Source organism: Varanus komodoensis, unplaced genomic scaffold (assembly GCF_004798865.1).
Source record: "Varanus komodoensis strain SLA01 unplaced genomic scaffold, ASM479886v1 scaffold40, whole genome shotgun sequence".
Classification (NCBI taxonomy): domain Eukaryota; kingdom Metazoa; phylum Chordata; class Lepidosauria; order Squamata; family Varanidae; genus Varanus; species Varanus komodoensis.
Genome location: NW_025335942.1, coordinates 7,373,424 through 7,425,243, shown reverse-complemented (window position 1 = coordinate 7,425,243; position 51,820 = coordinate 7,373,424). Strand labels below are relative to the sequence as shown.

The window sequence follows — 51,820 nt, the reverse complement described above, 5'->3', positions numbered from 1 at the left end:
TTATAGAAGTTTTACCTTACCTTACCTGCCGTGTGAAATGAGGTATTGCCGCTTTTTTAGAAGAAGTGTTGAGCAGCTCAACGCTGACTCTTACTGGACTCGGCTGCAGTTTTCCCGAGCACTTGAACGTTCTCAAAGGCTGGATGTCCCATGCTCCACTTCAAGCAGAAGAGAGTTGGACACATTTCTGTCCTTATTTTTTTAAAATTAAGAAGCATAGATTTGTATTCAGATTTGTACCTGACATAATTTCTATGACGCAGAGTCCCAACACCTTTGCCCTCCCCTTGGTAGCGGGCTGCCATCTGAATTTTAAAAAAGGTTAGCTCTGGGCTGACGAGCTGAAAACCGCTGCCAGCAATTTAAAAGATAATTGCACATATTTATAAGCATAAAAGATGACGATCGCTCGTTTTTCACCTCTGTATCCGGAAGTGCATGGTAGCCGCATGCCAATGGCCTGTGTACCGTTTCAGATCAGGCTGGACGTCCCTTATATCTGTAACTGGTGTAGCGTTTTATCACTTGTTTTATTGCCGAATCAAAGCTTCTTCTCTGAATATAAGGGAAGTTTTTGTTTGTGTGCAGTGGCCCAGACAATTATCCACATATTTATTTATTTTTTATGGAGAATGTAGATTTTGTTTCAAAGAAGCAATCCTCATCCTGGAAGGATATATAAACTGCTAATTATGAGCATATCCTTTAGTTCTGTAAGAAAACTGCTCCAAATGAACCATCTGCTTCTGTGCTTGCTTGTACCAAAGCCTAAAATTGGAACAATTTATAGAGTTTGGTCACAATGCGTTAGGATGTTCTCCTGCATAAACCCCACCGAAATGTGTAGGAAGAACCCAAGCGCTTGCAGCATGGGCGGGAGGAACTTCCTGGCCAGTTGTGTCCTTTAGCATCCACTGTGTCCACTTCTGAGCTGGTCTAAAATCATCTATTATACTGCCATTGTTACTCTCATATACAAAACCATGATTTTATATACATATATATAAAAATAAATATAAATATATATATATATGCGCACAGCCTAGGGCTGTCTCAACTCTCTCTCTGGTGCAAACTGATTGTACCTTTTGCTCTTTTTTATATGCAGCACAAGGTCGCCATGGCTCAGGTTTTGCTAGCATTATTGTGTGTGCATGCCTTGTGTTTCTAAGGGACACCGAAGGGTCTCCAGCCCAACAGCCCTTTCTGTGATCCTGGTGTTTCAATAAAGTGGAGAAATAAAGAAAACAGAGAATGCTTCCAGACCAGTTATTTTCTGATGGGTTTTGAAACTGATGATGAACATGAAGAAATTGGGCGTTTGCGTGTAGGTTTGCCGTGAAGAGCCGTACTGGTCATTTGCAACATGGAATTTACTGTCCCTTGGGAAAGGATGGCCACTAGCTTAGGTAGTTTTCGGGGACAACCACCATTTGAAGTCGTATTCATGTGCGGATGGAGACGACGTGCTGCCGAAACCCAGCTGCCGACGCCGACCAACGGGAGAAACGCATCCCTACCCGGCCGCGGATGTGCACGGAATGCTAGACTGGGGGGATCTTGATCGAGCAGGACAATTCTCAGGCTTGCAGAACAGAAAACATAATTTGCTGGATTAGATCCGTCAGTCCCGGCCACCAGAGAACGGCCAAAGGCCCTGGGCCGTGTCACGGCTTGGCTGCTGGAGCCATTCTGGGGGATTTCGTGGGTGCCGCAAGGGCCCTGAATCCCGGACAACACAGCAGGGTGCCCCGATTCGGCCACCTGCTAGGCTGCAGCCTTTTCCCCGTGTTTTATCTCCAGCTGGTCCTAGCCGTGCATTGGTGAGGGAGCCTTCCTCTTATTCCGTTCCTTGGGATCCAGTCCAAGGAAGACCTGTCTTTCCACCGCTACAGCAGCTCCTGGAGCCGGGCCGGGTGAAAATCAGCCAGGTGCCTCTTGGCCTGGTTCCCCACGGCGTCCTCTCAGACTCCGAGGCCAGGAGGGTAGCGGGCAAAAGCACTTTGAATTCTGTGCTCTTCTTCCTTGCCTCTGCTACTTCCCACCCATCAAGCAAGAGCACACAGAAGATTGTATAGTCCAAGCCAGGTGGGAAACCTAGGGAAGCCTATGACAAGCCACGCGGCTTAGGAATGGTTACCTTGGAGGCCGGCACCAAGGGCCCCCTGGCCCCTTCCAGCTCTCTGTTCTCCTGCAATTTGTCTCCGTGGGCCATGCAATGCATGGACCGAGTTCGATCGTGCTGAATGCAAATCCTAACCTCCTTGCTCCAGTTTAAAATAGCTAAAAGAAACCTGGGCATTTGAACATATTTAAACCCTAATTATCTGCTTCTGTCCCTGCTGCAAAGCATCTAGAAACATAGCAATAAATAGGGCATGCCAGAGCGTTTCTGAAATCAAGTAGTTGGAATTTCACAAGTCTTTACAGATACTAAAGAGTCAGTCTTGTTTCATGCTATTGTAGAAAAAAAAAAAGTATGAATGTCAGGGCAGAGAAAATGTAACCTGTTTTGTAACATATTATAAAATGTAACACATTTCCGCTAATTAGTATGAGTTGCAACTTCTTAGCTAAAACAAAGCATGAAAGATTTGTAATCATGTTTTAGATCTAAAATGGTTTTGAAACAACCAGCTGGTAAAGGTGCAGATACGAGATTTAATTGTTTTTAAAGCAAGTTTAAATGTTTTTGCTGTACTTGTGTAAATATTTGTGAATTCTGGGACTAATGTTTATTTTTACATAGAGCATTTTGGGGTTTGCAACTGTTTAATTTGCTCATGTATATATATTACCAGTGTTACAGAAATGAGAGCACTTTTCCATTTTCTGAAAACATGACACCAGAAGTCTATATACCTGTGTTTTTCAAAGTGTTATAAGTGATGGACAAAATTATTGTCTTAGAACATATCAGAAAAAAACCCTATTAATGAATTTCTTTCCTTGTTCTGTCATTTGATTTTAGCCACTGGATGGAAGTTTCAGATGTCCATTAAACCTCTAAGGGAGCCAATTTTATACTAAATTGTAATAGCATATTATATTTTTATACTAAAATGTAATGTTAAAATGCAGCATTTTTGGCATTTATTCTCTGCTTGCCAAGTTGAGAGTGCAAACAGTAAAATGGTGAAGCTCAATCACCAACTTACTTTAATGTTTTCAAAACGGGATTCCCAAAAGTGCCCGGTAATATCAGAACAGTGTTTCAGAACCCAGCTTTCCACAATTTGCCCCGTGCTGGTGCAACTGATCTTCGTACACCCTATTACTGGAGCAACCGAGAAAAGCAGAGCTTTGCTGTTAACATTTGAATCACACGTTCCCCCCATGAAATGGGGAAGCAGGTATAAAATTGGCCCGCACAGAGGTGAAACCTCCATCCAGGCGTGCTTGCAAGGCATATCTGGTGGTAAAAGAGACCAGGTCTGTTCTGTCAGTGGATTAGTCCTTCCTGCCGTCCAGGTTTCTGCTGGCTAATTTGCTCCTGGCTGTTGTTTCAGGTGGCGATCGATTTGAACATGAAAATATTGCATGAGTTCAAGGTACCCGAGAATGCTCGCCAGTTCAGTGACTGGCCTGAACCTGTCCCTTCCCTCTCCCCTTCTGAGGAAAGACTTGAACATATTTGAAACATTTCAGAGATGCTTCTGCGGCCCTTGGCAATGAGGAGGGTCAGCAGCCGACCCTCGGCACGCCATCACGCTTTCCCCGAGCTGCCGCTGCGATGCGCGTTGTGGCTCCAAGCACCGCTGGACTCCAATTCTCTCCAACCGCAGACAGCGCAACGGGTGGGGAGGGAGAGATGGGGATCGCGGCACCTTCCCCATCCCGGATTTAGGGGGAATGACATTTGGTTTGCCCATTAAAAGTCTGGCAGACCTAGAAGGAAGTTTGCAGTTTTTGCAGGAATGGCATTGGGTAGCTAAAAGATCGGGGGCTCAGGCCCATGGGATGGAAAAATGGCACAAATTTGCATGTGTCTGTTTATATGTGCAAATAGGTGCACATAAGTAGAAAGTACTATAATTTAAATTTTATCAAAGGCAAGCCAGTCAACTGCTTGCTTACACTCAAGACAGGAGAGGGCCTTCGTGGCTACAATTCTTTGCATAGACTGGGAACAACCCCTACTAAACACAGTGAGATTTATTTCCTTCCCATTCACTCTGGCTCACAAGCATCGCAGTGCCAGACAGAAAGCTCACAACGGAAGAACATGGCTTGGCTATGTGACGAAGCAGAGAGCACTGCTGGAAAAATTACTCCTAATTTCACCTGCAGGAATTTTATTTGGATGGTTTCTGGAAACGTTTTTATTGTAATTCTAACTCTTTGAAATCTTCAGATCTACACTCGGTGTGGCAATATTAAGTTTTCTGCATTCCCATCATCATATGGAACTGAAAAGTACCAAAAGGCAAACTTGGGTACCTTTTTTTAGGATCGACTGAAATGTTTAATAAAGGTATTGCTCAGCTGTGGATTTGGGGGTTTTATTTTGCACCAAACAGCACGGCTACCTTTGCTTTCAGCTGCCTTTTTAAAAACTTGCTGAAGTCTTCATATCCGGGTTTTTCTTTTGATCAAGCTATTGTCTTCTCTTCTGCAGGTGCTCCTACTTGCAAAAAGAGAAGTATGAAGAGGGGAAAGGAGAAAAGTTTTCCTGTTAAAGAGAGGTAGCAGGAGAGGAAAGGTGGAAAGAAAGAAGAAAGACAGCAAACGCTGGCTAGTCAGGGGGAATCAGACGCAATCAAGATGTCAGGGCCGTTATATCCTCAAATCAGGAAGCGCCACTTTTCTTCCGCTGAATGAAAAGCAACATCCATCAAAATAACTTCCTGAGTGATTGATTCCAAGTCCGGCCAAGAACATGCCAATAAGTAAGGAAAACCCTCAGGTGGGCCATGGATTGGAAAGGTTCAGCATGCATTCCACTTCCCGGGAAAGGAACTGCAAAGGCAACAACAGAGAACATCAATTTTCCAGGTAAGCAAAGTGATGCTCGAGGTGTTGCACTGAAGGATTTTATCTTGTGTGGGCAAGAAATGCCTGACAATTCAATCTGGATGCCAAAGAGGAAGACGCACTCACAGTACGTTAACTCACCAAAGAATTTCAGAAGATCAGATTATGCTTTATAGATGACAGCAAAGACTTTGACTATGTGGATCACGAGAACCCACAGATGGTCCTGAAAGAAATGGCTTGTCACCTTCTTCATGGACAAAAAGCTAGTTAGGACAAAATATGGAGAAACAGAATGGTTTCCCACAGGCAAATGTGTCACAGAAGGGTGCATTTTCACTCCCTGTTTGGTCTGTATGCAGAGCAGATCATAAGGAAAGATGGACTAGGATTGGAGAAAGGAGTGCTGAAAATTGGTGGAAGATACATCAATATTTTAAAATATGCAGATAGGGCCTTATTCCTGGCAGAAAGCAGCTATGAATTGAAATGACTCCTGATGAAAGCAAAAGAAGAAAGTGCAAAAGCAGGACTGCAGCTGAACATCAGGAAAACAAAAATCACAGCTTCAGAAGAATGACAGAACTTTCATGTCAACAGTGAAGAAATCAAGGCTGTGCAAGAATTTGCAAGTCTTGACTCGGTCATCAATTCCAGTGGGGATGCTGCCAAGTCATTAGAAGGCTGAGACTTGGAAGGGCAACAGTGAAGGAAGTAGGGGGAAAGCAAGTGGAAGAATGTTTCACTGGAGATGGAGGCTAAGATCATCCGCATTCCCGCCACTCTGCATGGGTGTGAAAGCCGGACGGTGAAGGCAGAAGACCAAATATGAGCTCAACTCCATAAAGACTTAACTTTATAAGAGCTGAGAGTCCAGCGCAGGGCCTTTGGAGGGCTCTCATTCATGGTGTCAACAGAAGTCGGTGCCTGACAATAACAAACAATGAATTCCTCTCCATGAAAACTTATTATGTCGTTGTAAATTTTGGGGCATGTGCCATAAACCAACGTGGCTTCTGTGCAGAAAGCAGCAATTTGTGGCTCTTCAGTTCCAAAGTGGGCAGGAGACAACCGGATGGTGTTCAATGTGGATAAGTGCAAGGTCTTGCACCTGGGGCATAGGAATAGCTGTCATAAGCACAGGTTAGGGAACAAGTGGCTGGAGAGCAGCCCTTGTGAAAGGGACCTCGGGGTGCTGGTCGACTGCAGGCTGAACATGAATCAGCCGTGTGATGTGGTGGTCAAGAGGGCGAACGCCACCCTTGGTCGCATAGCCAGAAGTGTGGCTTCTAGATTGAGAGAGGTATTACTACCACTCTAAACGACTCTGGTGGTCCTGCAACTAGAGTATTGTGCTCAGTTTTGGGCCCCTCATTACAGAAAGGATATAGCCAGGTTAGAGTCAGTGCAGCGAAGGGCCACAAGGTTGGTGGCGGGTTTGCAGGGGATGCCGTATGAGGCGAGACTGAGGGAACTGGGTCTCTTCAGCCTGGAGAGGAGGTGACTCAGAGGGGATCTGTTGGCGACATGCAGGTATGTGAGGGGGTGTCACACGGAGGGGGGTGGAGACCTGTTCTCCCCTGCAGAGGAAGGCAGGACGCACTCCAGCGGAGCAAAGCTCAGGGAACCCAGGTTCCATTTAGATGCCAGGAAGCACTTCCTGACAGTCAGGACCCCAAGGGTGTGGAATGGGCTTCCATGGGAGGTGCTGAAAGCCCCATCAGTGAGGGTGTTCAAAGATAGGCTGCACATGCACATGGTGGGCATGTTGTGAGCGGAGCTGGCTGGAGCTGGGGTCAGACTAGATGGCCCGGGAGACCACTTCTGACTTGCTATGTTTCTATGTATTTGTGGAGCTCCTCTCTCTCACACAGGACATAAGAAAGCTGTGCAGGATCCAGCCAATGGCCTGTTAAGCACTCAATTCAAATGGAACCACACCAGCCAGAAGAGGGCTGCGAATTGCAGCAGGACACACGGAGGGAACGGTTCAAGCCCCCCCCCCCCCCCCCCCGCACACTCACAGCTTCACATGTACTTTGGGAAGGAAAATGCAGGCAACCCAAGCCCTGAATCTCCCATCTGGTTTGGCCCCAAGTCTCAAACAAAATTAATGGCACTGGCCAAGCTGCCTGGATTTTCCATGCAGGCTGAACCTGGAATTAACTGGGCTCCAGGGGGTGGGCGGCTGCGTCCCCCAGCATGGAAGGCCGAAGAAGGAAGGAAGTTCCAGGCTTGCGCTGTTTAAATCCCTCGGTTCAGCCATATCACATCCCCCAACTGCACCGTGGAGGCACGCTTGCGAGCGAAATGTACGAAAAAGGCATTAACCACATATGTACTCTGAATAAAACCACATGTCTTGGCTACATAAATAACACGCCACATCCTCATGTCTTGTAAATAACTCAAGGAGGGCTCCAACTAAAATCCCGGGAGCTAAACGATCTGCATCCAAGTTGAAAGCAACCCTGCATAGTTCTTTGCAAACTCGCATTTGCTGCTGGAAAGAGAATACCTGTCCGGGGAGGAGACGCAGCCTCGAGAGAAACAGGACTGCCTCGAACCCGGCCGGTAGCCAGAGGAGCCACGGCACCATTTTCCCCAGCAGCAAGAGACAGCTGGCTCTCACCGTCCTCCTGAGGAATCGGACAGAAGTATCTGTCTACGTTATCTCCCAGTTTCCTCCAGTAACTGACAAGATACTGTGAAAGGTAAAGGTTTCCCCTTGACATTAAGTCCAGTCATGCCTGACTCCAGGGGGCGGTGCTCATCTCTGTTTCCTGGCTGAGGGAGCCAGCGTTTGTCCGCAGACGGTCTCCGTGGTTGTGTGGCCAGCATGACTAAACACCAAGGTGCACGGAACGCTGCTACCTGCCCACCAAAGTGGCGCCTGTGTATCTCCTTGCATTTGCATGCTTTCGAACTGCAAGGTCGGCAGGAGCTGGGACGGAGCAACGGGGACTCACCCCGTCGTGCAGATTCGAACCGGCGACCTTCCGATCAGCCAGCCCAGCAGCACAGTGGGTTAACCCACCGCGCCACCTGCGGCCCTGACAAGGTGCTGGGGAGCCCCAAAGGAAAGGTGCTGACACGCTCACCCCCTCCCGTTCCCGCCACCTTGCAAATGGGACGCCGAGGGAAGGGACCCAACCGGGGCTCCTGGGGCCACCTCGGCAAACGGCGCCCGGCCCGTCCGTTTATGATGCCGGGCAGCCTTCCCTGGCCTTCGGATGGGTGGGACGGCAGCCCCCATCAGTCCCAGCTAGCATGGCCATAGGCCCTGCAGGATGAGGATGATGGGAGCTGCAATCCGGAGGATGCCACTTTTTGAAAGGCTGATGAAGTGAGTGGACGGCTCGCTTTGTCTGCCCTGAATCTCTCCTGCCAATCGATTTCACTGGAATCCTCAAGTTCTGTCCAAGAGGACGTTCTCTCTGCTTGATCCACAACTTACAAGACTATATCAACCTCTCTCGTGCCCATCCTCTAGGATCCTCCACAACAGGTACACACCTCCATGTACATGATTAATGCAGTAATTGCTACAGAACCCTAGAAGAGTCAGGCTGGAAGGGGCCAGAGGACCACCAGATCCAACCCCCGCCCAGTGCGGGACTCCCAGTTCAACCATTCCTCTCAGAGGGCTGCCCAGCTTCATCTTGACGGCCTCTCGGGTGGGAGAGCCCACCGCCTCCCTCCATCATGGGTTCCCTTGTCATACTAACAGGAAACTTTCCCAGATGGCCAGCCGGAATCTGGCTTCCTGCAACCTGAGCCCATTATTGCACTCTGCGTCTTGCACTCTGGGATGGACGGGACAAGCGCCTGGCCTTCCTCTTTGTGGCAGCCTTTCAAGCATTGCAAAAGTGCTACCCCATCTCCCCTCAGTCTTCTCTTCTTGAGGCTCAACATGCCCAGTTCTTTCCATCTCTCCTCACGGGGCTTTGCTTCCAATCCCTGGATCATCCCTGCTGCCCTCCTCTGGACCCTTCCCAGCTTCCCTGCATCTTTCTTCAACTGTGGAGCCCAGAATTATACGCTCTTGCTCATTGTCTGCATAAATATAAATATATAACGTAAATATGCCACTGCAAATCACAGCAACAAGCAAAAGCTTATATGTCTTGCAGTGCATATAAGCTTTCGTAGTTCGTGTTTTCGTGGGAATCACCTAGATGACACACTGCAATTATGAATTTGAATTCACTCCTGCTTAAGAATCTGGTTCACCCAGTCTGGGGATTAGTTGGGAACTGCTGTGGGTGGAAGGGAAGGGAAGTCTTCAAGACCTTTCCAGCAAAATAATAAATGCAGTTATTTACCTAAGAGCGGGGATAGGACATTTTGCCTAACTAGGCCAACTATGACTAAATTTCCCCCTTTCATCCTTGCATAATTTTATTTTGTGTTTGGATGCCAGGTTCTAACAGTAGCTTCATCCTTCAAATTCAGGTTGGGGCATTTTGAGAGAGGAACAGTCCAAGCGCCGCAGCTGTTTCAAGAATGGCTCAGAAGCAACAAACAAACTTTTGTTCATCAGTCAATAAGCAAGACGGAACAGCTCAAGCTTGTCCTTATGGGAGCTCAATTCTTGGGGAATTGGCTAGAAAGCCTGCCCCGGTTTCTAAGCAGGGCTAGTTGTAAACTCTCGTTAATTCAGTGGATACCTCCCATTCTTAATTGTTATCTGATCTGCTAATAAACACACCCCAGGAAAGGGTTAACCAGCCACTATTTAGAAGTATCCCTCATCGTAATTGCACAGAACAGTCTTATGTCTGAGTAATAAGGTGAGGGATCACCGGATTGGAGGAGGAAAGTTCAATCTCTTCCATGCTCCTGCCACAGACCGAACTTGATGGGGGGCTACTCAAGCCCCTTGGCACTCACACGCTGCGGCTGATTAACCACTCCAAACTTCCCAGGTAAGTAAAGGATGCAGTTATTAGATATGTAATGAACAATTTTGCCTAGGAAACGCCTCAAGCCAAAATACATTTCCTTTGGTAAGTATGTTTAGGAACGGATGCCCTCTGAGAATTAGCCTAGGAAAGTGGGTTCACAAATTAGCCTAGGAAAGTGGTAGTGAAGTGGGTAAGTAAGTTTCATTTACTTACTATATTTATATCCCTGCCTTTTTTTTCCTTCCAAATAACTCCAGGGGAGCTTACGTCATTCTACTCCCCCATTAATCTTATTCTCACTACAACAACCCTGCAAGGTAGGTCGGGCTGAGGGTCTGTGACTGGCCCAGAGTGGGGACTTGAACCCGGATCACCTGACTCCCAGACATGAAACGAAGATAAACTGCAGCTTGCTGACACTCACGACAACCATCGAGAATGAGCAACTGAGCCAAGAAACGAAAGACAAGCAAATCGCTCCCCCATTAGCGGCTCGCCGGCTGCGGGCACCAAGGCGGCGACGAGAAAGAACAGCACGCCTACCGCAAGGGACCCCTGGGCAGGACCTGGCCCCCGAGCGTCGGCCACCAGCCCTCCGACCAGCAGAAAAGCAGAGCCTGGCGGAGCCCAGCCCCTGCCCTGCAGACCTCCCTCGCATCTCAAAGCAGATTTCGGAAAGGAAACTGCCCGGAGGGCTCCGCAATGTGGCCGCTCGCAGAGTCGCTCAAGCACCCCACTGGGGCGGCCCTGCCCTGCCCGGGGGGCCCTCGCCATCTCCGCACCCCGTAAAAGCGCCAGGCCGGAGACGGTCGCTCCTTCAGGCGGTGCCACCGTCTCTGCCGCCCTCCGCAGCGACGGAGCTAAATCCGCTCGGCCGGCCCGACAGGCGCACTTACTTGGTCCCAGCTGCAGCACCTGCTCGAGTTCAGCCTCCGTGGTTGCTGAGGCGATGGCGTGGGGCAGCTTCAGCGTGAAGGGCAGGACATCCCTTGGGGAAAGCAAGGAGAGTGCCGTTAGCTCGCCTCGCACATGCACCCTCCTCACGCAACAGGACACAACCCCAGAAAGAACGTTCCCTTAGAAAAAACTCCCCCGCCACTTCCTCTTCTTTCGGTCTGATGGAGAGATGATTAAGAGGAGGCTGTTTGGAAGCCCGAGATACCCTTCTGCTGCAATGCAGGATATCCGTTTGCCATTCCGAATAGGAGCCTGCACAAAACGAAAGGCGTGCTCACAGCCGATCGCCAGAAGGGCCCGAGTGTTTTCACACCACTTGGGTGTGAGTGCGTATATTGCAGTTCCGCAGCCTACGAAATCCGCACCACGCCAAAGCTGACCGAGAAGTTCAGCGAAACTGAGAGCGAAGTTTGCCAACACCCGACCAAGGGAATATTCCGCAGGCTCTTCGACCCCAGCTGAACGAGCTCCAGGACCAGGGCGGAGAGCAGCTTTCCGTGTGAGCCCTGGGAGAGCAGCTGCCGGAACATGGAGCTCCGCGGGCTAAGCGCCATCTCCGCGATGGAAAGTGCTTGGGCTCTCAGTACCAGGAAAAGCATGAAGTGTTTGGGGCGGCATGGGGCTTGCAGCCTCTTCCTTCCAGCCTTCGCGGGGGCCCTGTGACCGCATCGTGGCCCCCCAAGGGTCTGCGAACCATAGGCTGAGAGCCACTGGCTTAAACTATCCACAACATGGGAAGAATAGTGGGAGGAGGAGAGAAATGGGTGCATTCGGCATCCAGGGCACCCGTTTTGCAGATGGCTGGGTGGAATTGTCGCTGGTGGCGCTGGGTGTTCAAGGACAGGCTGGACGTGCACATGGTGGGCATGGCGTGAGTGGAGCCGGCTGGTGCCGGAGGTCAGACTAGATGGCCCGGGAGGCCCCTTCGGACTCGCTCTGTTTCGTATGTTTCTATGTTTTCTATGTTTTGGGAAGGGGTCACGCCACGTGGCAAGGGTCCCTGGCCAACCCACGGTCAAACCCTTCCCTCACGGCCCATATCTCACAGTTTCTCAGCAGCATGCCTGCTGAGGAAGTTCGAAAACGCTTGCAATTTTAAGCACAGAGAAATCCATATAAAGGCAGCCAAAAGTTCAATTTTAGAGTAGTCTACGAAATACCTGCTGATACAGTAGAAAGCGATGAGCCGGAACAAATCTGCAAAGCTTATTCCGGAGCCTTCCAAGGAAAAGGCTGCAAAGAAGAAGGAAACCATCTCACTTGTGCAATCCACGTTCCACGAAATGTTATTAAACACACTTCCTACGTAGTAATGAATCTCCAAAACAGTGTTTGTAATGAAAACACATACACAACTACCCATGTGAAATGTCTCAGCCAAATGTCTGTAGAACAGACTTGGGCTGTTTTGTGTTTCAAGAGTCTCCACAGATGCTTCATTAGTTAATTAAAGGGTCGGCAAAAACTGAGTTGCACAAGAGCAGTTGGCAAAAACTGCGTTGTTTCCTAGCAAACATGATGGATTCTGCTGAAAGTGCTTGCCTTCGTAAACACAAACCCCACAAGCAGTCTGGATTTGCAACGGACAGTAATACATTTGTTCCAGATGATAAACCACCTGAATTTACTTTTTATATACATGCACATAAAATCAATCAAAGGATGATTTATTCATTGGCATTGCACATGTATAGATTTTATTTATTTATTTATTTTTGGATTCATATCCTGCCTTTTCCCTACAAAGGGCTCAAGGCAGCTTACATCATTCTCCTCCACCATCTTATCCCCACAACAACAACCCTGTGAGGTCAGTTGGGCTGAGAGTCTGTGACTGGCCCAAAGTCCCCCAGTGGGCTCCATGGCCGAGCGGGGACTTGAACCCGGATCGCCCGAGTCCCAGTCCCGTGCTCTAACCACTGCACCACCCTGCCTCACAGCCAAAATCTATCTTTAGATGTAGATTTACCACCTTTAGCAATTTAGAAAACCCATCCTTTCACTTCTCCATTTCTCTGCCCCACAGCTATAGAAATACTGCTTTCATGAAGCGCAGACATAACGAAAGTATACTGAATCTGTAAACAGATGCTACCCGTCGCTTTTAACAGGAAACACACGCCCCTATTAATTTTCTAGCTTGCTGATATACCTGGCTTCTTTTTCCTGGACTAAAGAGTGAATTAGAAAGATCCCAGGAAGAGACGGAATCGTTTTCCACGCCAAAAGAACTATAAGATCAGTGTTGGGTGCTGTGGGAATTCATAGGGTGAATGTTCACATATTGTATGGCAGGCGTGTGCCTTCCAGTGAGTTCGGGGCACCTAGTGGCACCTCTGCTAAAGACACGAGCTCACAGTGGCTTGCGAAGGCACCGACAGCAGAGCCGACAACGTGTGCCGCTTATCACAGCAACAACAAAAGCAGTTTTCATGACAACCCAAGCTACGTGTGTGAGCATCACGAGGTATTAAAAACGGTCAGAGGCAGCTCCTCCATCTTATATTTCACTGCAACTAGTGAGGGTGTTTTTCTTAGGGGGAGGGCAGAAAGTTCCAAAATAAATATCTGAGTTAACTTGTGTTGCCCCTGAGTGTTCACACTGAGAAATGGGGGTTGGCTATGCCAAGCAGGGCCTGCAAGGGGCTGTGCTTCAGCAAGGGTTAAATAACCACACTGTTTGCACGGAAATAGGCCAGGAGAAAACCGCTGCTCCAGTTTGGGTCATATTCTGGCTTCTGTGCCATAGGCTAGAGAATCCACTTGATTTGGTCTAGAATGCCAGAGACTCCCTCCATATCAGTCCTAAATTCAGCTCTGCTCGATCACAATTCTTCAGTGATAGCTATGACTCTCAGCAGAGGTGAATCCTCGCGTGAAGGTCTTCAATGTTTGCTATCTCCTCCCCGCTTTAATGCTTTTAAAGCCCCCCAAGAGTGATTCCATGAATGCAAATCAACGGAAAATAAATGTGCAGACGCAAAAGGCATGCAGGATGCCAAAAAGGGATTGCAAACAAACATGGGAACAATCCAGGAAATAAGCATTTTTTCTTAAACTACTTACTGTATGTGCTTTCCTTGATTGCAAACTCCTTGAGGCATGACCCAAATTCACTGGGTAGACGCAGAGATAAGACTTTCTTCTGCATTCTTGAGGACTTCCTAACGAGGAATGTCTATTAAAATGAAAACGAGAGCAAGGCTTTAAGAGATGGTGGCTAAATTCTGGCCTTCTGTTTATTGCATTTATATGCCACTTTTCTTACACCGAGGAACCCACGGGGGCTCTGCTCTGCCCGTTTTATTTTGGCTGGCCTCCTGTGTAATTATACAGAACTTTCCGCACAGAGGTGAATAACTTATGAAACGCTGTAAAGTCCGAAGGGTCTCCTTGTACGGGATTCAGTGATAACCCGCTGTGCCCACTAACCATGCCCAGGTCTGAACAACTCTGAGGTCCAGCTTCAACTTGTATCCCCTGTCTTGCAGGATACGATTATTTAAAAAAATAATACGAAGGCCTTAGGAATGCTGGTGGCCTTTTATAGTTTATTCTTTCAACTGTTTTACTAGGTTTCAATATGTTGTTACTTATATGCTGCCTAGGAAGGCCTTTGGCAGTCATAAGTGGCATATAAATATGTAAATAAATAAATAAAATGTTTTGTATGCCCTTGGACCAGGCTGTCCTCCCTCTTCGTGGGTCAGAGCGCTTGGCCTGGCCCATTCGCACAACGAGATGCATAAGAGCCGCTTCCTGGCAGTGTCCACACAGCCGGAGCGCAGTGGGTCAGTTGCGGTAACGACCATCCGTTGTGGCCGGAGGTTCAAACGCAGCCTCTGTGACACCGGGAACCAGGCTCAGCCGCCTCCTCTCCCGAGGGTCCTGCTGCTTCATGGCAGAACAGAGTCCATCACCAGCCACACCGGCCTTGGGCTTGGGCTCGGACCAGCCAGAGCCCTTCCCGAGGAAGTCGGCGTGGGCCGGCCAGGCCAGGTGGGCCACGTCTTCCGTGGAGTACGGCAGGGTCGCGGCACGCGTGAGTGCAAAGACTTCAGCAGGGCCAGCCGCACGGACCGTGCCCTTCCGCCTGGACCTCCGTCAAGGTTCACACTCCCACAGTGAAATACTTGCCCCTTTGGGGACACAGTTCCTATGCTACTGCGGTGCAAGGATGTGCAGAGACAGAGAGGATGGATGGATGGATGGATGGATGGAGGCAGAGAAGGGAGGGAGGGAGGGAGGGAGGGAGGGAAGGAAGGAAAGTGAAGTCCGTTCTGTTTCTCAATTTTTTTGCAAGCAAGTTAATTCTGCACGGTCATGAAGAAGGGATGCCCTACCAACAGGCACCCCCTTTGCCTTTTCAGGCCAAGCAAAAGGCGTCTCTTACTCCGGGAGGGTGAGGCCGTAGGACATCCGCCGCTTCGGCATCATCCAAGCCAAGCTGCAACCAGACGGGGTGCGTGTGCAGGAGTTTATCCAGTATGCTGAGCTTACTGGGCAGGCTGTCATATCCGGAATCCCGAGCGAGATTTTTGGAACCCTTCTGTTCTGGACACACCTCACCCATAGCTTTCTCTAGGCTAGAAACAGAAACAAAAGCAAAAGCGTAAGGTTTAAATTTAAACTACCGAAGAAACTATCAGGACTTTCAAGGCAACCTTCAGCCGCTTTATCAGAATCAACATTTCCAGGCCCAGTCCATCAGGAGGTTTACAGCTGCGCTGGAGGTACTCCGGGAACGTCACCGTTCTTCTTCCTAGTGACTGGCACTATCGCACGCGGTGCGAAGATCATGGGGTACAGCCAACCCCTGTAGGGTTACTGGCCGGCTTTCCCAGGGCCCTTCCTGGAGACAAAAGCCGGTTCCACTCCTCTCCCAGCAACCTCATGCTGAGTCCCTGCTGTATCGCAACCCTTCTGCTTACACTTAAGATTCTTCCGTTCCATTCTTTCCATCGGATGAAGCAAAGGACGCCTTTGGCACCACAAAAAGGCTCTTCCAGGAAAGCCACCGCAAACACTCTTTCGCTTTTGGAATATCCTCCTCCGGAAGAGAGGGCTGAACATTGTAAAGACTAAGGGAGGAGGTTGGTTGGATGGTTGGTTAGGTGGGCCTCTTGTCTGCTTCTCAAGCCATCTCAGCCTAGTATCCATGGATCCCCCACCTGGGGTGGATCCATCCCTGCTCGTATCCAGGTTCACGATCCTAGAAATCCCAAAGCTGGTAGCAACATCTACTGGCTTCTAGTCAGTCATGACTTTCCCTTTACTAGGTGAGCCCCTGCTTTGCGAGCAGTGAAATGGACCCGGGACGGTCCCCGCCAGCTCACCCCTCCTGCAGCGCGATCCATCGTCCAGGCAAGCTGAATGGCACCTCCGGACGCCCGCTGTGCCACCCAGCACATCAGGCTGGCAAAAGTTTGTCTATGGAATGACACAGAGAAGCAAGGACTGCGCCATTTCAGGCCAAAATAATCGGCGGGGAGGCATTTCTACGTTCAAGGTATCGGCTGAATTCAACCGGTCTCACCCCAACCCTGCATAGCCTCCAGCAAGCTGTCATCCGAGCCCCCACCTGCAAGAGGGAGATAATTACGGACATTCCCCTTGCAGGGCTGTCGTAACGACAGCTGAGTTAGGAAACATCAAGGGTTAGCAATGCTCTGAAACGCTACAGAATTGTTGTTCTAGTACGAACCATTCTAAGAGTATTCAGCATATTTAAAAACTGGTCCATGCATTCGTAGCCAAAACTCTTATCATGCTGCTTCTTGATTTTTAAAAAAGAAATGTACTTCTAAGTCACATGCAACTATAAGGAGCAACTCCGCTGCAGAACAGAAGACATTGTGTGGCTTTTCTTTAGAGAATGATTCCTTAAGGAAAAGCTGCCCTGTGAAAGCAGACTTACTCTAATAGGACATCCCAAGTTCTTGTCCTCGGTCACAAGGATTTAAATACACCGGTTGTGACCACGTGGGTCGGAATTGCAGCTGAAGAGCATCCTGTAGCTCATGTCCTAAGCTTCTATTGCAGAACGATCTGCTGCTGGAGAAATCAGACCTTGGACGAGAGGTGCGTGGGCGCAAGGGACAGGCTGACGAGCCGCCCTCGCCTGCATAAGCCAAAGGGATTCACCCTCCCGTCCCATGGTCTCTCCCGGCTCCACCATCACAATGGGCCCAGAAGTGACTTCACCGCGAAGGACTGCCAACGCAGGAAGGGTGCTCGGCACCTGCGGTGCTTTGCAGGCGACTCACCACAGAGCAGGTCAATCAAGGCCGCAGGTACTCTGCTTGCTGGCGCGTCATGCTGGCAGGCATCGGTATTCCATTAAAAGGAAACTTATTCTGGGGTAAGACCCAGAGTATGGGTACCCTTGTGTGCCCCGGGGGCAGTTTTCTACCCGCACAGTGTCTGTCTTTCCTCTGCTCCCCTCAGATGCGAAGGCTGTCACAGGAGTTTAGCATTTTAATTCCATTTGGTACACCACCCTGGTACCATAAAATGAAGGGCAGGAAATAATGGCTTTAGACAGAGCGAGAGAAAGCTGGAGAGCTTGCGCAGGACCGTCCCGTGTCACAACAGCTTCCCAGCACATCCTTCCCAGCGCCGTCTTGCCAGGGATTCCGACTACAACGAAGCGTCTGCAGCTCTCGGAAGGGAGAGGGGTCCCCACCATCCAGCCACGGCAAACACGACCTGGTCGTGTGGAAGTAGCACTGAATGTTTCGTGCGGAAGGGATGGAGAGGAGGTCGCAAATGCTCAGAGGCCCATGGCACACCCCTGTGCTTCCTGCATGCCGGACACACGTGCAAACTGGCCCCGATCCATCCAGCAGCAGGGCTCAGGACTCAGTCACATCCCTCTTGCTCCATTAGCTGTAATACCTGCGGCAGCCAGGTGACCGGCCACACCTGTTGCAATTACGTCTTCCGCACAGCTATTACACGGACAGGTGTTTTGCACCTGGCAACCCTAACATTAGTGTGAGCCTGTCATAACCTGGCACGTGACTCGTTTCCTGTTCTGCTCAGCTTCTAAGTGGTCATCCAAGTCCGAGGTGACTGACTAGTTTTCTCAGCAAAGCAGGAGAGCCTTCCTTGCGAGTTCTTTCCCCCCGGTAATCCCAACGGATGCAGGGCAGCCTTGGTTTCCTGGCACGTGCTCCTCTTTGCTCCTCATTTCCTCGCCTTTAAGGAGATTCTGGAGTGCCGTCTTAGGACTGCGTTGGAAGACCAATACATGGCCATGCAGTCGCCGTTCTTGAGGGCTCAGCCTAAGTCTCTAGAAGATTTATCTTTAGTCTGATCTATCAGTACGTGTGCTTGAACAAAATGATACCGACAGCCCTTAAAGTTTTACTCCCAGCCTTTCTCTCAGGCTAGGTTTGTTCTGGTACTAGAGGCAGGTTGGAGAAATGTGTGAAAGGGGGATTTATTTATTTTAAAAGCATGGCAGGGAGAGCAACCACATTTATATGGCGATCGTGCTGCAGGAACAGAAGGAAAGAGGGCTGTGTATACAAGCATGAGCTAGGGGGGAACTGATCCAAGTTGCCAAGAGGAGAGGGTGAATCCTCAGGCAATCCACGCCCAAGGGAATGTGCCAGCTTCACACCTCATTCCTCAGAGCATTTTTCCCCGTCTCCTTGGCACTAGATTGCGAAGGTTCAGTGTTGCTGGACGCCTCGATGGTGCCGCACTGACCCCGAATGTCCGAACGGCCTTGTGGTCCAGAGCCATGTGGTGCCCTGTAGGACAATGGCCAAGCTCTCCCGTCTGAGCTGCCAATGCCATTCCAGCGAGGACATCCCACAGATTCCCCTCCTCACGGAAGGCCCCCGCACTGACCCCGAGGGGGCGCATTTCCCCCGTTCAGTCCCCCCCGTGGGTCATTTGCCAAGCCGAGCAACGCAGTATCCAACCCAAAGCTAAACTCAGACCTATGGAACGCGCTCCCCAGAGAGGTCCGCCTGGTGCCGTTATTATTTGTTTTTCGGCGCCAGACCAAGACCTTTTTATTTAAACGATATCTTAATTGTTAATTTCTGTTTTTATTTATTGGTTTGTATAGTTTCGCCGAGATGTATCCGGATTTTTAAAGTTTACTTAACATTTGTTTATTTGCCTTGTAAGCCGCCCCGAGGCTTGTTGCAAAGGGGGCGGCGTAAAAATGCTTTAAATATAAATAAATAAATAAATAAATAAATAAATAAATAATAAAATGGGTCAAGATAAGCTGCACCCTCCAAGGTCACCGAAGCTTGGGCTTCTAAAGCACGGGTTGCTCAGACAGGTCCAGCTGGTGGGAAAACATTTATATGGCGCTTGTTCTGCAGGGGCAGAAGGGAAAGATGGCTGTGCGCATAAGCATGAGCTAAGCAGGGAGCTGATCAAAGTTGCCAAGAAGAGAGACTTTTAGTATTGAGGCGACATATGAAAAAACTAAATAAATAAATAATAAAATAATTTAAAAAAAAAAACCCCTCCAAGGAAAGATCTTACAGCAGGGGCCCCATCCCTGCTGGTCCCTTCCACCCTCAAGCTGGGATGTCGTAGAGGCCGCACCACAGCCAATGACCTCATGGCACAGGTAGGGGAGAGGGCGGGCTAGGTGGCAAACAGCCCCTCCATCCTTCCCCCCTTCTCTCTGCATCCTGTTACCAAGGAAACCAGGCCCACCCATTGGCACCGTCTGGTTGTCCCCTGCTTTTCTCCACCTCCAGCAAAGCCCTTGCCAAGTGAAACGCCTCCACTTCATCTCCTCCAGGGGAAAAAGGCTTTTGTGCCGTCATTTCCCTGTGGCACCGGCTCCCTTTGCTCCCAGGGGGCTCATTCTTGGGGAGAAGCAGGTGGGGAGTTCACAGCAGGCCAATGGCCAAAGGGAGCAGAGCGGCTGAAAGCCTCCCATCCTGAGGCGGGAGAAAAGCGGAGTGGCCGGAATTCCTCGAGAGAGAGAGAGAGAGAGAGAGAGAGAGAGAGAGCGCTGAGAGAGGGGAACCTCTTGGAAAAGGGACTTTCCGCAAGAAGGACGATCCCAAAGCACGATCCCGAAACCGGGACACACGTGGTAGGGAACCAGGATGAACAGTGGCGGGCTTTTGGTGCTGACTGTCAAGCGTTGCTCCCTGCCTGTTTTCCCGGGTGAGGCTTTTTGAATACACTTTTAAATGGAGAAGAAGGCAAAGCTGCTGTGCATTTCTCTGCCCGTGAAAGCTGGCCGTGTACAAACCCGACAGGGGGAAAGGGGATGCTTCTGAAACAGCGCACTAGTGCTTGTACAACGCGTCGTTAGGATCCTTGCAGCCCTAAACTCCTCTGAGAAACATGACGCCAGAAAACTTCCTGAGAGAGGGCATTTGGAAGGAACTGTGTCAGCAGCATGATTCATTTCCCTCTCAGACTTCAGCCCAGGTCCTGATGAAGTCACTCACTTTGGTGCCCAGAAATCCCCCTACAGTCCTCAGAACTACTGATTTACATATATTTACACACATATGCAAATAAATATTTCTGGATCCAGGAGCATCCAAGGGGTCAACAGGTCCTCCATTCCAGCAGGGATTGCAAACCTCCTCAGGTACTGTCTCTCGGCAACAGTGAGCTCATCGTATATTCCCAAGCACACCAATCTCCATCATTCTGCCCAGGGCCAACACCAGAGCTCCGTGGGCACCCAATATAATGTTGCTGATGGCCTGTTGATGCTAAAGCCCACCTGCAGAAGCCCGTCCATTCACTGTTCCAACTCCCTTCCTGCCCACATCATGTGGAAAACCTTCCTTCCGCTCCCAGCCTCCTATATTTCCTCCTGCTTTTTTTCCTTTCTTTTTAAACCTGGCCAGCGTTTGCTAGAACTGCCGATTCTTCCTTTCCCAGCTGGCCCGCTCACCTGCGAGGCGCCCCGTGCCCCGCCAGCCAGGTGTGCAAGCTTCACACGTAAATTGCAGCCGTGGCTTCCGCAGAGCACATCTCGGTATTCATGGGGGTGTTCTCTGGACCTGAGTGATGCCAACACAGCATCTGCAAAGGCTCTGCAAGCCTGGAGGGGGGAAACTGTGCGAGGCACGAGTGGCATACCAGCCCTGGCCCAGTCTTGGCTCCAAAGCCCATCAAGCGGGACTGAGACACTCCAGGGAGACCACCAGAGGGACCACCAACTTACTCTCGACCCCGGTTACTGTCCTTCACCTCCCCAGCCCGGGTCCATCCTGCTACGGCATCAGGAAATCTGGCAGACAAAATCAGAGTCCATTTCCGCCAGCCGTCTCCGCCACCTCATCCAGGAGCAAGTCCATCCACTGAGCGGACGTTCAGCCAGCGCGGATTAAAAACACACCTACAAAATGGGAGCACGCCACCTGCAGTCTTTCGCATCGATTCTCCAAGAAATACAGTCTCACAAGCCTTTCTGAAATCAACCAAGTTTTCACTGAAACTGCACCTCTGTGTCACGGAGCAGAGGGAATTTGTGCTACAAACAGCACAGGAAGCATTTTCCCCATCGAAGCCAAAGCTACTTGACCCTTCTCACTGTCTTCAGTGCTTATCAACCCCGTACATCTTTTCCGGATCCAAACCTCCAGTTGAAGCTAAAATTCCTCAGTAACCAGACACAAAAGATGGGGCAAGTTCTACTTTCGGTCCTTAGGGATTGTTTACGTATAGCTGGAAACCAGATAACATTATGTCCACGCAGTTCCTCAGTTGTTACAGGAAGCCAAGCGGGCGTAAAATAGAAAGGAAACATCAGCGTACTTCTCAGCCGTGGCCACGGGCCCCACTCACGGCTCATCCGAGCACCAAACGTCATTGCCTAATTGCAGAACGGCGTCGGCAGAGGCCACAGAGACTCCCTCCCTCCCTCCCTCCCTCCCAAGTTCACCAAGTGATGCCCTTACGCGGTGCTTTAATTCACCTTTCCGGGCTGTTGGGTCCATCCTCCAGCGTCGCATCTGTGAGCACCATTTCTTGTTTCAGCTCCCCGATTTCTGAAGCGATTGTGTCAATGAGCTGGAGGAAGGGCAAAAAGGGTATGACGGCAAGTCAGTGGAAGAGGTGTGGAAATAAAAGAACAGGCAAAATGAATCACTCGGAACAGAAACCCCGTCACCCCTTTCAGCTTGGACTTCCCTTTCCTGAGACAAGGAAAACAGGATAACGGGCTTCTTCAGCTCCTGGGGCAAAGGCGTTCATTACAATCCCAGGGGGTCAGGAAATTGCATCTTGCATTTCCCAAGTAAATACAGCAAAACGGAACATGCTTCTTTAAACATTTCTATCTGCCATCGAGCGAAAGATGTTGCAGGGTGGACGCAGTTCCTTGCATCTTCAGCAAGGAAGGGGCCTCTGACTGGAGAGATGTGGGTCCTTGTTTTGGTCTAAACAAGCACCAAAGTGGTTTATGCAATGAGGAAGCAAACAGCAAGCTGGTCAAAAGCTAAAGCAGGGCAAAGCTAAGTCAGACGCAGCTCGCACGCAGGCTAGAAAAACACCAGCGCAGTCCAACGTGAGCATATCTGTCTCTCCCCACTGCAATCAAAGAAACTTCCAGCGCTGTAGATTGGCCCATTCCATTCGCCGTCAGCATTTATCTCAGGTGTGCAAAGCAATTAAATACACCTGGCGCAAGCCATGGGCAGCCTGGCAGCCAGCAGACGGTTTTGATCACAACTACCTCCAACTTCCGTGAGCACAGTCAGGGATAATGGATGATGGGAGTTGCAATCCAGACCCTTTCGTGAGCACCAAGTTGCGTGTCCGCTCCTCCAAGGATGTGGCTTTTCTGCAAAACTTTCCCATGCGAATTAGTCTAATTCGCAAAGCTTTATTCACATTGGATAATTTTGTGTGATGTGTTAGAGACTCATTTAATTTTGCAGATTCAGTAAACAAAGAAAGCTGAAAGTGCACTTCAGGCTGGTTTTTTAAAATACCAATATGCAAGTATTTGACCTGAAATATTCGAGGAGGAACATTAAAGCACAGCCTGGATCAATGTCGGTTCCAGCCAGGACAAACAAGCTAAACTTCTCAGTGTCATAAATTACTGGAACATGGAACTGATCACAGGGGAAGTAATACTAGATTTAATTCTTAGCTGCTCAAGGATGTAAATGTTGTCAAACCAAACAAAAACAGTGGCTGGAGCGCTATCGGGTTTAGTATTTATTTATTTATTTATTTATTTATTTATTTATTTATTATTTATGTATTAAAACATTTTTATGCCGCCCCATTCGCCGAAGCCTCGGGGCGGCTTACAACAATAAGTTAAATAATTAGAATCATAGATTAAAACTATAAACATTAGAATAAAATACAAACATACAATATAAAATAAGCCGCCCTGGCCAGATAAAATTAACATTTAAAATGCTGCTTAAATAAAAAGGTCTTTGCCTGGCGCCGAAAATAAATTCCAAAGAGATCCAACACCATCACCTTTAATTCCAGAAGAGGAAACTTCTTGAAAATGAGGGAACTGGTAAAAAAGAAGTTGAAAGGGGGAATCAAGAGGGTTGAAGACCTTCAAAAGGCTGGGCAATTACTCAAAACCACAACAGAAGCTCAGCTAAAATGTGACCCACAGGTTAGGAAACGGAGCATGAAGTCCCAAGGGGTCACCAGCGTGGGAAACAAGCAGTATCAAGTTGACTGATAGAAGAAGGCCTCCGTCAGTGAATGGAAGTCTTGCCCAAATGAGGAAAACGGAGTACCAGGGAAATTCAAAGGGTACAAGCTCGCACAAGGGAAATTCAAGAAGACGACACAAGATGCAGAAAAGCTTTCCGAAATGCACACAGTTAACAACATCAAGACCCACAATACACTTTCTTTAAATAAATCAAAAGAAAGAAACCAGCTACAGCTGCTTTTATGAAAATATGACTACCGTATAAACCTTTATTTATTATTTATTTATTAAAACATTTCTATGCCGCCCCTTGCCGAAGCCTCGGGGCGGCTCACAGCACAAAATAAAATACAATAAAATACAAAAATAACAATATAAAATTAACAATATAAAATAAATAACAATATAAAAGAAGTCACCCTGGCCAGATAAATAAGCAAATATTTATAAATATTTGTAAATATTTATAAATAAGCAAAAATATCACAGTTTTGCTAGCATTTCTCCACACCCCTGAAGGTTGGGTCATTCCTGGTCTTCTGTGCAGTTTTTTCACTATTCTATAATAAAAGGTTGAAATGCGTTCCTCTAAGACTTAATTATGGAAATTATGTGGGGGTTTTATCCTCCTCTCAAGAATGCAGGAATGTTTCACCCCTAATTTTCTCCAGCATGGGATTCAGCCCTTGGGTCGAAAGAGAATGCCGTCTTTCATCTTTCAGTTTGCACACCGTCTGAATTACGCAGCCGTCCTCAGCTTTAGAAGGGGTTTAAAGCGCATAGGAAAATATGCATGTTGTGGGAGGGAAATTAAAACAGAAGGTGAATCGGATCGAGGCAAAAACAGGATGCAGCTGACCGAGGAAAGAAAACAGGTGAAATGGACACGGGTGGGAAACGGACTCATTGCATCCGCCAGACAAATGTGCTCCGTCGGACTCCCAAGGCACGTGTGCCCCCTGTTGGACACAAGGACACACTGCAGGGGACCAGACCTGCGGCCCGCAAAGGGTGCATCTGAGCGCCCGGCCGGGGTGAGCTAACCGTGTCTCCGGCTCCCCTAATGGACCAGTGCTGGGCAGTGGGGCAGTGAGAGGCGGGTTTTCCAGCCGCTTTCCGGTGCTTGGAGTGCAGGCAGGTGGGCCCAGGGCAAATCCCCTCTCGTCCAAAGGGAGCCCCACCAAAAACGGAGCACGCGATCGTCTGCCGTGAGGCTCCGGCTTCCGGGCACACTGGACCCAGGGCTTCGGCAGCCTGTCTTTCGTAGTCCCATCTCCTGGAAGGCCTGACACCAAATGTTCCACACACAGATAATCGAGAAGTAATTGCAATCTTGCATTTTTCTCTGAGCAAACTGCAGCCGTCACACAGCAGCTGAGAAATGTACTTTATGCAAACATTATTTGGACAAGGGGTAGGCAACCTTGTGGGCTCCAGATGTTTGGCTCTGCAACTCCAGAAATGCTGACCAGTGGCAGGCTGCCCAAAGCCGGCAGAATGTGTCACTCAAAGCTGGACTTGGGCAGTCATTCATGCCTGCTCTGACTGTACCACATGCAAGTCCTCCAGGTATACCAGAGAGGAGGATGGTGGTGATTCTGCACCTGCACCTGTCTTTCTTCCCTCTTGCGAGGCTGCCTAGGCGGCTCGCATAATCCTCTTCCACTCAATTTATGCTCACAACAACAACCCTGCGAGGTAGGCTGGCCGAGAGCTTGCAGCTGGCCCAAGGAGCACAAGGAAGTAAGTTCTGTCCTTGGAGCGGGGTCCAACCCTTCCGAAAGGACACGAAGGTCCAGATCCTGCTTGATCCCATGTGTGGCTTCATGCTGACCCAGCGGGGGGCTGCTGGCAGAAGCGGGCTTCCCCAAACCCCTCAGGCGTGGCAGCCCTTCCAGCCGCCTGAAAACGATCCACGGAGGGTCGGGGAGCTGCAACGTGTCTCGGGAACGCCACGCAACCTGGATGGACAACCCTGGTGCCGGGCCGATGCCCCTAACTTCTGCTTTCACGATCCCAAACAACCCAGTCCCACCTTCCCACCTGTCTCCCCTCATTTCTTTCCAGGTGAGCTGCACACACCTGAATGGGGCAGGCAGGGCCCGTCCCCTGGCGTTCCAAATACTCTGCGGAAGTGCCGTGAATTTATACTGCAAGGCGAGAGTAAACAGGATAAGGACACTACTTTTTCCGGGGGGGGGGGGGTCACATTGGACACTGGCAGTTTCTGTGCTTTACATTAAAAGAAAATCCATTTGCTCTTTGAACAGCAGAAAACTTTTGCAATCTGCCCCTTCCGTCTCGTGTTTGGACCAGTGAGTGAGCCAATGTTGCTTTAGGAAGCATTTTGATACGTTACACAACAGAAAGTGTATTTCATATTAAATAGTTAATATTAAATCTGGGAGGAGAGGCCAGATTTGGCCCTTGAGGCTGTAAACAGAGCCATGAACTTGGAGGAGAAAACTCCTGCCTGGATCGCTGTGCCCAGCCTGATCCCTGCAGGAATCTCTCTTCTGCAGATCGTTTCAAGACCTGGGTCTTGCGGGAAAATGTCAAGGACAAAAACCGCCTCCATTGGATCAGAGCTTCCGTCAAGCTGGTGATACCCTGAACCTATTTTTCCACCGGCTTGCAAGTTCCAACCGTGTGGCTGCGATTTCCCACCCCATCCCCTTCCCATCCATTCTCAGCACAAGATTCCACGACACAAGCCCAGAAAGAGGGAGAAGGAAAGTGCCTGGAGCAGAATGAATCTGCCAAGACAGCAGCGTCCCATTTTGCAGGTGAGGGCGAGAGGGGGATTCCTCATGTGAAAAAGGAGAAGGCGACCGATCCGCGAGCATTTCCCCCACCAAGAGGAACAGTGTGCCAAAGACTCGCTTGGATTCTGCAGACACGCAAGGAATAAGAGCGCCTTGTAAAGAGCCGCTTATTATTCCCCCGTGTTGCAAGACGCCTCTTGTAAGGAGCGAATTAGTATTGCATGCATTACTTGTCTGCAGCATTACGAGCTGAGCTGGCTTGCCGTGGTTATGCCGAGTTTCGGTCCTATTCAGCCCTGCCCGGTGGGAAAAAGGCAGATTAAAACGGCATCCGGTGGTTTCACGCTAGAAATTGCGGGTGGGTGGATGGCAACCCAGTGCCTAGAGAAGCAGTCGGAGTCTGTGCGACCAGCTGCCACCACCAGGGGTAAAACAAAGCCAGTCTCCTCAAGAGGTGTGCTGGGAACGACTGGCCAAGGGTCCGGCTGGGTCCTTTCAGCTGGGCTTCTTGGCAGCCCCACCATGTCCTTCACGGAGCAGACGTCAGCGTGTGCTCATGCGAGGCGCACAGCCCGGGTCAGGAGCATAACAAAACGCGGTCGTCCGATCGTGGGCCTCCCCTCGCCACCCCGAGGCACATCAGCTGGAGTGGTCAGCCGGTTTAACGGGCATTCAGGGGGAAGGCCGCTGGGCAGGGTCTGAGTGCCCCACAACTCTTTAAAGCAGCGGATCTGCTCTGCTGCAGAAAGCGGCAAGCCCTTCTTCCAAGCAGCGAATTGGGGCGAGGACGAGCCAAGGGGGAAATATCGCCGGGAGTGCACAGCTCTGGGCTCGCAGCTGTCTGGTTCCTGCAAGGCCCGGCATGTCTTTGGCACAGTTCCCTCCTCTGGCTTGGGAGACGATTCCTGGGCACCCGTGCCGGGGAGGCCTCGGACTTCCTCGCAGGCTTGCTCCCGAGACCCATGCTGCACGGAAAGGGCCTCCCGCGTCCTTTCCCCCTCCTCCCCGCCAGCCTGGGTGGCGGTTTTTGAAGAGCGGCTAGATCCTTGCCCGTGCCTGTCCAGTAGCAAGCGGCTCGTTCGGATTGCCAGCTCGGAAATCAACCGTGTTGCGAAGAGGCAGGCGCCCCGGGCAGATCTTCTGCATTGCACAGCCGAGTGGCCGAGGAGCTGGCCTTTTGCCGAGCGGAGACCGAGCTGGTTCCGCGGGAGCAGGTTCTGGCGAAGAGCTTCCCGCGTGCCCTTGGGTGCTCCATATCCACCACAGGGTGACGGGGAACTTCCTTGGCAGATAAGGGTGCAATTTACCTGGAAGCCTGGCTACCCTTCCCTGACGCGCACCAGCTCATCTCCCGGACGGCGAGCTTTCTGCCGAGGTCGGCCTGATTGCCGGTCCCGCCTACATTCTCACGGCCTGCCCTCTCCTCTCGGAGGCATCGGTGGCTCGGATAAGGTCCTTTGAGCAGTCGGGAGGTGGCGACCCTCGGCAACTGGGAAGGCCTCCTTCCACCTGTCCATCGCCTGTGGGCGAGCCTCGATCTGGTCTCCTCTGAAGGGATGTCGTTTTGCGAGGTGTCTGAGGACAGCCAGCTTGCTGGGACCTTTCCCAGCTCTCTCTTGCCTGCGTGATCCGGGAAAGACTTGCTTCTTGGGACCTGCTTCTTGGATTCGGGCTCGGGACACCAAAGAATGGACGCCTCTTTTGTGCGAGGGGAACACGCACCCCCTTTGCCCACCCGTAGCCAGGTCCACAACTGTGCTGACGTCTCTCGGCCTTTGCAGTCAGGCAGTGCAGGAGGGCTCGGCCTCCTCCGTGCAAGCAGCGGATGGGTCTCCGGTTGGGAATCCTCGGGGGGCTGCGTCCTGCAGGAGCACAGCTTCCCTTCCTCCCCGGAGTCCTGCGTCCCCTTGGCTGTTTCCGCCTCCTTTGACGCTGGGTGAGTCTTCAAAGGCACCTTGTTTGAAGCCTGGGTGGCAGCCAGCAATGGCCAATGTCCCGCTTGTGGGTTTCCCGTGAAGCCTGGGCGGCACTGAGGCATTTCTCAGGAGCATCTCAACCGCCGTCCCTCCCTCCGGCATTTTATCCCGGCAGGAATACGACAACGCGCAAGGAAACCTGGAGACGTGCAGGTGGAGGAAGGGGCGCGCGAAGCGAGGCGGCAGCAGGGAGAGCCTTCCTGAGTCCCACCAGACCCGCGCAAATGTCCACGGGGATGCCGGAAGGGGGGAGAGGCCGGCTGCGTGGCTTTGCAAAGGGGGCAGACTGCGTGTGAACGGGAGGGCTCCCAAACGCAGTCGTACGGATCCTGCCAGGGAAAGGGGGCACTGGGTTCAAGCGTGGCTGAGGCCACAGCAGGCGGTCGGGCTGAGAGCGCAGCAAGGAAATGCGCTGCGGAGCTGCCAGCCTTCCCCCATAGCAAGCCCCACGGAAGCGAGGGCACATCAGCTACGACCAGTTCACTGGACCCGTCGCCTGATCCAAATTCTCTGGCTAGCCTGGATAGAGTAGGCAATGAGCAATTGCCTGAATGGGTTTTGTGAAGGGTAGTTGCTGTTTCAGAGGAAACGGGAGGCAGGGAGGGGCCCCGATCCTTCCCTCCGTGAAGAGGGGAGGGGGACTTAGCCCTTTGTTCCCCACTGCATTCTGAATTGGAGCACGCCCCCCCCCCCAACGACAATCTGCAAAGGAAGAAAGTGCTTGCTGGTACCAAAGGGAGTCCCCCCCCCCCATACAAATCGCAAGCACAGCTGACCAGATCCAGGCGGAGGGCTCAGCACCCTGCCTCTGGCGAGGGTCTCATCCAGACCGCCCCCGCCCCGCCCCCCTGCACCGAGGGCAGGTGTGTGGTTCGGGGGCACAACCATCCCCCATGACTGCAGTCAAGCTTAATCAAGACTGACTGCAGGGATTGTTCAACCCCAGCTTTGAAGCCAAGCCTAGGAAAAGCTGCCCATTCCCTGACCCAGTTGAGGATGAGATCAGGGTAAGATGCAGGCTCGGGACCTCCTCGTGTTTACAACCCGGAGCATCCTGTTTGCAGAGATGACGGAAGGCCTGCCAGTTCTGCCGTCTTGCCATGCACAGAGGCTGGCTGCAGCTTGCACAGAATACACCACTAATTTCCTCCGCTCAGGAGGGGCCTAAGAGCTGGCCAGACCTTCAGCGAAGGTTTCCAGCCTCTGAAGGCTCGGCTGTTAGCCCTGAAGAAAGACCTGCCTCCGCTGGCAGCTCATCCCGCCTCAGAAGCAAAACCAGGAACGCCCTGATTCAGGAAGGATTTCGGCAAAACCTGATTTTGTTAGCAAAACCTTTGCGCTTTAAACTACAGCTGCCATGTGCATAAAAGCGTTCTGATCTACTAAATGCTGCGGCAGCAGGAAATGTATTTGCCAGTATAAAGCCCAGGGAATTAATTAAATGCATAACCGGAATGGCTGGTTTTCAGGGAAACTGGAATCAAATGCAGTGCACAGCTGGCCCTCTTGTTCTCCATCAAAGCCCGCGACTCAACAACAGCCAAGCTTCCAAGAAAGCACGTGGCATTGTTTATCCTCATCCTCTCAAATTACAAAGGGAAAGGCAGATTCCAGTAGCTGGGAAACTGAGTTATTGCAGGTCCCTCAGCATCCCGAGCCTGGAAAATGAGTAGCGCGAAACCTCCCATCCCAAAGAAAATGCACGTCGCAACTTGAAAGAAGAAAGGGCTTTGCAGTACCTTAAAAAAGCTTCTCCTCTCAGTCAGGCACTGGGTTTCCATGGCTGGCGCTGACGTTTGCTCCGGGAACGCTCCGCCGAGTCCCTCCTAGAAGCAGAGACATTTTTAATGGCTAGTCCAGTCTGTAGTCTGTAGGAAATTCCTTTCCAAGCCACAAGAACAGTCTCGACAACAGATCGCCAAGATCTTTTCCTGTCAACAACACTGTGCCCCATGTTTCCTCCTCGAGTCTTTTACCCACCAGTTCTTGCACGCTGGACTTCACGGATTCCTACAGGCACCCCCCCACACACACACACAGACCCCACGAGTTGCTTCGGGTGGGTTTTGAAAAACTCCCCAAGAAGTCCCCGTGGAGCCCCCAGGAGAACACTGCAAACATTTCACTGCGTTTCCAGATCTGTCCGGTGTGTTAGCACCGAGGATTGTGCCCAGACAGGGACATGAAAAATGTCACAAGTGTTGGGGAAATTCGGGGAAATCCTGGGAGAAAAAGGTGGCTGATAGGCGCCTTTGTGTTATAAAAGCAAACCTGCCACATCTCTGCGTCTCCTTCTCAGAAAGAGCCCGAATTTCAAGACAGGCTCCTGCTTTGTGTTATTTTCCAGCTGTTCCTTTAAGGGATGGTTCCTCCCTTTGGCTGGGAAGCCTGTGCAGAATGGGCTACCAAGGAAAGGGGTCCCCCGGCTATTCTTGGGCTAACAAAACTGATAAGGTGGCCAGCCAAGTTTTTCTAGCAGAATTGCAATCACCCTGATTTGCATGCCAAGACCCACCATAATTCCTGTGCCTCAGTGATCCTTTCGTTAACCTCCTGTAATCAGTGCCATTTATCAACTCTCCTGGCGGATTCTTTTGGCCGTCCCCATTCCTTCCCTGACCCATCTGCCCTGCTGACTCAGAACCTGAAAAACACTCTGCACATGCTCTGGAAGCTTGTAGCTGGTCTCAAGCAGGCAGCACTGGCAGCACTGTTTGCTAGATTTATCCCTGCAGAGGGTACCTGAGGGCTCAATCTAATGAACTGCCAAGGTCTGAAACAAGATCCGTCTCCCAGGGCATCCAAGCATACGACTTTCCAACTGGTATTTCAAGATTCCCTGACAAAAGCAGAGAGACACAAGACCAGCTTGGGAGCAACACCGAAGAACACAAGGTCACTTTCAGGGCCAGGGCTCAGGATGTGACCATGAGAAATGAGTGCCTCTGAGCATGCTCAGAGTGTTGTTTCAGCTACAGCACCATCCATGATAAAAAAAGTAGCAGCTAGGTGGCACCGGGGGGGCAGAAGAATTTTCTCTGCAGCTCTGCGGCTGCAAGCCATGCATTTTATGGAGCCGAACATCACTTTCTGAGGGTCTTTACAACCAAGAAAAGCAACCACAGGGGCTCCAGCTGTGCCTGCTGAACAGCACAAGATGGCTGCTTAGTCCTCTTCCTCCCGTTCCATCCAAAATCACTCTTCCCAGAGGAAAGGAACAGCAACATGCCTATTTCCCCTGGATCTGGGTGCAGGAACCTGTGACTCTTGATGCTGCTGGATTGCAGCTCCCATGATGCTGGACCGTTTGCCGCAAGGGCTGGGAACGCACATCCAGCAACATCTGGAGGGACGGGGGTACAAACACCTGGCCTTGAGATGGGGAACCCGCCCTCGGTGCCGCTCGCAGGACTTGGGAGAGAAGCCGAGAACGTTCCGGCCGCACTTGCCCCCACATCCGCCCCGTTTCACCCCACAGCTGCTCCCTTGCACAAATAAACACAGCTCACAGGGGAGAGTGCGCATCTCAGTGCGCGGCAGTTTTCCCCCAGAGAGCACCGGGACTTGGGCCCCTTCAGGGGCCGCCGGCCGAGTTTCCACGCTAGTCAGTCTTCCAAAAGAAAGAATGTTATCTCTTCCTAGGAGTTGAATCGCTTCCGTCACCCCCTTCTTGCCATGTGCAACCGTCCCATTGCTTGTCTTACAGACACAAACCACACTAGCTTGAAAAAAGGTGATTCATTCACTCTCGGAATCATCCTCCCACGTTCCTAAATGCCTCTGCTGAAGTCTTTGCTGCGGTCCCTGTCCAAACCGCAGCACCTCCTTCAAAGCAAAGCAAAACCGATACAAAATACGGAATGCAAAAGCCCCTGCAATTGATGGAAGCATTTGGACGGAGAGGAGGATAGGAAGTAGCTGCTATAACGTGACACAAAGACTGCGGCCATCTCCCCATCCCAGGGATCATGTGGGGGGCAGGGGGGCGGGCGCAGGTGAGCTGGGCAGGGGACACGGGCACGATCGTGGCCACCCCCCCACAGCACGACCACGATGGCACCCGTGCAGGGAAGGCAGGCGCGCTCGTGATCGCCACCCGATGCAGAGTTCACAACCTGCGGCAACATTTTCATGAAATTCCTGTTTGCGACCTGATTTGGCCGTGATCTGAGGCATTCATGAGTCAAAGTATCACTGTGCTGTTATCTTATACACTAACGATCTCTGCCAATTCTCCTCCTCCTCCTCTTTTGACGATTTCATCCAGTTACTGCAATGAGACAATCTGCAGCAATTAACATAGTTTCTACCAAAGCCCTCACTGAGTCAGCATTACGGTTGCCAGTTCACCTCAGAGGAGAGCCAAAAGGTCAAATGGCCATTCAGAGCTTGTTCTCTCGTCAACTGGCGCCCACGTTTCTCATATCCCCGCCCAAGTAGTGGCTTTCCCAACACAGTTCCTGTCTCTCGGGCTGTCTCTGTACTTCAGCCTCGGCTTTTCTGCTGGGGAAATCCAAATGCCCCCTTGGTTGTCCATTGTCCAAGCCTTTCCACGGTTTGCCCGGCCGGCCACGACACCCCTAGACTGCTCCAGCAAGGGTCAGCTTCTCACTGGTGCAACGGATGGTCTCACCTTCGCAGGAGAAGACCTCTCCGCTCGCTGATTTGGGGCCTTCACCCCAACCCGCGTCTGCATGGCCAGCGAACCCACCCGGAGGGCCAAGTTCTAGATGCACGGTGCAATTCACACGTCTTCCGCAGTAGCCAGACTCTGTTGCAACTTCTGCCGCTCCATAAAGAGATTCCCGGTGGATTTTGCATCCCAGGGTCCCTTGTGCTTTAAAGTGGGGTCATACCCCTGCCGAATTTCAAGCAGGGGTATCTCTGCAGCTCTGTAGCTGGAGAGCAGCTGCGCAGGGAGATGGCAGTCGCAAGGAGTGCTCCCCACACCGAAGAGGGGGACTAACCAAAAGGTGCCCGGCCCGTTCCTTAAGGACCGCATTTTGCTCTCTGCCACCGCAGGGGGCCTGGACAGCAGGAAACTCTGCAGCCTGGCAGCTCCACCGGCGTTTTCCCCACCATCGGCAACACACAGTCTGCCTGAGATCGGGCTCCAGGCTTGCGGAGTCTTGGCATGACCCTGCTCTTTCCTCTGATCGGGTATTTGACAGTGTGCCATGAGAAAACACCCCTGAAGTTGCAAGAGCGCCCGTACTCCTGCAGGGGGGCTCCTGTGGCTGATACTGCCCCCTGGCAGGTGGTTTCCTCGCACCTTTGGCTCTGAGGCAACATGTGCAGTGGGTTTTACGGAGACAGTCCTCGAGATTAATTTCTCTGGCCCACTCTCTGTCCTCCGCTTCCAACAAGGCCCTCTGAGATCTCTGCCCCGTTTGGTGGTGCCTTCAGCACTCACCATCTTTACGCAAGCAAGCTTTGGCTAGCGACGCTTGCGGAGTATCCAGACGGCTCTCTGCTCTTCGGCAAGCACCCCATCCTCCCCGGGCCACATGCATCGCAAGCTCTCCTTTCGGCTCTGTTAGGAAGCAAACCTTCTCTGCAAGCTGCCCACCACACGTCAAACTCCTTGGGAATACGGTGTTTGAAATCCCTTCTGTGCCTGGCAGACGACCCGGAACTCCAAGATGCTCTGAGCTGTTAATAAAGTTTTAAATAACTGGAAAAAACAGTTACTTGCTATAAGAATAGAAGCTCACTCTTGACCTAGCCCACCTCACAGGGTTGTTGTTGCCAGGATCCATGCAGAAGAGGACAACCACGGAAATCACCTGGAATTCCTTGCATGGGGGAAAGGGCAGGGTATAAATGCAGTGTAAAATAATAGGTGAAGGGGTGTGAAAAGCACCCTTTGCACCAAAACTTGGGGGGGGGGTCACACAGGCTGCCCTCCCCTTCCCAAGTGTGCTTAACATAGGGCACCCCCCCCCCCCAAATCCCCAGGAGCCGGCACAAGGAGGGCAGAGTTGCTGTGTCCAGGCAACAGTCGCTGTGATCTTTCTCCCCACACACGGAAGTGGAAATCCAGCAGCTCCCGCGGGCCAAGAGCTGTCCTTCGAGAGATGAAGCCCCTCCTTGTTGGCAGTGAACAAGGCCACCCGGCCTGGGCAGGGCCCTCCATGATCTCCCTTCTGCCATCAACAAGGTCAGCAGCAAGGTAGATCCCAGATTTCTTACATCCATATCAACAAAATATCCCTCTCGATGAAAACGCACTAGCCCTGGAATCTAAAAATGCGGTCCATTTCACCGCAAGATTCTCTGTGCTTTTCAGCTATATCTGAGTTTCCTCCAGAGCAAGCCTAATCTCCCTGTTTCTCCTTCCTGCCGGCTTGCATTCACCTGGTTGGCTGGCCGAGTCCTTCAAGCCATCAAACCTCTAATCTGCACACTGCCAAATTCAGCTGGAGGTTAGGCCAGGTAGGAGAATTGTTTCCAAATGTGTTCAGAGGAACTCAGGGAGGGGGGCTTTCCTTAGCCTGGTAGCCAGGCGCTTGGCCTCTGTGTGCCACACCTTGCTCCCTTCAGCTCCGAAGCTCCCAGCTTTACTGTCAAGCGCTCCACAACTGAGGAGCAGCTACTCCGGATCCAGAAGGATCTGGGCAGACTGTGGAAGTGGGCAGGAGACAGCAGGATGGCGTTCAGTGTGGTTAAGTGCAAAGTCTTGCACCTGGGGCATAGGAATGGGGGTCATGAGTACAGGTGAGGGGACATGTGGCTGGAGAGCAGCACTCGTGAAAGGGACCTCGGGGTGCTGGTCAACTGCAGGCTGAACATGAGCCAGCAGTGCGATGCGGTGGGCAAGAGGGCGAACGCCACCCTTGGTCGCATAGCCAGAAGTGTGGCTTCTAGATCGAGAGAGGTGTTACTACCACTCTACACGACTCTGGTGGTCCCGCAACTAGAGTATTGTGCTCAGTTCTGGGCCCCTCGTTACAGGAAGGATATAGCCAGGTTGGAGTCAGTGCAGCGAAGGGCCACAAGGTTGGTGGCCGGTTTGCAGGGGATGCCATATGGGGCGAGACTGAGGGAACTGGGTCTCTTCAGCCTGGAGGAGACTCAGAGGGGGTCTGTTGGGGACATACAGGTATGTGAGGGGGTGTCACATGGAGGTGGGTAGAGACCTGTTCTCCCCTGCAGAGGAAGGCAGGATGCGCTCCAACGGAGCCAAGCTCAGGGAGCCAAGGTTCAATTTGGATGCCAGGAAGCCCTTCCTGACAGTCAGGACCCCGAGGGTGCAGAATGGGCTTCCACAAGAGGTGGCTGAGGCCCCATCGGTGCGGGTGTTCAAGGGTAAGCTGGACGTCCACATGGTGGGCATGTCGTGAGTGGAGCCAGCTGGAGCCAGAGGTCGGACTGGATGGCCCAGGAGGCCCCTTCTGACTCGCTCAGTTTCTATGTTCCGTTCTGTATTGTGCATTAAAGTTAATGAATGTAATCCAATCCCTCTGATCACAATGGAATAAATTTAGCAGAGGATGAGATGCTGCTGAGTGGTTTAGATAAACAGTCATCCCTTTAGCTGTTTGGACCTTTCTGCAGAGAAGGGTGAATGCACTTGGAGCAGCATCGGTTCATTTATACTCCTTCTTATTGAAAGAGACTTGCTGACAAGAAGAGTTTCTTCTAAGGCCCTTCTGCAGATGGCCTTGGCATCATTAAGTCTCTGGATGCGAATCAGCAGCAACTGACTTACTAAGAGAGTAAGGCAGTCAATTACTCCGGCTTTCCCTGTCTCCCACCGCTTCTTTGCATGGACGAAGTGTTCCGAGCAGAGTCAATGATTCTCAGGAATGCTGCTGTGCAGTCTACATTTCATCATTATCCAGGGGCAAAATAGGAACTGTTGCTTGCAAAAAACCAAAAAACACACCCTCTGCCATAAGGTGAAGTAAAACTGCAGCTTGTTGGTGGGAAAGCACCACCTGTTTGATCAACTCTTGTCTTTAAAAGAAGGGATTGGCTCTCACTCCCAGGTTGTGAGTAAACAGGAAACAAAACTACTGTAAAAAGATCTAAGCCCATGACTCTCCGTCGGGCCATGTTTGGGAGAATGGGATTAGAAATTTCCTGTTAGCTGAGTAAGCACTTTGAATGGCCCCGCGGGGCTGAGATGCCCCAGTGTCTGGAATGCCCCAGATCCAGGGGGCAAGTGACTCAGCCAGCATACTTCAGTTGATGAGGAACTTGGGCAGGAAGGACACCCCCCCGCCCCCCGTTTGAAAGATCCAGCCGGCAGCTGGCTTGCCATCATGTGAACTGAGCACTGGACTGGAGGAACTACTGAACTGAACTGTCGTAATAAACATGAATTTAGACGAACACGCAAATCTATAATGGAAGGCCCTCAGGTGTCTGTATGCTTGTTAATCTCAATTCAATAAGACCCTTTTTCTTTCCCCATTATTTTAATTGTTAATTGGTTTGAATTGTGGTTTCACTATTTAGTCACTGGATGCCGTGCCATTTTTATTTAATTTGTGCTTGTTGCAAACCGTCCTAAGATGCCAGTAATGGGACAGTCTATCAAAGCTTTAAATCAATCAATCAATCAATGACTCTAACCCCCTGCTCCATGCCGGACTGCTTGTGGGCGGCTGTCTGGCTGCATCTTCAATGCCTCCCGATGGGAGAGCCCACGATCTCCCTTTGCTGGGTTGCTTTTAAAGCCAGGAGGTTTTTCCTGATATTCCACCGCATTCCACTGGCTTCCTTTAACCTGAGCCTGCACTGAAGAATGGTAAGAGGAGAATTCCCTTATTTCGTTCTACTGCCACAACCATTTCTGAATACAGGCCTACCCACATCACTGTTAGACAAACTATTTGGACGCCACCTCTTTCACTGAGCTGGCAATTTACAAAGTGCGATAACAGTAACACCTCAGGCTGAGTTATTTAAATAGTCTTAGGAGCTGTTCTATGCATCATACAGAAATAAGTGATTGAATTTGGATGATAGAGGTGATATGTGGGAGAATTTGGGGGTTAATTTGGTTAAAATGGAATCCAGGAGAATGAGACCACACTGGTGCACCTGCTGGTGGTCTGCATGAAATTCATGCCCCTGCGATTGAGTTTCCAAACCTTTCTCAGCAGGTGAGGAGCCCAGAGGTACCACCTCAAGGTGACGATGCTTTGATGAGGGTGGTGAAGAGCTATGCCTTTTTGTGGCATACCCAAGTTTGTTTTGGGATCCTGCGCTTCTTCACCTCCAGGTCTGGGTGTTGCAGAGTTTGAGATGAGCCTGCCATAAAAGAATATTCAACAGTCCTTAACTCCAGTGCATGACACCTGCCTTTTAAAAATCAGATCTCTGTCCTCATTCCTAGGATCCAACCATCTCTCAATACTTTGCGAGCAGAACAGAAATCTTACTTGTTTCAATGCATTTAACTGCACTACTCCGTCAGAAAGGTTGCATTTTATAACCAGCCTACAAATGATCAAGTTCTTTAAAATATCTTTTTCTGGGCCTTGGCAAATGGCACTTCCTTTGAAATTACTTCCCTTACAGCAGTCGGCTGCAAAACTACTTCTTGCAGTCCACCGACGGAGCTGCACACAGAATGACATTGAAATTCGGGAGCCAAAATAGACCAGCGCCTCTGGTGCCAATACAGAATAGATCTCTCAACTCAAATGTTGCATTGTGTTTGCCCAGCTGTAAGCACAAATGAAGTGCGGATCCGAAGGGCAGGGCGGTGGAGGAAGAAGCCCCAGCTTCCGTAGACGGTCAGAAGGATGTTGTTCATCCTCACAGGATGCATCGGGACAGAACGTACGGGCTTGCTGAAGGCACGGCTCAGAGCAACGCGGCGGAAACTTGGGTTTCCATGATGGTGTGAACCTCTCCTCTCCTCTCCTCTCCTCTCCAAGCCGGTTTTTAAGACGACTGCCATCTTTCCACAGCACTGCTTGGACGTTGCAGGCCTGGGCAGGCGATTGCAACATTGTTTTGGAAGTCTGCAAACTTTGGTTGGTTCGGTTGTTCGCTAGATGCATTTCACCAGCGTGAAAAACAAAACCAGAGCAGCTCCGGCTGCCAATTTGTTTCTGAACACAATGCAGCGAGCTGGCCTGACCTTTGCGGAGGTTATTCTAACTACTTCTTCAATGGGAGCAAGTCCATCGAATGAAATGGGACTTCTTCTGAGCGGGCATTTTAATGGGATGATGGTAGGAAGGACTGATCCATCTTTGTAGCTCCCTTTGCAAAAAGACCACTCAAAGTGACGTCACCGTGGCCTAAATATACGGAGCTGCAATGCAGGAATTTTCTTCCCGGAATCCCAGCCTTGAGTTCACTCGCTAGCCTGCTTCCCTGCAGGTTTGGGACTCCAATGCCCATCAGGCTTAGCTAGCAGGGCCCATTGTCAGAAGTGCAGTGAGCTGCAGGGCAAGGCCTGGGGGCAAGGGCTGGGGCAGGAGGGCGCAAGGGTTTTGCCATTTGCCTCAGCAAACGAGGGGGCCTTGCCTGTTACCTTGTAATACCTTTTACCATAAGCTAAGCTCTCTGAAGCACATTCCACAATCTGCCGGTGGTTGTGATGCATTTACACCAACGCGCAATTTGACAGGGCAATAAAACGAGTGTTGCTGGAGCAAAGCACACGACACACCGTCCCGGTGGCCCAGCAGGAAGCAGCATTAAAAGATTGCAACCTTTTCCAGAACAGAGTGGAATTAAATGCACAAAAAGATCACTTATGAGAAGTGCTATATATACAAATAAAGTAATTGACCAGCAAACAGCTGCCTGGGAAGCGTTCAGGAAGTAGAGCAAACCACGTTCAGGAAGTAGAGCAAACCATAAACGGCTTGGGTCCTGGTTACCTGAAGGAGCGCTTACATCCATATATGCCCAGTCGCCCCCCGAGATCGGCGGGAGAGGCCCTTCTCCGGGAGCCCTCCGTGAAAGAAATTAGGAGGGTGGGTACTCGGAGGAGGGCTTTCTCAGCGGTGGCGCCTAAGTTATGGAATGCGCTCCCCAGAAAGGTCCGCCTGGCGCCGTCGTTATTTGTTTTTCGGCGCCAGGTGAAGACCTTTTTATTCAAGCAGCATTTTAAATGTTAATATTATTGATTTTTTCTGGCCAGGGCGGCTTATTTTATATTGTATATTTGTAATTTATTTTAATGTATATATTTTAAAATGTTATTTAACTTATCTGTTGTAAGCCGCCCCGAGGCTTCGGCAAATGGGGCGGCATAAAAATGTTTTAATAAAATAATAAATAATAAATAGAGCAAACCACATGTCAAGAAGAAAGGATGGTAAAGGAGAAATCAAGGCAAGATGGTGTCATAAAAACAGGAATATTGGCAAGAGAGAGAAAGTCGAAACCATCAGACTGCTTGAGAGGGTTCAAAATAAAAATATGAGTTCATTTCCTGTAAAGGCTTGGAAGCCCCATCTCCTATCACAGTGCATAGTTTTAAGTAGTCTTGATAGAGAGATCAGGATTAGGGGATTTTATTTGATAGTCACAGTTCTCTGCCTTTTCCACCCTCCCACCCAGAAAAATTCTTATGCCGGTTCAACTCTTGCGGCACCAAACTGCTCAACAGCTTCTCTCTTCCTACATGCCCTATCAGTTTGTGAAAATTTAAACATAGGTTGTGAACGCATCCTTTCCCCCATATGCTACCCTACAGTTAGCAACCCTTCAGCTAGTCCCACATCTTAGATTGTATTTATTTGTTTAAATGTGCAATTTGTGCAAAAAAGTAAAAATCCAAAAAACCACAAACCCCAAGCCTACTCCATTTTGCAGACCCCCAGGTTCTGGGCCTTGACTGCACCCCTGCCCTGCATCTCTACTGCAAGCCCCCTAAAATGGCACATGCCGTTCATTAGCGGAGCACACCTATCTGTAACATGCTGTGAGAAGGCATGTGAGTATGGTGAAGAACCTGAAACCAGTCGTGCAAGTTCAAGGTGGCCAGTTAGTGACCCAAGAGCAGTCCCCTCACCCTGCTGTGTTCCCTGATAGGCCTGCCCTGGCTTTCAGAACCAGCACAAAGAAAACCATTTTTTCTGGCACCTAAGGAAACTGGAAAGGTAAACAGTGACTTCCTCCTCCTCCTGACTTCTGCTTTTCCAAGAGGTTTGCTTCTACAGGGTGCATTGCTTTAGAGGTGGGACTGTGCAAGCACTTCCGTGACCCAAGAACTGTAAGCAAAGAGACAGTTTTGGAGACCTCCTAATTTAAAAGAGGGGGAGCTTTGCAAGCACAAGTCCATGCACTGAATAGCTAAGGCAGGAGGGCATGGCCTTCCCAGGAGGAGGAGCCTTTCCCTTAACTCTGGTGGGCTCTGCAGGCCACAAGAGGGCTGTGCATTCCTGTTGCAGACTGCAGAAAACAAGACACGGAGGGCATCCCGTATCATTATTCCTGTGGGGATTGAGGAGTGCTTTGCGCCCAAGGCATGTTCTGGACTGCAAGGTGGGAGAAAATCCACGGCAAGCTGAGACAGGAGAAGGCCCATGATTCTCCGGAGGGACCCAGCACCTCTCTTTGCTCCTCTCCCCTTCTACAAAGAGGCGAGAAATGTGTGAGCGAGCGACGCACGTGGGCGTGTATGTAAAGAACACAGACGCTGCCAGTCGTCCTGGGCTCTTTTGTGTGTGCGTGCGTGCACGGACACAAACAATACAAGGCCTAAAGCCACCACTGGTTCTCGCGGTGCCAAGCAGGACGTATTATTCCCAGGCGCGGTTTCTGCGAATGAACGGCAAGTGTTATTTGTGGAGAAGAAAATAAAGGGGTGCATCTCAGGACACCATTAGGACAGGTGCCCGGCCGGCAGCGTGGGCTTGCGGGAGCCGCATGTTGGGTCCAACCTGCTCCTGCCTGCACAGGCCCGTCCTGGACCTTGTATCCACATGCTCACAGCCCAGCGCGAAAGAGTTTACAAGGAGCTTTTATGCCGCTGTTACGCAACCTGACAACTTCCACTCGAGCAGCAACACTACAAAGGGCAACTGGGGTTTTATTTATTTATTTATTTAAAATATTTCTATGCCGCCCCCATCACAACAAAGCCTCGGGGTGGCTCACAACGTAAGAGCAAGCTCGTTGCGACAGTTTTTCTTGAACGAGCGGCTTTCCAGTACCAAGATGCAGACGCTGAAAGAAGAGTTTCTAGTGGAACATGCAGCTAAGTGAAAGGTTCATTTTAAGACCTGCCATAACACAAGAACTCAAGTCTTTTGTCACAGAAGATGGTAACCAAGCAAAAGTAGGTGACGGAGACCTCAAGGCTAAGAACAAGCCCTCTAATCTGAAAAGGACAGATTTCTGCATTCAGCAAAAACAAGCAAGCATAGCAGGTTGTTAAGGCGGTGAAAATACATATCATGAAAGACTGGGTGTGTCTGAACACACCCTTTCCCTTTTGTCCCCATCCCCACTAAAATTAACCTTAGATTCATGGACAAAACCAGACCCACCCACACCAGCTCACAGACAGTGTCCAGCTTATCCATTTCCCTTTTCATACCATCACATCCTAATGGCTCCTTAGCACATTTGTTTGCTGCCTTCGAAGTCTTGCCCTCTGAAATCATTCCCCAAACCCAAGGAAACTCCCACAGAATAAAAGAACAGTCTAAAGCAGAAATTAGATTCTTTGGCTTCAGCAAGCAAAACCACTGAAAATTAGCTAAACTTAGCAAAAGCCTATGACTGTAGCATCCATACCAATATTGCTACATTTTAAAATGCCCCGTTCAGGTATATAAAGAGATCCATACACTGCAACCTAGTAAATAGACTGACCCGCTCCTTAGCTAGGCCAGCAGATGGGTCTCCTCATGCGTGCTCACGTACAAATGAGTATTTCTCCAAGTGCTTTATACTTTGGCATATAACTGAACAGCAGCTCCACACTTCTCTGGGAGAAAATACAAGGAAAGCTTTTCCTTCAACATTGTTGCTCTTAAGAGCTTGGATAAACAGCAGATTTGCACCTCTTCTCTGTGGCTCGGATTCTAGCCCAGGGGCTTGCAAGAACCTTGAAAACAGGAAATTCATGACTATGGATTCCAATTCCAATTGGCAACTTTGCAGTGCTCATTGGGGCATCCGAGAAGAAGCTAAGATCGACGATGTTCATTTCTCTCGGTGGAGCAAAGAGACAGACAGACAGGCCTTCCCATCACATGGAAGAATTCCTGAAAGCTGTGCTCCTTCACGCACTTAAAAGACCTGTTCTAATTACGGGACTGTCTCCTGCCTGTGAAGAAATCTCAGCAAAGCTGGAATTGTTGGCGTTTCTTCGGCTTGCCTAATCTGTGGCAAAGTCCAAACTGGCACACTTGTTCTTTGCCGAATGCTTAACGGAACACAACACACAGTGGTGTTTGTGAGCTCTCCAAACCTTAAGGGTCACAAAGTTCTTGGAGGGAAGCCATTTCATCAAAGATGATTGAGCCACTGTTTGCAACAAGGGTCAGTGGGGGTTTGAAAACAACCCCCCCCCACCAACTTTCTAGAAAGCTGGTGCTAATATCTAAAGCCTGGGAATATTTTTCAACCCAATTTTAAGCAGTAGTCTCTCTTGTTGGTCTTTGATCCAACAAAGCTGGTATGGAGGAGATTACTTGTCCTAAAACTGCTCCCAGAGAACAAAATAAGCACACGTTCCCTATTTTTGAGCTCTGATCCTGAGGAAAACACTTCCTTTGCCCCTTTTCATGTGTAGCCACCAAACGATTTCAGATTTTAGTCTTTCAATAGCATGAATGTTTTCTGGAAATAGAAAACTTGAGAATGTCTGGATTGCACAAGGCATGTGAAAAAGATGGATTATTAATTCCACTGCCACATCATAAGATCTACCCAGATCTTGTCTCCCTCTGTTTCTCTTAATTTTATTACAATACCCACACACGGCATGTCAAGATCCACCGATAAACTATGAATAAACCCAGTCAAACCATTTCTTAATGTTTTATCTTCCGTTATTTGACTTTGCTGGGCACAAGGAATAAAATCCATCTCTACCAGGTTCTTTTACTTGAGTCATATACTCTGCCCATGTGGTCAAAGCTAATTTGTGTGGCTGCACTGTGGCCATTAGGAAAAAAGAAGGGTGCTTCAGAACAGCGAACTAAAACATAATAAAACATTAAAAACAGAAGCATCCTTGCTAGTCGAAAAAGCTCGTGGCAACTGTGGCCGGCTGTGAGCTCCAGGAAGCAAAAGCTTTGGTTTCACACTGCCTGTATTCAGTATCAACTGTGCCAAGCGCATTTACCATATGCAGAATAAAAAGGCTGCCAAAGGTTAGGTTGGCTTGGTTTGAAACGGGGAAAACAATGGCAGAAAATGTTCATCCGCTGCACCCTCCCGTTCCGGGGCTGGGCAGTAGGACAAAAACTGTGCACCCTTCCAGTGCGGAACAGGTGTTCCCAGGGCCAAACCACAGAAATTTTCTGTATGAAAGCTTGGAGAGAGCCGGCGTGTTGGCTCTGGGCAGCCGGGCTAAACATCTTCATTTCCCGGAGGGGGGAAGATGGGAAGGGGTCACCCTGCTGCAGCCAAAAAAAGGGGGAACGGCCGCCCTCTGGAGCATCTGGGGCAGCTCTCGGAGCAGCAAAAGTGAGGGGACTGGGGTGCCGTAGCAGGGGGGACGGTGGCTCGGTCCTTGCCCTGGCCTTTTTGCAGCGGTTAAGGCAGGGGCTGGGGAAGGGAGCAAATGCTCCCTGGAAACAGCCTCTCCCAGCCTGGTGCCTTCCAGACACGTCTGCGCCCAGAATTTCCAGCCCGTGGCCCTGCTGGGTGGGGATTGTGGGAGCTGCGGTCCAAATGCCTCTGAAGGCCACCGGGCTGGGGAAGGCTGCACAGAAAGAAAGAAGGAAAGACAGGCAGGCAGACAGGCAGGCAGACAGACAGACAGACAGACATTTGTCTTCTCCCTGCTCCCTGCTTACCAGGCCCCCAAGGGGTATTCTGCCCAGGGCCCACTCAACCCTTGCCACAACGCTAATTATACCTAATTAGGAAAGCACATTAATTAGGAAAGCACATTAAGTCCTCCCCTCCCGCCCGCCCGCCCCTCACAAGCAACTCTCCAGCTTCCTTTTCCCAGCGAGTCATAGTTCGCATTTCATGTTTCTGCTTTGTCCATCTTAGCTTCAGAGACAATTATGCCAAGCCACTCACAACTGGAGCTGCAAAGCTGCAAACTCTGGTTTCATGCACATCTGCTCCAAAAGGGAGGCGGAAGCGTGTGGGCCCAGGGCGCACCGCCCAGGTGCTGCCTGCAGCCAAGAGGTGGGAACCGCTGGTCTCCGCAGCAGGTCATGCAAAGGGGTCCTCCAGGCAGCCACTGAGCAATCTCACCGGAACGCTGCAAGCACCTTTTTGCAGGGAAATGCTAGGGAAGATGCCCAGCAGAAGCTCACGCAGGAGGCTCTGTCCCACATTTCCCAGACCATAAATCAACAACAGGAGATGCTCGTGAAGGGCAGGGCACAGGGCTTTGGACCAGATCAAAAGCTCCGCTCAGACACCCTTGCAAAACAGGTTCGGGGCTTCAGCAACAAAACCGTTGGCTGCACACAAACTAATCCGACTGAGCATTGCCAAGTGCTAAAAGTCACAAATAGGAAGGAAAGTGTGGCGAGGGAGGGAGGGAGAGACAGCAGTCTGCTTGCTTGCCATATCAACAAAATTTGGGGCGTATAGCAGAGGGACTACAAACCCCATAATTCTGCAGCAAGCTAATTCCTTAACTATAAACCTTATGCAGCCAAAAGGACACCATCCTTGCACAAGATGGGGAGGGGGAGGTTAGCAGGGGGCGAAGGCTAAGGCAAGGGCTACCAAAATCCCAAGGACTCCCTGATGAGGGGCGGGAATGCTCAGCGGGCACAGAACGTCAAGCATTTCTTGGAGGAGAGGCATGGCAAGTCACCATACCTCAGTGAGGACTCTGAAGGGCCGGGTAAAGCACAGAAAAGGGCTTCCCAGATGATCAAGGGGCTGCTGCAATGTCCATACGAGAAAAGATCCCAATGTTTGGACCATTTAGCTAGAAAAAACAGGAAGCGGAGACTACCGAGAGGTACCCAATGATGGGATGCATTTTAATTCCTCTCCCGTAATGCTAGGACTCAGGGTCCTTCTACGAAGCTGATCAGTGGGAAGTTACTCCCTCGAAACACAACACAAAGTTAAACTGTGTTTCTGTGAATTCTGTGCCACCGGCTGGAAAAGTGGCCCACAAGTTTGGGTGGAGTTAAAAAGGATCAGCCAAATGCACGGAGGAGAAAACACTGAACGGCTATGGACTGATTGTGTTGGTAATACGCCCCGGTCGGTATCAGAGGCAACTCTGCACATCGTCGTGAGTTGTGCGTTGTGTCCAAACAGTCCATCAGCAGCCAATAAATAAACCAAATTCAGCGATAAGAGAGGCACAGAACAAAAACAGTTTGTCTCTCTTAAGTACACTCTGCACAAAGAGACCTGGGTATTTGCACTCGCTGTCTCATCACGTTTTAGCCCCTCCTTAGATAAACAGCATGAAAGTTACTTCTGATCCAAGATCTGGGGCTGACGGCTAAAACGGGTTGGTGGCCTCTCCTTTTAAGACGCCTCCGCCAAAACAAACAAATATACACTGCAGGACATGTTCCTGGTGGAATGAAACTCGTGTTGAGGCATTTCTGTTCCTACATTGACTTTTCCAAGTAAGATCATCACACGAAGTGCACCAGCGGTTTCGGTCTGGCCAGCATTTTTTATTTAGTTCGCTGTTTTGAAGCACCCACTGTTTTTTTTATTATGGCTACAGCAGGTCCATGCTAGTTATCTTCTATCAGAAATGTGTAAAAGATCCCAAGGGTTTTGTATGGCTTCTCATGACCCGGAATCTTTGTCTCCCCAACCTTTGGAAAGCAGCACTCCTTATGGGGTAAAGGAAAAACTTCCGTCCCCTAAAAGGGAGCCCTGCTTCCCCATTTCACCTGCTCCAAAGCAAAGCCCATAGCCAAATTTGAACGCATGCCAGTCCGCAGCATCTCATCCGGGAGTGCCATACGCAGAACCATCTTTCTTTTAGCTCCATCATCTCCACCTCGCACAAGCCCAACTTGAGAAATGTTCCTGGGTCCTTTTTGGCACCGACACGTCCTCAAGAGAATGTGCCTCTGCCGCTGCCACAACAGCCCTGAGCTTAGCAGAACCATCACTGCTGTTGGGATGGGGGAAGTGGTCCTCTCAGATGGAAATTCAGCACCAATTCAGGCTGGCAGAGCGGCATGAGGCACGGTTTCATCAAGAACTTCTCCTGCACATGATAAAAATCCTTTAATATTTTAACGGCTCTCATGCAATGCCCACCCAGGCAAGCAGAAGTAGAGCGAGGGCACGGCTCGAGAGATGTGGCATGGGGCACATGGGAGAAATGGCGTATGTGAGAACGCGGCAGGAACCCACCTCACTTTGCACAAGTTACGAGGGAAAAATCCACTACATGCTTTCAGGACCACTTTGGAACTGGCTCAAAGTGCAGCAAGTCAGCTCAGGCCCATGCAGAGACAACCTACTGATTTTGGGAAACGGGGAGTCTGGTACCTGCTGCTGGCCGACTCTGTCCATGCTCTGGACCAACAGAAAGGCGAGCGTTTGGGTCCTTAAGTCGGAGCCTTCCTGGAAGCAAGAATGACAACGCTGAAGGCTCCCTAGAGAGGACCACTGTGTGAGGGCCAGTTGGAGGCAAGGGACGACCACGGAACATGAGATGGCTCCATTCCCCGGGGCAGCCGCAGCCTGGAGCTGACAAGAGCTGGACAGTGCCACCACGGAAAGAACATTCTGGAAGCCCTTCGTTCCAAGCATCTCCTCTCACGCCCGGGGCTGGTCCAGGGGCTTCTCCCGTCCCGCGAGCAGCAGGTCTTGCGGGCACAAGAACACTAACGGAGGTGCAGAACGTTGTCAGATGCTGTCCAGGAGGAAGCCAAGGTGTGCTTCTTAAGAGGACGGGCTGCGGCCAATTGGAGGAGCGGGAGCTTTGCATACAAAAAGATCTCCAATCGCAAGCCCAGGCACCTGGTCACCTGACAGGAGGCCTCTTGACGAGGCTTTGTCACACACGCTGTCTGAAGACGTGAGTTCAGACAATGCAAGAACCGACCCTGGAAGCTTGAGGGTGGGTTTCCACTGACGCTAGGGCTGCTGAAATATGAATGAGTGTGCCGGCTGAGCCCGGCTGAGCTAAGGAGCCACGGCTTGTTAACTCTGAGCAGCCCATGAAGACACCCGTGCTCACTTCTCGGGTTCTGAACTGTCGATCATTCACCATAGTTTGTTATCTTGGCTGAGTTCAGACAATACAATATCCCCCAGTTCAGCAACAATCCCAGGTCCAGCAGTATGCTGCTGAGCCGAGTCAGCCTCATCTTCCACTCCCCCTGCTTTCTCACAGTGCTTCCATCTCCCGCTCTCCCCACTAGGCACGGGATGACCTCTCCCGCGTGACACGATGACCCATCTTAGACAACAGTGGGTTGGTGGGTCATCTGAACCCAGGCCACGTCTCACAGGGCGATTGCCTGCTTCCCAAGAAGCACCCCCAGGCCCCACAAGGCCGTTCTAGGCAGTCATTTCACCCCGATGGGTTGCCAAGTCATCTGAACCGAGGCGATCAACCCCCTCCTGGCAATCAAAGGAAAAAAGCAATCAAGAGACCCAGCAGAGATGACGCAAAACAACTCTGCAGGGCACATTTTGGCCATCTGGCCATGCCACCGTCTTGGAGATCCCCCCCCCCCCCCCCGCAAAATGCCCAAGCAATTCCCGGTAGAGGCTGCTACTGATTAGTAAAACAGTCGTGCTTTTTCAAAGAACAAACACCCAGTCAGACTTGTACAAATGCAGCAAAGTGCAGTCACGGAGGGTCATGAAACAGCGTCTTTGGCAGCCAAGGTGCGCCCTAGGCACTGACCCAGACAGCTGTCCCCCTGCCTTGCTCGCTTAGCCTGGCAGCAGCACGCATCGCAGGGTCGGTCAAACGGCGACGCGACACGAAGCACAGTGGAGCATGCTCTCTGCTCAGGAATGGGGCAGGCCTCTCTCTGATCCCACGTGTCCCGGCACACCAAGCTTTGCCCGGCTTTCCCAAGACTCCAGGTGCTCCAAGAGCTGAAACGGACACTTGCCTTTGACCGGCATCAGCAGTGGGGCTTTCTTTAAAATAAACACACGGGGTGATTTGCAGGGGACTAGAAGGGGTAGCTTGAATAACAGTAACTATGGCCTCTGGAATATGGTCATAAATTCCTCTCCATTTATGAACTCCACCAGAAACACAAGGAGGGATATATGAGAGGAGGAGCTCCGAGGGGGCCCAGAGTCCAGGAGATGTGATGATCTAGATGGTCCAGGCTGCGCAACTGAAGCCCTGTGGCTCCAGAACTAATTTAGTCCAAGGATTATGCTCTCTTCTGCATGACCAGAATAATTTGGCTGATCTTTGGATGCAGAACAAAATTCAGGAGGACTCCAAAATGCAAGGCTGTAATAACGGGTGTCTTTGATTGCCCCCAGACTGACTGGATAAATGAACATTCCTGTTCTGACAAAGACATTAAATTTCTCGACGGTGTAAATAACTGTGCACTAAAACAGCTGCTCATGGAGTTGACCAAAGGAGAGACAAGCCTGGATTGTTTCCAGGTTGCAAGAGATATAAATATTGTTAAACTAAATGTAAACAGTCTGCACACAACTATCAGATTTAATAGTTATGTGAAAGACTGATAAACAGGGCCAACATGGTCACATTTGACTTCAGACGTTTCTAAATGAGGGAACTGAAAAAAAGAAAGATAAGAAGGAAATCAGAAGGAGAGTCAAGAGGTCTAAATCCCTTTGAAAGCCTTGGGAGAGTCAAGAGCTCCCTTCAAAAGCCTTGGGGAGTACTCAAAACCACAATAGTAGAAGCTCTGATAATATGCAGACCATGAGCCAGGAAAAGGAGCATGAAGTCCAGGAGGTCACCAGCGTGGCCAGGCCGGATCAAGGCAACCATTTGAGAGAGGAAGTCGTCCAGCAGAAAACAGAAGTCTTGCCCAAATGAGGAAAACAAAAGGGAAGACAAGCCTGAACAAGGGAAACTCAAGCAGATGACATGTGGTGCGGGAAATGAGTGTGAGTGTGTGTGTGTGAGAGAGAAAGAGAGGCAGAGGGACATATTGCCAACACTTCTTAGATATGGAAGAAAGAAACCAGCTAGCAAGGCGGTTGAACCATTGTACGATAACGGAATTAAAAGAGTATTAAAACAGATAAGGAGTTTGCTGAAAAGCTGGATTGATTCTTTTCATCCTTCTTTACAGTACCATAGAGGACATTAAATGCCTGTTCCTCACGTTAAGTGTTCAGGAAGGCAGTCTGAGGAATTAAGGTGGAGTATTGACAAAAAAATAAATTCTCAACCTTACTGACAAACTGAAAATTAATAAAACACTGGCCTCAGATTTCCTACAATTCTGAAACAGCTGACCTCCTTACAAAATATGTAACACGGCTCTTAGATCAGCCTGCATACCAGAGGACTGGAAAATGATCCCTGGAACACCAGTTTCTAAAAAAAGGATCCAGAGAGATCCGGAAAATTACAGGCTTGCTCATTTAACATCTGTTTTGAGCAAATTGGTTGAAAGAATTATTAAAGAGAGAATCCCTAAGCGTACAGAGGAGCAAGCCCTTCTGAAAAAGAATAATTGTAGTTTCCACAAAGCTAAGTCCTATCTAACTAACCATTTAGAGTCCTTTGAAAGTGTCTGTAGGAAGGAGCCCAATGATCCAGCAGATACTGTTTACGTGGACTTCCAAAGGGTTTTGACAAAGTATCAAAGACTTACAACGCTTTTCAACTTATTTACTGATTGTGAATTTGGAGTGAGCTGACCAAGTTTGCAGACAACACCCACCAATTTAGGTTGGTCAGTACCAAAAGGGACTGCGAGGCCCCTCGAGGGATCTCGTCGAGGCTGGAGAAGGGGCATTAAAATGGTAACAACATAAGCAAATGTTAAAAAATCCCAACTGAGTACAAACGGCTGGGATCTGAGCTTGAGGTTGCCGGGACTGAAAATACTGACCCAGAGCACAGCTGGTGTGAAAAGCGCAACATCCACGCCAGGCAAGATTCAGAAAGGAACTTTGGCAAAACTGCCAAAGGACACACATTCCCTGCACAGGTCTTTCCTGCAACCGCACTTGGTGTGTTCAGTTCTGGCGGCAACACCTGAACAAGGACAATTTGAGAGGTAGGGAAAGTGTGGAGAAAAGCAACCAAGGACTGGATCAACTCTTCTGCGAGGAATGTGTACGGCACCCGAGATCATTCTGCTGATTAAAGTGCAGAATGAGCAGGGGGCATGATGGAAGTCTTCGAAACCCCGCATGGTGCAGCACTGGAACCCAGAGGGGCCGTCCCAGGAAGGGAGATGCAGGTCCCTGTAGTGGAAGGTCTTCTTCGCACAGCACACGGTTAAATTCTGGAATTCGCTTCCTTAAGATGCCAGCAATGTGGATGGTTTTAAAAGGGGATTGGACAGATTTTTGGATAAGAAGGGTAAACGATGCCTATCGGCCTCAGTCTCAGAGGCTCCCTTGAGAAGCAGGGGCAGTGTTCCTGCGTGCACCGGCTGCTGGGGAACATGGTCAGGAGGCAGCTGAGGCAGTCACATCCTGCTTGGGAGAGGCACTGGGCCGCGGGATGGACGCTCCGGAATGCTGGACTGAATGGAATGATCCGGCAGGGCTGTACCATACCTAATTCCCTTTGCAAAAAAAGCTCTGCATCGGCCAGCTGTTTGCAATCTTCCAGAGGCGGGGGGGGGGGTGAGAAGGGGGAAATAAGACTCGGTAAGCCGAAAACGGCTCATGATCACAATGGGAGGAAAGGTGAATTCTGATGCCAGATGCCCTGGGGCACAGCCTGGCCAGCACAAACCGCGGCTGGTGCACCGCAGCTGCAAACCGGCCAGCCCACCCGGACTGAATGGCCCGGACTGGCCTGCGTGACATGTGAACCCACCAACCTGGGAAGAGGCAGGGGCAGGAGAGACGCCTGGTGCCTTTTCAACCGGGGCTCTGAGACCCCGGGGAGCTGCCAGTCGGAGCGAGCAGCACTGAGCCAGAGGGAAGCCGGCCTTGCTAGAAAGCAAACCCCTGAACCGGCGCAGCCCCGCTCGCACGGAAGGCGCCTTCCTCCTCGTGCAACCTCTGAGCCCGGTAAACTCGAGCCGACGCTTCCGAACTACTTTCGCTCTCTGCGTGTGAACTCCTAAGCCGCTTTGGATGCCTGCGAAACAGGATCCGGAGCCCCGAGGGGCAGGGACGGAAAGGGGGCGAGCGCCCGGGCGCGCGGGCCACGCCAACCGGCCGGGCTCGTCCAGGTGCCCCAAGGCGCTTTGTCGCCGCTCCCGGCGGGGGGAAGCGGGGCGCCCCGGGGGGCGGGGACGAGCGCGCGCCCCGGAACCGGCGGCCCCTCCGCCCCCCCGGAGCGCGGGGACCCCCTTCCGCGTCCCGCGCGGGCTCTGCGCCCCGCGAACCCCG

At 50.6% G+C, this 51,820-nt stretch overlaps 1 protein-coding gene across 2 annotated transcripts; it reads right to left on the bottom strand.

Annotated features, from left to right (window-relative positions):
- Nucleotides 1–8,985: 8,985 nt before the first annotated feature.
- Nucleotides 8,986–30,236, bottom strand: LOC123029725 (ras and Rab interactor 2-like). Of its 2 annotated transcripts, XM_044442956.1 has the most exons (6): nt 29,965–30,236; nt 21,766–21,860; nt 15,232–15,424; nt 13,905–14,016; nt 11,999–12,071; nt 8,986–10,869 (listed from the first exon to the last, which is right to left on the bottom strand). In XM_044442956.1, exons 1-6 carry the CDS (start codon nt 30,004–30,006, stop codon nt 10,302–10,304), a joined length of 1,083 nt encoding a protein of 360 aa, XP_044298891.1. In that variant the 5' UTR covers nt 30,007–30,236; the 3' UTR covers nt 8,986–10,301. The 2 variants fall into 2 exon arrangements, with proteins under 2 accessions (XP_044298891.1, XP_044298893.1); XM_044442958.1 differs by lacking the exons at nt 21,766–21,860; nt 29,965–30,236 and adding an exon at nt 21,013–21,659.
- Nucleotides 30,237–51,820: the final 21,584 nt, after the last annotated feature.

What these genes read in the sequence shown, in the direction of transcription:
- LOC123029725 (XM_044442956.1), bottom strand. Translation starts at nt 30,006, where the DNA reads ATGGAAACCCAGTGCCTGACTGAGAGGAGAAGCTTTTTTAAG. An exon ending in AATCAAGGAAAGCACATACA is followed by an intron (nt 12,072 to 13,904) that starts GTAAGTAGTTTA and finishes TCTTCTTTGCAG; the next exon opens with CCTTTTCCTTGGAAGGCTCC. An exon ending in GCTTTCTACTGTATCAGCAG is followed by an intron (nt 10,870 to 11,998) that starts GTATTTCGTAGA and finishes GCTTTCCCCAAG; the next exon opens with GGATGTCCTGCCCTTCACGC.